This window comes from Sander lucioperca, chromosome 8 (genome assembly GCF_008315115.2).
Source record: "Sander lucioperca isolate FBNREF2018 chromosome 8, SLUC_FBN_1.2, whole genome shotgun sequence".
Classification (NCBI taxonomy): domain Eukaryota; kingdom Metazoa; phylum Chordata; class Actinopteri; order Perciformes; family Percidae; genus Sander; species Sander lucioperca.
Genome location: NC_050180.1, coordinates 39,221,589 through 39,293,677, shown reverse-complemented (window position 1 = coordinate 39,293,677; position 72,089 = coordinate 39,221,589). Strand labels below are relative to the sequence as shown.

Below are 72,089 nucleotides of genomic sequence, written 5' to 3'. Positions count from 1 at the left end.
TATGGTGTTTTTTGAAAATTAAACCATGTAAACCTATTCTGGTACAACCTTAAAATACAATTATGAACCTGAAAATGAGCATAATATGGCTGCTTTAAAACAGCAGTGTCTCATTTAAGAAACAGTGTTACAGTTACTCTAAATAATATACAGAACACAATTTCAAAGGTTGTCATTGGAAATACTTTTACAACTACATTTATTCTCTTCCAAATAGTCCGTATGTAAGTATGCAGATTCTTTTAATGAAAAGGTGTAGTGCTTTGAACAGCTAAAACTAAATTCTATTCACTCCAATTGTTTTAATTTGGAGCCCAAAATCTCTCATAACTTGAGTAAAAAAAAATGTATTTTGTATTTTTGATCATTACAGTGTAACTGATGTATCCACTGATAGTTTCTATCTCACACCAGTGCTGTCTTAAAGCTATAGTGCGTAGTTTCTGTCGCCCCCATGAGGAATTCTAAGTAATGACAATAAAACTGCCGGCGCGTCCACATGATACAAGCCTTCCGTGATCGCGCACCACCCCCACCCCTCCTCCACGCAGTTGCTAGTAGCCAAGGAGGACATGGAGGATTAAAAAAACATGATGAACTCTTCAGAAGATGTAATTATCTTCACTCGAGCTTCTGCGCAGGAAAGTCGCCGGACGACACAATCTTCTGAACATAGCCATACTGAGAAATACAGAGAGAGTTGTGTGGAGCTGATAGTCTTAATTAGCTTTCTAGCAACTCATTTGGCAATGGCTTGAATGTAACGGACATTTATTAATATGAACAAGTTACGCAATGAGCTTTAAATATTTCTCATAATTACAGCCACATGTCCCATACGCCTGATGCTTCCTGTCATAATGAGAGATGTCCCTCCTCCCGGAGTGATCATAGCTGAGTAATACTAAAAAAAAAGTTACAACAAAAGCATTTGCTCAGTGTGAATGAGTATTTTTGGAGGAAGAGGTATATACTGTACATGCATAGTTTATGTCATTAGAGTGAACTTCAAAGTCATTATATAAAAAAAAGTGTAACTGAGAGCTTTGTGTGTAGTTTTCTGGGAACCAGACGTGCTGTGTGTTCCGAATGGTTTCCGCCACGCAGCCTCTGACTGAGCTGAGGTCTGAGGAAAATGTCAAAACTGATGAAGACTGCAGAACGGGAGCGAGTGTGTGTATCTGCATGTGTGTGAATGCTTGCATGTCTGCTGTATGTGTGTTTATTACCCGTTTCCAGAATAACAAAGGGATGGGTTGATGCCAGTGCAGCGTGTAATCAGAGCCAGACTCTACAATCCATCAGCGCTGGGGTCAATCAGACAATGACTGACATCGGTAGATGGAGACTTTCTGCTGATTCTACCGCAGCAGAGACCCGGTCATTAGTCAGCCTGACAGCCCACATTTATTCTCTGCAACATGAAAAATAATGACTGTCTCTTTGGGTATGAACCACTCTCTCTCTCCCCCCCTCCATCTCCCACTGTCCTCCCCCCAACAGCCCACCAAAGAAACTAGAAGTCACGCAGACAAACTCAATTTGGATGACAGTTTTTTCCTTGTTTTCCCTGCAGTGTAATTCTTCTGGACTGAACCATTCCTTATAGTAAGATGCCTCTGGATTTGGTCATCTTATTCTTTCATTCTACTTTACTCTCTCTGCAGTCATGCAGAGGAAATCAGTTTCAATTCATCTGTTTCACTTGTTTTAGGCATGTTTCTCTGGTTTAATTTAGGAATTCTATCAATGCAAAGACACTACAATTATTTTATTCTATTATAAAAACTCTACAAGACACTTACACACAGAACACACACACACACACACACACACACACACACACACACACACACACACAAATGAACTTGCTGGTTAGTTCAAAACATGAGGGATGAGTGTTGCCTTTCCTAAAAACACAAGAGCCCAACTGTAAGGACTGTGTGTGTGTGTGTGTGTGTGTGTGTGTGTGTGTGTGTGTGTGTGTGTGTGTGTGTGTGTGTGTGTGTGTGTGTGTGTGTGTGTTCTCAGCAGCCACTAAAAACAGCCGCAACATTATAACACCTAATTTACTCTCATTTAAAGGCAGGAAGGAGTGAAGGAGAGGTCAATGGTATTTGCCTAGAGTGAAACAGGAAGCTGCTTTAGATGAACACATCTGAGTAAATTACACATGCGCAGCAAAAACTGGCTCCAATATTATGAGGCATTTTATATCTTTGACATTGGATGTTTTAATCCAGAGCAGTTTGCAGGGAGGTAACAGGCAGAAGCTGTGATGGTGATGGTTATGAGACAGGCTTCCTGCTCCATTTTCCCACAGCAATCACAGAAGTTTCATCTGGTTTATTAACCACAATGCCAACACCCACATCCACAGCCCAGAGAGCTGAAAGGGTATCCCCTTTTTGAGTGGAGAAAAAAGGCTTCATGTCATGATTTTCTAATACTTCACTGGGAGTCAAACCCCAAACCTCCCAGTATCAGAGGGGACAGTAACCAGTAAGATGTCAGTTATTACCATATAACAGTTATTACTCACTCAAGCAGCTCACATCATGTGGGCTTCATGCTTCCATATGCTTCTGTAAAATATGTGTATATGATTTTGTGTAGAGACGACCACCAGAAGGGATTTTTTTGGGTGGTGTATGATCAGGATTTAAAGGATGAGGATTATATGATTTTGGAGCAAAAGCCCGGCGAAGCACCTCTACAATGTTGGGCAATGATGACTATTTTGAAATAAAATGGACTAAACGATTGAGACATGTCAATTGACATCATGGAGGTAATGGAAGAAATGAGAGTTTAAGACACAAGTAGATGGATGCACGTGTACATGTATGTATGTATGTATATCCAACAGTCTGTATGTCTGTATGTGTGCAAAGGTATGCATGTAATAAGCATATAATTATTTCTGTTTCAATGTGAAAAGCTAATTGGGATTCTCTGTATTAAAACACACACTCTTATTTTATCATTATTTGTTATAGCTGTTTTCTATGTAAGTTTACAAATTGCACTGTTACACCCACAATTGTTAACATATGATGAATTTAAGCGAATGCAACTAGCAATTCTGTAATTCATGTTGTAAACTGATACTAAAAAAATAAAGAGGATCTCAAGAAAGCTAAATTTAAATGCATCCAAGAAGCATTCAAGATGGATTGTTGGATTGTTTTTTTCGATTGGTGTTAAGCCAAGTTGACCTGTTGAGACACTGGAAGGCTTTTAATGTGAAACATCTGTGCAGGAAGTGTGCGTTTCATTGCCGCTGTCTTAACACTGGACATAAAAACTGCAAAGTAGAATGGACTGCCATTAACTAGTGAGGGAGAACAGTATTTCTGTCAAAAACAGATGATGAATTATTGCTGTGGAAAAGGAACAAAATGGAGGAAGTAAATTAAAAGCAAATTGAAACAGGAGCAGATAGAAAACAGGGAGACACCAAACAACCTGTCTCCAATATCATGCGGTTTCAAATAAAGATTCTCCCTGCAGTTAAGGTAAATAAATGATCATTTACAGTCATTTTAGAATAAGCCACATTTTATTATAAAACTTTCAGAAACATTTCCCATGTATGCTGCCTTGTGTGTTTTTTGTGTGTGATTTTTTCCCCTGTATGGTTGGTGGGTAGCTTCAGTAAACCATTTTCCATTTAACCCAAAACCTCAGCCATGTATACTCTTTTCCCATGTGTGTGTGTGCATATGTGAGGAAGAGACATGCACAGTGATAGCACATAGGCTATGTAAGTGTGTGTTTTAATGCATGTGTATGGGTCTGCTCACATGTGTAATAGATGTGTAATATCTGCTCCAAGGCCTCATCACTGCTGTCAGCACGTCAGATCTTCAGCGTGTGTGACGGAGGATTGTTTTACTGAAGTCATGCAGCTGGAACCGCCCGCCGTCTCCCCACCAGAACCTGCCGCTCATTTTCATTTTCATTTCAGCCGAACCACCCTCGCATTCACTGTTGAAAACTGAGAAACTGCAGATAGACTACAGTTACACCAACTGTTTATCTGTGAGCGTGTTTGTGAATGAGAGGGAGAACATGTCTGAATGTCTTCTGGAGTCTGTTTGTGTGCATATGAGTGTGAATGTATGTAAGTATCTGACTATCCCGGGGGTGCTGTTGGATTCCTGTGGGACAGGAGGAGATTTGGGGAAAACCTAGTCTATATCATTGACGTTCCACTTCCGGGATTGCTCTGTTGCCGCCGGAAAATCCGCCGGATTTCACTTTCCTTTGTGTTGGCATTTTAAACTCCAGTCAATTCATGAGGACTATGGTTAACTGCTCCTCAGATCTCTGCAGGGTAAATCCAGACAGCTAGCTAGACTATCTGTCCAATCTGAGTTTTCTGTTGCACGACTAAAACAACTTTTAAACGTGCACATGTTCCACCAAAACAAGTTCCTTCTGAGCCTATTTTGCAGCGGCACAGTGGCTTTTCAGTGGTGCTTAGCACCGCCCAAGATAATTGTGATTGGTTTAAAGAAATGCCAATAAACCAGAGCATGTTTTCCTCCCATTCCTGAATGCTGTGTGGACTAGCCAGACTCTCCTCCAGCGTGCTTTGGAGGAGGGTCTGGCAAAGCGAGACTAGGGAAAACCAGACCTGCAGATACAAGAATGTTTTTTTTATGCCACGATGCATATGAAACATTACATCACGTTAAAGGGCCACTCCATACATTTTACATGTTAAAGTCAGTTTACTCATAAAGAGAAGTATACATAGCCTGTGAAAACAGTAAATGTGTCTTTCAACAGTAGTTGTGTGTGTCCACACTATATGTGTGCCTGTGCCTGTGTCTGTGTCTTGATGTGTGCGTGTGCTCCCCAGCTGCAGCCCAGGCCGAGAGGATTTCGCCCAGATGGATTTTGGGTTAAGTTCTGCTGCAGAACCAAACACACTAACAAGCATGACGAGCTACAGTCAGGATCAGGTTCACCGAGCAGCCACGCACAGGAGAAGGCAGAGCAGGGCGACTCCTGTTTACACACTGCAAACAACATGGAGGCCTGTAACGGTACGTGCAATGCGTTGGTTTTGCAGTAATTACAAACACCTCAACCTCAAAACTCTATCTTACAATTTTTGCTCTGTTTATTCTGACCTGTTTATTCTTCATGCAGATGTTAACCCTGATTCACTATGTGCGAATGAATTTGATCAAGTTTGTAAAGGAAGGAAGGAAGGAAGGATATTCAATACACTGAAATAGTTGTCTTATGCATCTACTTAAGAAGTGCGGAGATGTGTACAAAGAGTGTGGCTCAAAAGGGCCAACAAGCTATCAAAGATGTAAAATTAAGAAGTTATTTTTGAGTCCAACAGTGTGGCATTTCCCACTGTGGTTCCATCTGGAAACAACATCCGAAGACACAAAAAGAGTAATGCTTCGCTGCCATGAAAGGAGACAGAAGTGCTTCAAGCAGAAATGTGTATGAGCAGATACATGATTAAGAAGAGATGGTGTGACATAAAGATGTTCCTCCTCTGTAAAATTATAGATCATAAACTGGGAACTTCCTCTCATTTGTGTCCCTCTTCTCCCTCAAGCTTCATTCCCACTACAGACCTTCGTGCCGAACTCCGACTTGGTGACGCACACTTTTTGATTTTCCGTGAAGAATTGTTGTATGGCAACTATTTTAGGATGTAGCCAAAAACCAATCATTAAATGACAAATGTCTGCAGAGTGAGAATAACTGCGTATATAACGACGCACAGAACAACACTTCAACACAATTTTGCATAAAGTACATTTTCATCAAGAACTGAGCAGAGCTTTTCTGTTCAGTTCTTCTTAGTTACTATTAACTTACAGCTGTTCTCATTCTTTATCATCTCGGGGGCCAAATTAGAAGCTCCTCCACTCAGACAAAGACAGTCAGAGCAAAAACAGAAACTCCAACATCACATATAATTAGTGGCGGAACTACAGCACACACAATGGACAACTCTGGGTCTGTCAACACCTGCTTTTTGGGTTGATGTTGATTGTCTCTTTCCTCTTATGGTCACTTTTAACTTGTCATTTTCATTTTTTCTCCACCTCTTAATTGCAAAATTATCTTTCCTACTTTGCCATGAAAAATAATACATTTGCCAAGTATTTGCTTCCATTTTATTTAATATTTCAATTTAGTCATTTTACTCTTATTTTTATTTTAGTGTTTATTGACAGCATATTACATTATTTTCTAAATGGCTGCATATTTGTTATCAAATTTGTGACAAATCATTCTTAAGCTAAATGAAAAAAACATTTTTTTTTCAATAAAATGTCCAATTTAATTGACATAAAACAATCTTTTTAAATTAGTTACGATATTACATTTACAATATAATTATTATATAACTGTTTTATTAATATATGTTTTATGTATATATATATATATATATATATATATATATATAAAATAATATGCTGATATATAATGTAATATATTAACACAATATAGTTTTAAATTCAGGGGTAAACTTAAAATGTGATTGATAACACTATTGTTTTACAGAATCAGTCATGGCAACTGTAAATTTAAAAGGTTTATGAATATTTGTAAAACTATGTACATATAATATAATAAGAAGGTGCTGTAGGCGGGTGGTCGATCCCTTATATCTGTCCAACCTTCTAAAACGCTTGTCGCACCTAATCCCACATCCTCAAAATTACAGCGCTTCTTCTAATGAGTTTCTCTGCAGCCTGTCTCAAGCCTCTACATTCCTCTGCTGGGTTTATTCAGCTGCCTTCACTGGCCTCAGCAACAAGGGATTCGCACCCGCAACCGTCCGGGGGCAGACTGACAAGCCTCTGCTTACTGTCCGAACTCAGCGGCCTTTAACCCACCCACATTAATTATAATTACATTTCCAGCTTCCTCCTCTGCTTCTTCTTCTTCAGCTTACATATGTTCAAAACAGTTCACTGTCACTTCATATATTTGTCTGAATCATGCACCAATCTGTCATTAAACAGGATGATTTATCCTTTTCAGGGAGCTATGGGATGAATAATGTGCAGATACTGCTCATTGTTTTGTTTTAATTGAGTTTTTTGGAAGGGGGACGGTGGGCAGCCACTTCTCGGCAATGTTTTATTAGTTTATATCGCCCCAAAGACAGGAACGTGTGGAGTGAGAGAAATATGGCAGCACAGGTCAAGCCAGGAATCGAACACACGCAGTCACAGAGTATATTTTTCCAGGCTGGAGCCGGGGTATAGCGACACTTGTGCGGTCAATTTTTGGACTAACTGGAGACCGGGGAGTTCAACACTGGCTCATCAGTGTGTTCTTTGTCAAAGGTTGCACAATTCCAGCTGAAAGGTTTCAGCTCAGTGTTACAGTCCAGTGCAGGACATTTGGTCCTGCACTGGACTGTAAATTTGTACATCTGAAAACTGCCAGCACATAGCAACACAGTGAGACTGTTCTGAGCCTACAGGAGCTGTACTGTATGTATATTTGCATGAGGAAGACAAATTATCCTTAAGTTTCACTCTATTTCCTTTTTAGAGATTTCCATATCAACTTATGCTGATTATGCTCGTGTCCCACTATTGGCTTTTATTAAGTACTGAAGGTTGTCTAGTCATTGCCTCGTGATACATACATCTCTACAACAGTTTATGTTGTTTACACTTCATTAAATCAAGTTACTTCCCTTATCCCCTGCACATATCCATTATTGCATTGCCGATTTTAGACCCTTTTTAGGAGGGCTCAAGCCTGTCGGTTAGTGACAGAGGAGAAACAATTACAGGTTCAATGGGCTAGAAACTGGTTTAATATCCTGTGTCGCTGTGGCCAATGCAATCCACCTGTAACCCAGTCAAGGAAAGGGTTAACAGAAACGTAGTGTTGGCCAATCGGAGGTGGTTGTGCCAGACTCCCGCCTTTCTGTCAGAGGGAGAGCAGGTGTGCGGTTGTGAAGTTTAATGTTTGTAGTCCCCAGAGAAGAAGAAGTTGGTAATTTCATGGCGCAGATTAGAACCCAAATTGAAACGTAAGCAACTAAAATTGATGAATGTTAGAACATTGTCTGAAATTGGTATTATTGTTAGCTGACGTAGTTTTTCAGTAGCTAGCTCAGAGATTATCAGATAACGAAATTACTGATTTAGCCATGGGGGTGTTTTGCATGCACTATATGCGTGTCAAATTTGCATTGGGGGCTGAGCCCCCCTAAAGGTCTGATCCTACAATCGCCCCTGCATTATTGTAAGTCTTTTACCACTAAATATTTTATTTCACATTTTCATTTCATTATTTATGTTGTTAAAACTGCAAAAGTTGATGTTTTCACCACTTGGAAGCAGACGAAACAAGCTTTACACACATCTTTTAAGTTGATATGGTAAACTTGTAAGCAAACAGTTGACTATTTACACATCCAGCAAACACGGGGAAACATTAGTATTTATTTGGAGTCATGTTTCTGACCACCTGGCAAATGTAAGCCCAGTATTTGCTCTCTTTTAGCTGTGTATCTGCCCCTCACTAACTCCTGAGGGGAATATCTGGCTCTTCATCTGTTAAATGCTCCACTATGTTCACCATCTAGCTGCTATATGTTTCTCTGCTGTTTTGCTGCTTAGCAGGTAGCATACAGTGAGTTTTTAGAGTGAAAACAGCTGTGACTGAAAACTGAGTGGTGAGATTGAACCAAAACAATTAAGTTGCAGGCCAGAAAATTAAAACAATGAGCTGAAAGATGCTATAAATGTCTAAGAGCTGAGGGGAACTGCACAGTCACATTCTTTTAATATGCACATAGTCATGTAATATATTATTAATATTAAAATATTGATACAGTAATAGCAGTTATAATTAATATAATAAAGTGAAACCTATAAATTAGCCAGTTATCTTGAGAAAGCCTGGGAGAAGAGGAAAAAAGCTCTTTATCGAGATGATCTGCAGATGAGGATTTGTTTGTATATGGTGTGTGTGTGTGTGTGTGTGTGTGTGTGTGTGTGTGTGTGTGTGTGTGTGTGTGTGTGTGTGTGTGTGTGTGTGTGTGTGTGTGTGTGTGTGTGTGTGTGTGTGTGTGTGTGTGTGTGTGTATATATATATGTGTGTATGTATATACATGAATGAGAATGAGAGTGATTTGTATATGTGACCGGAAGACGTTTGCTAAATAAGTTTGTAGTGTCTTATAATCCCATGTGGGATGGGCCAAATGTTTGGCATGACACAGAAATAAAATGTAACTATCTAACTAACTAACTAACTAACTATAAGTGAATGTTGTTAGTTGATGATGATTTTTTTTTGTATGTTTGTTTCGCAAACTCTGTTACAATTGACATCTTCAGGGGACTTGTAAGGTGTTTTCCTCAAGAACTGCAGGTGAAAATTTGCATTATAGACTTCTGGCTCATTTACAGTTTTTCTGTTGATTAATGGGCATCATCTCTGACAAATAAATTAAATTATAATCATAATTACATGGGCTACGATATTTTTAAGAGCAGCAGTCTAAAAAAAATCCTTATTCAGGAATTTTAATGCCCCAAATTGGTATGAATTCCACAGGATTGTACATATCCTCTGATAAGAAACATTTTAGATTTTTAAAGATTTTTTTAAAATAAACAAACTTGTGGAGTACTGCTACAAAAAATGGCAATTGGCACCAAAGTTCAAAAGCACTGGGATCTTGGCCTTCGTAAACCAGTATCAGTCAAATCCTGTTTCTCACACACACACACACACACACACACACACACACACACACACACACAGCAACAAACTCAGAAAACACAGACTTTCTGAAGAACTATCAGATCTTACCATCCTCCGACCTCTGTTTTTTTTTTCCTGCTCTCCTCCATCATGTCAGAAAACAACACCAGCCTCCTCCGTCTCCCTTGCCGATAGAAGTGGAAAGACGCATGAGGCAAAGCCTGAAGGGTTTGACTCCCAGCCAGGAAGAAGAAGAAAAAGAAGAAGACAGTGAGAGTTGGCAGAAGATTACTACCTACCAGTTCAGATGGAAGGGGAAAATACGACAGCTTTGAAAAATTCTCATGAGGCCGAACAACCTTCATGCTGTTTTTAAGGTTTCAGAGATGCTGCATTGCGTCCAGACTCTACAACTGACTGACCTTTGATAAACAAGCAAGAGATACTTCTGGCAGCTGAAATCCTCACAGGAATCCCCTCCCTGCTAACAGCAATGAAAACTTATCTGTCCGTCGTATGTCCTTTGACCTCTTGCTTTCAATGTGATATCCTTCTGTCCCTGCAGCATGTGTCAGCAGTATGTCCCTGATCTCTTCAAACACTGTTACTGTGATTAAAAAGGTTAAAGCTTTAGTGCGTAACTTTTTGATATTATTGATCGTCCGTTACATTCAAGCCATTGCCAAATGAGTTGCTACAAAGCTAATTAAGACTATCCGCTCCACACAACTCTCTCTGTATTTCTCAGTATGGCTGTGTTCAGAAGATTGTTGTTGTCATTACTTAGAATTCCTCATGGGGGAAACTACGCACTTTAGCTTTAACAGGCAGGCAAAGTGGATGTTAACCCACAAACACCAACTGGTGTACAGCCAGCAGATTTGTTTCTCATGTGGAGGTCTCCGCCTGCTGGAGAGATTTTGCAGCGTACATCCTCATCCACCCGTCTGCTCATCTCTGAGCAGAAAAGACAAGGAGAAACAATTAAGGGCCATGAACGAAGCTAACTATCCGTAACCGCACTGAGAGCAGAGGGGTAATGAGTCCCAAGGATCGTACCGCAGTTCACGGGTGAACGAAGGGGAGCGAGCTACGCTAATGGAAACGATGCGCCGCTGATCAGTGCGTAATGCACGCCCAGCTTGGGGATTGAATATCATAAGGAAACCCATAAGGGGGAGGTGGGAGACTGGAGGTTTATCTCCTTGAGAAGGTGCATTGGAGTGACACCACATCTGTGCATCAGTAGCGTACTGTTCCACGAAGGAGAGCCATCTTCTTTGGATTCTGCGCTAATCAAGGCCCGGGTAAGAAAGAACAGAAAAGATTCGGGTCATTGAACCAACGATTGAACAACCGAGCAGCGTTGCCTTGGGAACCCGAACACAGCCGATGTAAATAATGTGATCTATTGGTGCCATCTGGAAAAGATTGAGCTGAAGGGTGCCTCATTCTTTGCCTCTTCTCTTTGCTGTATGTGAGGGGATCCATTACCGTGTTTATTTGTGCAGCTAAGCCTTGGTCGGCGAATAGGATTATATAGTGGGGGACTTAGAGTAGATCCTACACAAACAGTGCTATTAAAGCTGCATTTCTGATATATCCTGAACAATAATGGATTTACAAGGCAGGAGTTTTTCCTCTCTCCTTCTCACAACCTCTTCATTTTCCAGAAATTGAAACCAGACCCACAGAGAGGAGCGCAGCTCTTCTGCTATGTGTGCAGTGAGAGAGAGAAAAAGCAGGCCAGATCAGTATTTATCATAGCTTTAAAACACTTAGACTCTGGACTGAGAGAGGAAGAGGGAGAATCCACACTTTTCACTGTTTGATAGCTCTTAAACATCCTACAGGATGCTGAGGGAAATGGACTGAGAAAACAGATAATTATGTGTTTTTCGAATTGTCAACAAATCCCGTGTTAGTCCGTCTCTCATAACTTTCCAACTTCCCAATCCTGTCTGGGGCTCTCAGCCCAAAGCCCACTAAACCTGGTCACAAACATTTAGTTTCACGTTCAGTAATTTCATGAGTGTTGTTTTTAACAAATGCCACTTAAACTCAATGTCCCTAGTTTGATTCCAGTTTGGGACCTTTGTCCAATGCATTAACCTGTTGGTGGCCACAGGGCAGCTCACTAAAGATATTTTGCAGAAAGGGCCAGACACCAATCAGTACTCCCTTAATACAATACTACCTAGTGCCTAGCTACCTAGTTTTGTGGTAATTTGATCAGCTACGAGCCTCTGTCTCTACTCTCTCTCTCCTCCGCTGACTGACCACAACGACAAAATGCTTCATTCTTTTGGCTCACCGCTGTTTCTCTTATGCTAGCTGTTGGATTGTCAGCTATTTTTAAGGCATCTCTCTCTTTGACATCTTTAAACAAATGTTTGCGATGGAAATTAAGATGACATTTTCTTAGCACTTAGTAGGCTATTACTTTGTATACGTAAATATATATTCAAAATGTCACCAAACCATATATTTGGTGATTTATAGGACCTTCATCTGAAACATGCACTTCTTCTGCAAGGAACGTTCGGCCTGGAAAATGTTTGCATGTTTCAGTGGAGTAGACCTGTAACACACTGCCATCCATTACCTCCCTATTGTTGGATACTAATTTAAAAAATAAAAGAGCAAAGAAGAAAATCATTAGTTTTTCACAATTTGATCACCTGATTTTAATTTCGGTTTAGCTTTTGTTTCAAAAGCATTGTTTTCATTTAGAGTAAATAGAAATTGGATTATGTTGAAAAAATTATTGGATTAAGAAGAGAAGGCCAAAATAAATTTCCATTTGGCCAAGAAAGAGAATGTTACTTAATCTGTCTTGATTGTACATGATTACTTTTTTAATTATTATTTTTTTTAGCTTTTCTTATCATTTTATTCTCTCCTTTTTTCGCATCTTGCTTCCATTTTGTTTGTCCTAACCAGCATGTCTATCGTCAACATGACACCGCTGTGACACAAACAGTGATATCTGAATAAAAATAAAAAATAAAATCAAAGGCAGTTACTGTAATCAGCTCCCCATTTAACAACAAATGAAACACCATCAGTTAGAAAACCGACCTCAAAAAGAGTCTCAACAAGTTGTCTTGGCTAAAACAGCCGAAAGTATAATGTAACTCGATGGCTTGTGTTGATTTTTGATTAAAACTGCAGACCTCAAAGCCGTCATCCAGATGTGTGTGTCAACACCAGGAAGGACCGGTCATCAAGAAATGGAGTAGAGAGAGGTGACCTGTCAGCATCTCACACACACACACACACACACACACACACACACACACACACACACACAAGACATGAGATAAGAGATAAGAGAGAAATACAGCATTGTGTGAAGTTCCTGTCGATGTGAAGAAAGCAAGACAGAGAAAGAAGGAAACTGACTGTTGACAGAGAAAGAAAATGTTCACATTACAATGAGGGAAAGTGTAACATTGTTGAAAACTATAACACAACTGTGGTTTTATCCACCTGATGAAAACTTTTCCACTCTAGAAATTAGAGATGGCCCGATACCATTTTTTGCTTCCCAATACCGATTCTGATACCTGAAGTTGCGTATCAGCCGATACCGAGTACCGATCTGATACCAGTGTGTCATATATTTTATTATGTTTTAACAACTGTATACTACTATCCCTGTATGGATGTGATATTATTTCTATCTTTGTTGTCAGTCTGGCTCAGGTTAAACTCTTTGTGAAACATGAATGCCCCAGAACTTTCTTTTATTATGCAGTTTGACAGTCCGTTATAACGGAAAAATAACATAAATAAACTACTTAATGTAGATTTTCTTTAGGGCTTTATTATGTGGTATCGGATCGGTGTATTAACTCCAGTACTTCCCGATACCGATGCCAGCGTTTTAGGCAGTATTGGAGCCGATACTGCGGTATTGGAACATCTCTACTAGAAATGTATTTATTTATTTGACATTTATTTATTGAAGAGGAATAACCCCTTGAGATGAACCATCTCGTTTTCGAGGGGGTCCTCGAGTCCAGATACAGAAATTAACATTGACCTTACAGCGGCAGTCAAACAGAAGAAAAAAAAAAAAAAAAAAAAAAACACAACTATGATTTCCGGTTTATTTGAAATACATTAAATCCAACTGCTGAGCAACTTGCACAAGCTGAAACTGTTTTTGCATGGTTTTAATATGTAGTCAGATATCGACAGACATACAGTATCTGATATATATTATGGCCAAGCATTAGTCGTAATTTAATATTGTGACTGCGTGATGATGCTCATGGAATTGAACGGTTACAAACCTTAGGTTTGCAGCACTCTATTTAGGTGTACCTTATCCAGATGGTAAAACTAGTTATAAAGGATGTACATTACACAACTAACATTGACCAAAATCTGACAACAAAACCAGTAGTTTGGTTTAGTAACAGTAATAATGCAATGAGAGGTGAGTTGGCTGTGAAGAAGTAACAATAAGCAGAGGAAAAACCTTTATGGAACTTCTTTGGGAACTTTGAGGAGACTCTCTGAAATCTAGATACATTGGCTGGGCTGATATTATCATCTGACTTTGATTTATCACAGATATATTGGTATCAATACAAAAGGCAAAATATGCTTGAGATACTTTAGAAAGAGTGTACTTGTGTTATGGTTATGTAAAAAAAAAGAAAAGAAAAAGTACCCAATATATCATTATCTGATATTGATTTTAGTATCAGTGTCCAACATCTAGTGTGAGTAGTAATGTAGTATTAAAGACATTTAATACTACAAATATTTCTAGACAAACATTACTACACTACAAATTTAGAAACAAATATAGTTTACTAAAGGGATGCAAACTTGATAAAGGAAACAATGTACGACAAGGAGAAAAGAAATGCAACTGAGCTGAATCAGTAGAAATGGTCCAAGAGAGCCGGGAGACGAGATGGAGAAATAATTTTAAGAGAGTGTGATTAGGATTACACCAAAAGAGGAAAATAAGCAACTAAAGGAAACACAAATAGAGAAAGTGAGGGAGAAAACAAAATCCTCACTCCACAAGTCAGTGCAGAGGTTCAAGCTGTCAGCAGCACCATCAGCCCTCCAACCGAAGTGAGCTGCTCTATGAACATCCACCCAAACGTAATCAACACACACACACACACACACACACACACACACACACACACACACACACACACACACACACACACACACACACACACACACACACACACAATTAGGCCTGGTGAGTTGCTCCCTCTGCTCTCCAGTGATCTGTGGTTAGCCATCATCTGGATGATATTTCTGTACTGGAAACCAGTAGGAGGAGAGCTGGAGGAAGGAGGTTGACTGTGGCTGATGCGGTGGGGGGGGGTTCGAAGAGATAGAGAGAAGGAGACAAAAAGAGTGAGATGAGTATGACAGATGAGGCAAAGACTGATTTTTCTCTCTAATTGGGCTTCCACGTCGAGCCAAGAGGAAGTGGGGCTGCCATGTCTCCTTTTCCCAACAATCCCTCACCTCGGCTGGCAGCGGAGCGCCCGGGGCTGGGCCTCCTCCCCCCCTGGAGCTCCCTCTGGGAGTGAGATGCCAGTTTCAATCTCAACCATTTCTCCTCACATCACTGGGGATTCTCACAGTGGTTATCCTTGCTTAGCAGTGTAAATGAGTTAGGAGTGACCTCCCTCCTGGTCTGCATTATACGCCAACTTGTTAATTTGACTCTTTTGTGCTGACAGAGAGAGAGAGATGATGCTAAGACACTGTTTCTTACCAGTACGTGCAGAGAGACCAGTGGAGACCACAGCTTTTCTAATGGTATACACAAACGTCACATGATGTTTTGACCCAATTATTTCCTGACTGTATGATTTATGGCTGTATTTACTCTCGTCATAATTAAAAATTGAGCCTATAGAATCATAAAACTGGGTTGGACACAGACACACACAAAACACACAGTCGGTACATATAGAGTAAATCATGTAATGCACAAGACATCAAATGTACAAGAATTTGCAAAGCAGAAAAATAAATGAATATTACAGTAACAACATGTTTGAGTGGAAAGGGGTGTGGGCCTGCATGATGAAAATGATTTTCAGTCAAACTGACTCGGATTGGAGATCTGAGGTTTTTGGGGGTTTTTTTTGAGGCCATGTATAAAAAATGTTCATCACTCAAGAGGGGGGTTTGGACCTCTTTCTCGTCCCTCGGTTGTGCTAGTTATAAAAAAATATATAATTTTCTGATTCTGACAATCTGTTGGCCAGCAAAGAAGGCCTTTCTGGCCATGACGGCCCACCTCTGTTATAGAGTGTGGTCTAGACCTACTCTATCTGTAAAGTGTCCTGAGATAATGTCTGTTATGAATTGACACTAAATACAATTGAATTGAATTAACATTATTCACACGCACACATAAACCCATACACATACAGTAACACCACCCAATACATCCACGACACATGTGGGGCAGACTTCTAAGGCAGATTGATGTTGCACATGGAGCACCCTGATACTCAACCTGCTGTACAGATGTATGGATGCTGGTGTCTCTGCGCAGCTGAAATACTGGATAAGTGTGAAAAAGCGTGAGTGTTTCAGAAAAACAGTACCGAAAGTCAAAATGTAATATTTTTTTGGCTGTGCTGCAGCGTGTGACACTTCTGTGAACTTCACTATAAAGCCTCGAACTGAGATACAAAAAAACGGATGAAGAGAAGATGTGAAAAGATCTGGGATAACATCAGATGGCTTGCTCATAAACTCAGCTATAAGCTTGTAAAGCAGCAATATCCCATACAAACTGCAGTCATTCATGCAACTATTTAGCATTGTTTTGTAGCCCATAGTACAGCACCACCTGGTTTTCTTTTGTTTTTAGTCAACATATCAGGCAGAACATTCTGTATTCATGCAGGATTAAAAACAGGGAAAATATCTAGCCTGGCTCTGTCCAAAAGTAAAAAAGTATGCATACATCTCTAACGTTAACATGTTTATCCTATTATTTAAATCTGTACACAAACAGAAACATGAAAATCATAATTAGTGGTTTCATGGGGAAGTTACGTGCACCATTTCTTGACAAACAACAGCCGGCTTCTCAAAGTCTTGTTGCGACAGTGAGGTTGCCAAGTTTGGTACAATGGTGCTTACAGCAACCTAAACCAAATCCGCGCTCACCAACTGTATCTGGCAACCCACACTTTAGCCAGAGATGCTGCACAGAAGTGATGGGGACCAAGAGAAATATGTTTGTCAAGAAATAATGACACACAACTCTATCTTTAACCTTAATCTACCTGTTAAATAAGTCAAATTTCAAGTTTTTAGCTTCTTTACGTTTGACAGAGCCAGGCTAGCTGTTTTTTCCCCCGTCTTTAAAACCAAGATATGTTAACCTAACCACATCCTGAGTCATTAAACTGAAATCATGTCACTCTTAGACAGAACAAGCTAATACATTTAATCCCAAAATAAACTGGTGTGCAAATGACAGTGATTATAAGATAATTAAATGCCATTTAGTTAGCACGCTGACTTCTTTTCAAAATGAAATCCATTATAGTTTGATAAAATAATCTTAACTCAAGGCCCACTTACTTACTTACTAGTTTTTTCCAAGCTTTCAAATCGGAAGGTCGGTGGTTCGATCCCTGGCCCTGCAGTCCCATGTCGGAGTGTCCTTGGGCAATACACTGAACCCTGAATTGCTCCCAATGCTGCACAGTGTAACTGTGTGTGAATGTGTATCTGATGAGCAGGTGGCACTTTGTATGGCAGCCTCGGCCACAGTGTGTGAGTGGTGAATAGTTTCTGTACTGTAAAAGTGCTTTGATTAGCCGTTAAGTCTAGAAAAGCCTAATCCATTTACATTTACAAATGGATCTCATGTCAATGGATGTAGTTTACTGAAACACAGAACCCACGTGTATAGAACTCTTTCACAGCGGACATTTTGGCATGCCATAGCAGGAAAAGCACAGGTGTAATTAATAAAATCAATGAGTGCAGCATTTAGTTGATTTCCACAGCCCTGGTATTTTCTCATGCTGGCTCAGTTGCATAGCTTACTGGAGCACTGGAACTGAGCAATCATAAACGGAATTTGTTTCACCTGTGCTTTTCCGTGAAAAAGGTCTATTGAGTTCTGATGTTGGCTGCCACTGATTGTATCACAATGAGTCATCTGTTGCCCATATTAGTTCATGTAATGACAGAGTTTCAAAACATTTCCACTTGGGGGCAGTACCACAGTTTGATGGTAGTGGTTTTCTTGCTCTATTCTGCTGGAGCAGTAAAATGTGGAACTTGTATGATGGCTACATCTGTAGTTAAAACAGCATAAAAGCCTCAGTACCCCCCCTCCCCCTTCCCCCCCAAGCCGCCAAGGCTGGACAGACTCCCAGCGAGGAGGAACCCCGTAGAGTCAGCTCTGCAGCTCAGACAACAACTGGCACACAGGCAGCGCTCGGCCCTTTGTCTGGTTTTCTATGTGGCATACATATGTGAGATGGATTTCAGCGCTTACAACAATAACAACCTCACATGGTTGAATCCCTTTCAAAGCTTTGACTCCACTAAAACCCTGTCCAACAGAACGTGACCATAATGAGAAATACATATGATAGAAAATTAAGATCAAACTTAAAGGACATGAGGGTGGTGTGTGCTTTCTGCACTCTTATTTGATCAGAGATTCCCTATGTAAACATCCACTTTACACCTCTTGGATGTCTAATAATCCTGACTTTCCAATGATATTTTTTACAAGAAAGTTCAAAGGGATTTTTAGCCTTTTGACATTTTAATAGAGCAAAGCTTCTTAGATCCTTCTCTCTCTTCTTACACACACATATGGGCATACATGGAGTTTTAGAGGTTTCCCATATTGTTTGATGGGAAACAAAGATAGAGATGAAGAGGGGAAGAGTCAAGAGGTCGAGGACATGAGTACATCTCATGTTGGAGAAAGCTCAAGAGACGCTCTATCAAAGCCGCTTTCCTTCCGCTCATAAATACCAGCTCAATGAATAATATTCCCCTTGCCCCTCACACCACGGGCATCAAGTCAAAATCACAGATCTGCTCAACATATGAGAGGCAAGATCATCACTTCAAGGAAAACTCAATGGCCCATACAAAATGTATCATACAACTGTAATTACATAGCGTAGTGTTTTAATGTAACAAGGTGGCCTAATGGTTAAGATACGTCTCTAAATGTCCATCATAACCTGCCGCTTGAGTCTGAAAGTTAAAAACCCTGAGAAAGTTTCTTTCAGAGATTAGTTTACAGGATAAATCATGCACTGACATTCAAGTATTTCAACTTAAACCTGCAATCACTGTTTTTTTTACTACTGTTATTGGAATACTGATATAATATTCCCCTTATAAAGTTATTATTCGTCAAAGATCCAGCAGACGCAGGACAACATTAACACTTATTTTGAGTCATGTTTCTATATAATACTCTTCCATCTCATTTTAGCTTGTTTTGATGTCAACCAACTCCTGTAGGAAATATCTGGCTCTTCACCTGCTAGCTAGTTGTTGACCGTGTCTGATGTTTAGTGCTGCGCAGAAAAACAGCTGAAAACAGATGGCTGCTGCAGCTAAAGTCAAGGTGGATGGGGCTGAACCAAAACAATGACGTTGTGGGCTGTAAAACCAAAAAAATGATCTGAAAGATATTAAAACCGTTCCATTGAGAAGAATTGCAGAGTTGATAACAGTTCTTTGGGTTCATCACTAAGAGCGAACCCTTCCACATTATACAGCTATTTTAGAAATATTGATTAATGCAGCTTTAAGGCTTTCTGATCACAAAAATACTATAGGCATAAATAATTATGATTTAGTTACTGTTATGTTATCGATGTTTTCTTATTTCATGTATGTTATCTGAAGGGGATCACTTCGTAAGCCATAACGACTTCAGTGATAATATGTGGCCAAACCCATCCCACCACCTGTTTTATGTGAAATTAAAAAAACTAGTACAGTGCCTGTTGAAAATGTGCCTGTTTGGAATGGGCCAATTGCTTGGCCTGTGGTATTGCTGCTTGTAGAATTCATCAAAACCAAATTGTACCCCAAAATTACTTACAAAAGGACCCCAAACCACTTCATAGGCAACTCCCCTGTATAACCTACTACTAACTTACTGATTTACCTGACAGAGAACGTTGCAGATTCAGAATGTAATCACAAAATATTACATACAATATTGAAAATGTGGAGTAATGTGGCTGGGTTGGTTCAGTGGGTAGAGCAGGTGCACATATAATGAAAGGTTTATGACGCAGTGGTCTAGGGTTCGAATCCGACCTGTGATGATTTCCTGCATGTGGCTCTGCCCTTTCTCACCTAGCTGTCCTGTCGAATAAAGGTGGAGAAGCCCAAAAAATAATCTTTAAAAAAAGAAAATGTGGAGTAATCAGACATTAGCTTCATGGACTCATGGCAGTGCACTACCCACCTGGCCCGTTATGAAAGCTGTGTGTGTGAGAGAGAGAGAGAGAGAGAGAGAGAGAGAGACGGTGCTGCCTCGTATCGTGTGATCGTTAACAAATTTAACATTTCAGCAGAGGTGTTAATTTCCATACAGGTTTAGTGGCTTGACAGTTAACGGTGAAGTAGGGGATTTGATTAACGGGGGTATTTTGGCGACGGTAATGTTATTAGTTAGCAGTAGACTTAATTAACCCGGGTTTGGTCTGATGAAAGTGCTGTGTCTGCCTGGTTCAGCTCTGAAATTTTCTCACATTGCCCAGCGCTGTGAAGGAATAATCTGAAGCACCTTTTTTTCGCCAACCTTATTCCACACAACAGTCGCGATGAGGTGTATTTCACATTTTAGCTGCCAAAGCTCCGCTGCTTTCTTCGACCCTCTCTGTGTCTGGTCCTGCGCTCTGCTCAGTGAGGCTATGTTTAGACGGAAACGATCTGAAGAGAAAACGCAAGAGTGGCGTTGCGTTCTCACTTTTAATTCTGTGTTTAGACGAGAGTTTTGTGGGGGAAATATGCGTGCATATGGTGACGCAAAAGTCTGTGAAATTCGATGTAGTATGCACGCCAGGCAGCTAGGTGGCACTGCCACACAACACCACCAAGGCTGCGCGCCTACGTAGAACCTTCCTTCTACTTCTCTTCTTAGTAGCGCGAAACCAAAACATGTCGAAGAGAACAACAAAAGCTTGTCTGGAAAGACGAGGAGGTGGAGTTGCATGTTTGTCTGATGATGACCGGCACAGTCGACCGTGATAAGCCACAGCACAGCACCCACGGGAGCACTACCAATATCCTGAGCCTCGCAGCCCTTCAGTGGCAGCGACCAGCGGGCAGAGGAGGCTGCAGACCCTCCTCTGCCCGCTGGCACTTGCTTTCTCTCTTTCTCTTCATCCGCAACGTTGTAGCCTACTCTGGCTCAAATGAATAGCCTACATAAGGTCATTGAACTATAACAACCTTATCCACATTGTCGAAATCATTTAAATATTGAGCCATTACATTGAAAATCTTTTAGATAACAGGAGCCTATAATTTCTGTAGCCTACTCCGTAACAACAGATTACCTGGACGCTTTTTTCTCATCTCTGTCCACACCGCTGTCTTCAGACTTTTGCGTTTTTACCCTTTAGACGGTAACGCGACGGTGGAGCGTTTTTAAGATTTCCACTCTGGAGGGTGGTTTCACTTTTTTGCGTTTTTAAGCCCCAAAAACGCTGTATAAACAAAAGGCACATCCGATAAAATATTTTTTTGGTTTCACCCGCGAGCGTCAGTAAACAGGGCCTCAGTGTGCAGTGCGAGAGGGGGAGTGGCCAGCGGTTAGGGCAAAAGCCAATGTGTGCTTCTTTTACCGATATATATTTAACGATATCGTTTGCTTTTCTAATCCAAACAACGTCAAACTTGGCACTGCACTTACTCGTGCCCGTAGCAAGACACCTGTCAAGTTTGAAATCCATCGGACTAACAGTTCGAGAGATATGTGCCTAACACACACACAGACAGACATACAGACAAACAGACAGACAGACAGACAGACAGACGTTCCTGCAATTTATAGATGGATGTTAAAGCTATAGCACGTAGTTTCTGTCTCCCCCATGAGGAATTTTAAGTAATGACAGCAAAACTTTTGGCGCGTCCACATGATACAAGCCTTCCGTGATCGAGCACCACTCCAACCCCACCTCCACGCAGTTGCTAGTAGCCAAGGAGGACACGGAGGATTAAAAAAAACATGATGGACTCTTCAAAAGAGGTAATTATCTTCACCCGATTTTCTACGCACGAAAGTTGCCGGACGACACCAGTTTCTGAACATAGCCATACTGAGAAATACAGAGAAAGTTTTGTGGAGCTGATAGTCTTAATTAGCTTTGTATCAACTCATTTGGCAATGGCTTGAATGTAACGGGCGTTCATTAATAAAAAAAGTTACGCACTTAAAGCTTTAAACCAATGATTTAACTGTGATTTTGAAATAAATGTGTCACACTGTGGCAACATGAACAGTCATTCTCACACTCTCAGTGGCTGTTGCCGTGTTGCTGTCAGGCCAGGGCTGCTGGAACAGGTTAGGGGTTAAGTACTGCGCTCAGAGGCACATTGGAGCCGTATTACTGCAGGACTTTCTGCTTTGATTTCTGTTTGTGGCGAAATAAAAGGCTTAACGAAAAGTATGGGTCAAGTTAGGATGATTGGCTTGTTGACAAGTGCATTGATTAGACCTTTTACAGTGGTAAAATAGTGATGATTTGTGATTTTTTTTTTTTTTTGAACAGCAGTTTGTGGGTAAGGAGTGTTGACTGTTCAATTTCCAGAAAAATGTTGACTTGGGGGAAAAAAATGTCAGAATTACAAAATCCCGCATTTAAAGATGGACTGTGTAGTGTGGGATAAAGAATGCAAAGTGCCCAAACCGTTCTTCTCCATGATTATAGGCCATAACGTTTAGACTGGAGATAAGTCTATATCCACGACGTTCCACTTCCAGGATTAGTCCGGTGCTGCCGGAAATTCTGCCGGATCACGTTCTTTTCGCTGAGATCTGTATATCAATCTGAATTTTCTGTTGCATGACTAAAAGAACCTTTAAACGTACACGTTCCAACAAAACAAGTTCCTTCCTGAGGTTATTTTGCAGCGGCACCATGGTTCTGTCGGGCGCTTAATGCTGCCTATGACGATTGTGATTGGTTTGAAGAAATGCCAATAAACCATCCCAGAAAGCTGTGTGGACTAGCCAGACCCTCCTCCGCAGCGCTGTGGAGGAAAGTCTGGCAATGCGAGACTAGACTGGAGATAATCTACTATCTTTCACTGTCATACCTTTATCCTTTTTATTTTGAATTCTTTTGAAACCTTGATTCAACAGGATGGTCTCTTGAGAGTAAAATTTCAGGTGAGTCCTGGACAAAATTTAGCTGAGCATGTGGTATGTTTTGTTACCTCAATACCTTTCACATTCATATATTCATTTTAACAGTGCAGTCTTCACCCTCAGCAGCTCCACTACATCCACCTTGCTCCTGCGCATCTCTGGTAATTGCTGGCTGGGCATGGAGGATGAGGAATTCTGCAATTTTCCCCAATGTGGGCAGGGAGAAAGGGATTCCTAAAGAGATGTTTACCAGGAAGCCACAGGGCTTAAACAGCCTGTTGGAGGATTACTGCAGGATCTCCTTAGAGCGGGGCTGACAGAGAAATATGGCTTCCAACACATCCATGCTTCTTTTATCAGCCATGGCAAGTAAGACGGGCATGTGGGGCTTTTTTTTCTCATGTCTTTCTTTCTCTCTTTTTTATGGAAGAAGGGGAAGGAAAGGAGGTGAGGAGAGGCGGAGGGCAGCGTTCCTTCTTTCCATCAGAGATGCGGAGCTGAGGACTTCTGCCAGCGAGCAGAGCTTTGAAAGTGAAACGTAAGAATGGCAGATCAGAGAGGCCAAAGAAAAATGATATTCTCCTCGTTACAACTCCCCCGGCCAGGGCCTTTGTTGTGGGTGCTTCTGCTTTTAACTGGAAACAGGTCCAGGCGCCTCCTGTGTTTCTGCAGTGTCCCACACTCACACACACACACACACACACACACACACACGTGTGCTTCGGTGTACAGTACGTTCGGGCACATTAAAACTCTCCATCATTTCTCCATCCCCTAAAGCCTGGTGACAGCTTGTTAAACCTGATGCCATGTGCAGAGCCTCGCTCTCTGCAGGATCTTTGTCCTCACCTGTCAGTGAAGACACCGGGTGGCCAGGTGGGGGCGTCCCACCGTAGATGGCAGGTGGAAACCAAAGGCCACGTTGCAGGTATGATAGCAGAATTCAGTGCAGAAGGAGAGGAGCCTATAACATCCCTCATGTATAAATAAATCTGTCAACACCATCCTGTTCTCGCTTTCTATCTCCTCCTACATAATATTTCACAACCTGAGATCTGAGTCCATGTGAACTGGTCACTGAAATGTTTCTTTTTGAGATTTGTTGCCAGATATTGTGAAGAGAAGTGTGATGGGAATTGCAAAAGTGGGAATGAAAAAATAAAAACCCACCAGTATATATCTATTTTGCCCTTTATCTGGAATGATAATAAAGACTTGAGCAAACTAACATACTGTACATGTGTCCCGTGTCCCACTGGAAATAAAGTCTTCTGGGGACGACGGGATACAGCGGCGCCTTCATTCTCTCTGCTTTATTTACACACTTGGAGCTGCTGGTTCCCACAGAGTCAAAGCGATTGGCACTGGAGCAGACTTTGTAGTAGAGTCTGAGCCGGTAGTCCTGGTTTGGATGTTTTCCTCACTCTGCAAAAGACACAAACCATATGAACAAAACATTTAGTCTCATGGTAAAACTTAAAATTGTATTTTATCTCATTATGCCAAGAGGCAAGACAATTCCACTTTATTTCAGCACAGTTTTACCTGTTATATCAGATCAGATCACTTCACAAAATAAGACTTATAAAAAGCTGTTCTGCATCAGAAATAGATTTTCTTTTTCTTCAACAAAGTGAGATTGCAGGTCTCTGTAATGGATTAAATGACTTCTTAAAATGGATACTTCATGGGTTTTTTTTTGCAGTGCTTAAATGAAACACCCCAGAGCCAAGTACAGCACATCTCACTTCATCCTACGAGGGGTACGCCCCCCCCCCGCCCACACACACACACACACACAAACACACACACACACACGCACATACACACACGCACGTACGCACACAATAACATTTATGCTTTCCATTTGCTATCTGATATGGCAGATTTTTGTGGATTTAATGCTTTGTTGAATCGAACAGAAAAAGTGTAAAACTAATGTGGCGCCACTTTTCATTTGGTAAATATGCTTTGTGTGCCCGGCGCCCTGGTTCCATATTTTGGGGCGGGCGGCAGACCAACGCGCTTCAGAGGCAGTGCCAAAGCCTGTGGCGAGGTGGGCGTTGCTTTAGCATGTGAGCACTCATCTTTTTGGAATTAAAAGAGAAGGTGATTGACAACGTTAAGTGATGGCCGGAGGGGAGATTCAGAGACTTTATTTTGATTCATTCATTGCATGCTTACACACAGAAACAAACACGTGCACATGCATACCGTTCCCGAGCCAACTGGTCCTGAGAAAAGCTCACAATTTGTCTAGATTTTATCAGAGTAGAAAATGAAAGCTTAGCATATTGTCTGTAATGCATAACAAATCCTTAGCCCCCTCTGCCAAACCATACAATCAAGGCCCGGATTTGACCAAAACAACTTGTCTTTTTGATGTTAAACCCAGTTATTTGCCCCAGTAAAACACATTTAACCTTTTACCTCTTTAATGGTAACTTAAACGTCTGCTATTGCCTCTCACTGGTTTCATATTGGCAGTCACAGAGTCGGTCAGTAAAGTGATTCCCATGCCTCTCGCCTCCATCTAGTTCCACATCTGCTGCATATCATTAAATGGAAAAATCCAGTAAAAAAAATATATTTACTTCTCGCTCGGCTCTTTGAGCTAAATATACTTTTCCAGTTGTGTTCGGATTGATTAGGCTCTGAGAAATGGTGATGGTTTTTCTTGTGCAGCTGTCACAAATCAGGTGTCTGATTTTCATCAGTTGAGTCCATCCTGTGATAGATTAGTGGTGCACAGCAGAAAGCTTGGACCAATGTAGAGACTGAGACCTTCTGCCGTTTACTTCCAGAGACACAAACAGACTTTTTTTTTTTCTTAACTATTTTTACTCATTTTAACATATTACATGCTATCCTCAACCCATCTATCCTGTTCTTCTTGACATGCTGTCCATATTACAATCTCGCTTTCTGCAGAGAAAATGTCACTTTCACTAATTTTCACTCATTCCTCCAAAGTCCCAAATGAGTCTTCTAAATGAGGCATGTTACTCCTCCATCATTTTGGTAATACAGAGGATACGGTTTCTTTTTTTCCCCCTGAATTAACTTGGCATAACACATTTCCAAAGTAGCCTAACGTTGTGTGCGATTCCAAGGAACAAATTATGCTAAGTGTATTCACAGCTGCAATATTTATTTGGTTTCTGCTGTTACATCAAAAGATAATTTGTTACAGCATTAAGGTTTATAATAGATGTGCATAGCATTCTGCTGGAACTAATACTCCCAAAAGCAAGGGTAGTTAGGAAGGAAAGTGTATTACAAATAATATAAACACAATTCAAATTTTAATACAAACAATCTGCAACTGATACCACATACTTCGGTTGAAACAATATCTCAACTTCTCAAAGATTCAGCTAATATTTAAATAACAAAAGTACCATATTTTGGTAAGTGTCTTCACTGGCTGCCCATTTGTTTTGATATGTTTCAGTGTTTCAAAGACTTTAAGTCATGTGCAAGAGCGTAGGTATTATTTGCATGTGTATGCATGTTGCCATGGGTGTATGCATGTATGTGTCCACCCACAAATGAGAGTACCTGGCTGTCTCTATTCAACACCATCCAGTTTTCAGCCGAGAGAAAACGTGAAGATCAGACCCTCCGCTCAACTAGCAGATGTAGACAAGAACAACCAATTTGAATATTGGCAATGCAGCGTCTTGCTATATCCCACAGTCATGTACAATATGTAGCGGTTGTGGCCCCTTTCTCCCCTCAAGAGGGAAACAAAAAAGCACTAGGAACGAGCAAGGTTTTGACTTTGGTTTGATTCTAATTGGTCAGGTTATTACTTTGTGATTTGCATAATTTTTACGAAGGGAAAGGCAGAGAGCTGATTAGAGAAAATGTCACAGTGGATTCACATTTCAGCAGCAACTGATTAGATATGAAGCTTTCCAAATGAGCCTCGAGGACATAGGAAAAGTCTTCAGATGATGAGAAAAAAAAGAAAAGAAAAGACTTGGAAGAAAGAAAAGAAAGCGGGCGAAGAGGGCAAGCTGGAGAGTGTTGTTATCCCATTCTTATTTCATGGAGGCATTCAATCAAGGCTTGCTGGATGTTCAATGTTCAGAAAGAATCATTTCAAAGTATTTATTACATATCATGACGAAGAAGCGCTGCACTCCATGAGTTTTATGTGTCTTTTTATTTTCATACAAGTCTTTGTGTTCCAAAGTCAGGTTCAAGTATTCACCCCAGTAAAAGGGTTCACACAGCCAGGCATGAGGACACAAAGTTTCAAGCGGGTTATTAGACAAGTCGAGCTTTTGCTCCCCCCCAAACTTCAAAGGGTTTCTTTTTTAATATGGAACATTATTTCCTCGAGGAGAAAATAAGTGATTGTTCTGCAGTGTTTTGCTGAAAGACAGAGAGAAGCAGAATGACAAGAGCAGACACACTAACAGTCTCTGAAGCTGCTGGCAGGCACTTTCCTCATCTGTGCCCACACTGCAAACACCAAGTTATCAGTCACGTTACTTTCAACAGTGATTTAATGTGTAATCTGTCACTCCACACTGCTAAAAGAAAGTAGGAAATCGTCTGATTTGCCCCGAATAGGCAAGAAAGTTGCAATATTAAAAGCATGGTTGTTGCTGCATCTCAGATACCTAAATCTATGCTCACATGAAATCCATAATTTTACTGGCTGTTCTGATTCATTTAATTATAAACATTTATGCCAGCCTTAATTGTTAGGTTTACCATTCTCTGAAGAACAAATTACAGTAGATTAAACTCAGCTACATCCCAGCTTACAACTATTAATCAATATTTTATTTTTATTTGTTTATATATTGTTCTTGTTTTATCCCCTAACATAAAATGCAAACTCCTGCAGGTAGGACCAGTACCAGTACAATATACATAATAGTATATATATACAAGAGATCCTTGCTGTTGCATTTTGCATGTTGATTATATGTGTATATATATATATATGCCATATATATGACGCTAAAAGTCTCTTTTCATATCTAAACGCGCTTTATCTAAACGCGCTTGGTCGGGACTATTGGCGTCACTTTTGACGCAGTTAGGTTAAGGAAAAGGTCGTGGGTGGGCTTACGTTTCCATGACACGCAGGAAGAACGGACGGTTGGGTTTAGGAAAAAAGCGGCGGTTGGGTTTAGGAAACGTGACACACACGATCCCCGGTCTCCTGGGTGAAAGTCCTGTGTTGTCTGACCCATCGCCCACCCCAACCAACCTCCCTATGCGGATTTTCGGCCTTTCATACTACTCAGTACCGTAGTCGCTCTTAGTGCTACGTCATCTTCAAACCCCGTGTAGCTGCTGCACTCCCTGGTGTGTTCAACAAACACACCGAAGGACGCTTTTCTCGTTGCTTCAGACGCTGACAGCCACTGTCCAAACGTCCGTATTTTACGAGTTCGGAGTGAGAACAGGTTGGCTTAAACAGAGCATTTCAGAAAAAAAAATTGTTTTTTTTACTTTAAAGCATGTAAACATGTATAAACCCAAATGTTCTAGTATAAACCCAAAATACAAGCAAGAACCTGAAAATGAGCATAATATGGGACCTTAAAAATGTGACTAACATGTCTCAACCAGATCTGGTCCTCGTCAGGACTTTCAGTACTTTCAAATCAGATGTCTAGCAGATCCACATTTACATTTTTGGATGCTGATATTCTACTACTTACAAATATCAATGTGTGTGCTGGATTTGTTCCCTTAAATGACCTAAAGTTGCATTTTTTTACAAAACAGACTGGCGGAGATACTTGATTGGAGAAGTGTTTGAAGCAGAGGTGAAGAAGTAGTGTTTCTCTTCTTCGTCCTTAGTTGCTGTCAGTCAAACAAGACACTGAAGAAGTAGAGCTGCTCAACGCAGCCAGCTGTGGTGGACAGCTACAGTATGAAGTATCACACACACACTTTCCTTCAGGCCATTTCTGCATGTTCTAATGCAGCATTCAGATTAGTAATAAATGACAAACTAGATATCATTGAGTGTTAATAAGAGATGACAGTAAATTATAACAACACAAAGACCTGCCAACTGTCTTGAGTTTCAGCCTCCTGTCGCCACAGATTTACAAACTAGATGACAAAACTCTGCTCCTCTTAAGACTAAAACTACAGAACTAAACCCCTGATGACATGCAAGGTATTGGAAAAGTCCCAGTATTGCATTCTGGGATTTTCCTATAAAAACATTTGGTTGATAATTGGTCTGATGCTGCACTTTATGCGTTGATGGTTAAACCACCTTTAAAGTGGATTCACCCTTTATCCATCACAATGGATAAAACAAACAATGCATACTGAGCTACCACAAAGTGTGATTCCACATACGTACACACGCAATTCTGTGTGCACCAACATGTGTAAACAATAATGATAATAATAATAATAATAATAATAATAATAATAATAATAATAATAATAATAATACTTTTATTTATATAGCACTTTTCAAGCATTAAGCACAAAGTGATTTCCAGATAAAAAAAAATGTACAAGATATGAATTAGGATTCAGAAACCCACTTCATTAAAGAGTGAAAGTGCATGAAAAATGAATGGGAGTGCATCTAAATGATAATACAAATCAAGCATAATTTAAATACGTAATGACATTGAAATTCAAATAAAGCATAAAAGTCAAACAGTACACAGAAAGGTCATTTAGCCAAGCTTTAGGTGTCTTAACTTTAAAATACATTATTAAAAATGCTTACCGACTGTGCATCCAAATTCAAAGTCAAATTCAGGATATGTCTGATCAGATCAGTCTGTATTATAAGCAACTAAAATAACTTAAGTCAGGCTTTACTTCCGCTAATGGTTAAAGAGGAACAACTTAGAAAACCTGTTGTCAATAGATGGAAATGTAATAAAAGTAGATTTAAATAAGTTAAATGTCTCCTCTAGTCACAAACGACTCCCTCACTCATACTTTTCAATGAGCCGTTTTACTTCCTGTCATGTCAAACTAACCCCTTCCTGGAAAACATTGACTTGTACTCTGACTACTCAGTTCCCTTTTACATAACTTCACAGGAAAGGGCTCCAAACAATCTCTGGGCACATGAATAAAGAGAACACTTCCCAAAGAAGCAAAACTTAGACAGTCTACCAAAAGGAGCAGTGAGGAGGAGGAAATGGCGTTTATGTGCAACATGGAGACCAAAGTGAAAGTTAATGTCTTAATGCACTCGCAGAAGAGTTCACAGTCATCCCAGTAGCTTCAAGCACCTCAGGGAGGAATATACGTTCACACGAATAATACTTTCACACAAGACCACCACCCCTTTGTTAGATGTGAGCAAATCATCCGCTGCTGTATGGATTGAATCATAAGAGTCTGAAATGGCGTGACTGCAGACTGAGTTACACCTCCCAGACATCAAATACTCTGGACATCCATCACTCAGCCGCTACATGACATTTATAGCCACTGATGTGTTTGCTCCTTTGCCTTTGCTTTGGCAATCTGGACAATGCTGCAGCTACTTACTTCCAGATATAAAAAGAAAGCTTTCTACGTCAGCATCTCCATAAAAAAAGAAAACTCAAAATTCTGTTAACTTATAATTCTAGCTTTTAGCCATTAAAAAAAGGAGCTTAAACTTCTTACTCATACTTTAAAAAAATATACTATATACAATACTGTTAATATTTTAGGTACATATTGTTTCAGTATAATGATCCCATATACATCAAGAAAGTCTAATATCCATCCATCTTGTAATAATAATACTGTGCAATTCCACTACTGTGCAATATCTGTATATTGTGCAATATCAATGCTCTCATTGTCCAATATCTATTACTCATTGAATATGATCACCACTATTGGGCAATATTCAAATAATGTGCAATAACCCTCACTGCATATCACACTGCATATAAAACCATACTTATTTTTTCATATGTATATAGTGTCTCTACTGTGCACCTTACTCCCCTCCCCCCCCCCCTTTTAATCTCATTGTACATGTGTATAGTGACAATAAAATGCATTCAATTCTATTCTATCCTATCTTGTGTTCAGGTGAAACGATTGCTCTGTCTATAAGAGAAGCAGTTCATTTCCCACAACTATAAATGAAGAGACATTTTAACAAAAATACAATTACAAGATGTATTCTGATTTTAGGCTAGAGAAGAAGAAATAAGAAAAAAAATCAGCCAAAGGTATGATGATATTTCACATTGATTCCAACACAAATTTGTGTTTTAAGAATGTTTTACAAGCAATCTATTTTTTTTTTTTTTCATCAAGGTGTTGACAATAATTTCCAGAAAATTCACAAAATAAGAAAAACTTAACTTAAAAGTTTCTTGATTAGGTTTGAAATTTCAGGTCTTTTAAAGTTATACTTTTCAAGCAACAATACCACACAGACATAAGTAAGCCCAAATAAATGTGACTAACTCAGTTATATTAAAATGTCAGCCTCGCCAACTCATGTAACTCCAACACATGAAAATAAGTCAGAATACATTGCAGTCCCACACACACCAACAATTTATTTTGACAATCATTTTCAAAGACAAAAAAGACAATGACACCATCTGTTCCAATGACCTGAGACCCTGAATTTAGAAAGGTCTAAGGGTCTAAGGTCTTTCAACCTGTTACTTTTGTTGTTTGCTGTTGGTCTTGTCTATCTCTCTATTGCTCCTTTGTCCTAAATTGTGTGGGAAAGCAGGAAACATGCAGATAAAGCGCTTTTATTGAGTCAGGCCCACCGCACATAATGTCTTTAGCATTACTTTGCTCCTTTTCCCGCTAAAAAAAAATTAAATACATGAATCAAATTTCCCCTTATCTTGCCTGCATTTAAAATGTTAAAACCATGATGGGCAGCCATCGGGTTTAGGCCTTCCTGCAGGAGAAATTTGCTGCATGAATTTGCGACCCATGTCCGCGGACTCTGCTGTATTTAGTCTGATAATAAACCTGGGAGAGACAGAGGTGGAGGAGCCGAGAGCCTCGCCAGGGCATGATAACACCTTGACAATTCAACACACATGTGCCGCGGCGTGCTGGGCCGCAGCCTGGGGGCAGAGCCTCAACCAGCATGTGGAAGAGGTTTTCCACTCAGCTGAACGTCCATTACCTCCAGTACGGCGGCCCCGGAGCCAGATCTCACTCTACAGTATTAGGCATCGAGGCCAGCTGTGGATTAACACAATTTGCACCTTTTCTCGGTGCAGGTAACACCCGCACATCCCCATGGAGGTCCAAGTCGTCCGATTTGGCCTTTGGCTCCACCTTCACAGCCTTTTGTGTTAAAGCCAAAATAAAAAACACAAATTCAGATAAACACAGAAAGACGGACGTCTCTCAAAGAGCCAGGTTTTGTAAACCGAAGATATTATATTTACAAAGAGTGAATTCAATTCAAAAGCTGTAATGAAATAATGCGAGAGAATCTAATTTAACATCACTGCACCCCACTGCTGTTTTAAAATGCTTGAACAACTTCTCGGGGCGTTTTGTTTCGTCCGCGGTGAACTGAGACACTGTGGCATTCATACCATTTTCTCTCACATCCTGCCATCGATCCATCACTTACGGGTGGGGACCCTAACATAACAAGCTCATGATATCAAAGGTTGGGACATCTGTGTTTTATATGTAAAGACCCTCAAAACACCTGTCAAAGTCCACACTCCACTTGACAAGTTTGACATCTCCAGAAAGACCCCTGGTACCTCACAGAAGATGTTTGTTTTTTAACCGTTGTCTCTTACAGTATGTTTGATCAAAGTTGGATTAAGTCTTTTAGGCTACTCCCAGACTCCTTAATCTATCTGTGAGGGACATAGGCTAACTAAAACGTAAATTTTACTCATTCACACTTGACGAGCTCTAAGGAAACAGATCTAATGACTTATCAAAATAAAAACTGCTGTTTATTTAGCTGTTTTTGTTTGCTTGTGCAATGAAGATAACTGTAACTAGGAAGAGTTCAGTTAACTTTGGTACAATCATTTCTCAAAGACACACTAGGGATGGTAATAAATAACTGTTTAACCGTTATCTGACATTAAAAATTGCTATCAGTTTAACATTTCTAACATTAAACAGTTAAAAACAGGGGGGTGAAACCCAAATTTGAGTTTCTCTGCCAAATAACGTTAGGCTAACTGACTTTTTAGCTAGCTAGCAAACAATGTAATGTTTTGTTTTGTTTAGGTATAGCTGCAGGATAACTACAGACACTGACCGTTAGCTAGCAAGCAAACAATGAAAGGTTTTGCTACAGGCTAACTAACTGTTTTTTTTAGCAAGCTAGCAAACAATGAAATACAGTATTTTGTTAAGGGGGTTAAATATTTTGTTAATTTTGTTAAGGACTCTTATATCAAAAAAAGACATTTAGTAATTTTAAAAAACACAAGGAGGACGAGTAGTTTGCAGGAAGAGAAGGAGAAAAGAAAGGGGGAAAGGGAGGGAGGGAGGGAGGGAGAGAAAAGAAGAGTGACGGAAAGGGAGGAAAGAATTTAAAGAGGAAAAAGAAAAGGAAGAAAATCAAAGGAAGGGATTGGAGGAAAGGAAAGAAGGAAGGAATGATGGATGAGCAGACCAAGTGAGGGAGAAAAGAAAAAAAGAGGAAAGATGACGCAAGGGAGGGAATGAAGGAGGATGAAAAAATGAGTGAACGAAGGAAAGATGATGGAAGGGAGAAGAGATAACGGAAAGTGTTTGTTGTGGAGCTTTTGGTGTTTTTCGGCACACAGAGAGGCCGGGGCTCAGAGTGCTGACGAGAGGCTTAGCCAGGGTTGAGCCACCGTGGGCGGAGCATCACACTGTGAGAGGGGAGATGGGTGGGATGGTCGGATGGGAGAGGGGGGGGGAGGGGGCTGGACTGCCCTCTGACACGACCCTGTCATATGAGAGGGGAACCAACACGTAGGCCTGCCAAAAAGCTCAGGTGAAGGTAAGACACTTATTTTATCCACTTCAGTAACTATTTATTCACACTGTGTGCACTTGGGATTCTACTTTTTTCAATTGTTTATCTTAATGTTGACACCAAGTCTGTTTCCACCAGATAAATTAATAATACGTCCTGAAGCAACAAAGCATCAGGACATGTTTATCTGCTGGTGATGAGCAGCACACCTTACCAGTGTGACAAAAACAAAATAATCTCTAACAGAAGCTGGTTCAATCTTCAGCTTGTTTAGCATTGCACACTAAATATGATACACTAGGTATTCTAGAAATTCATCTGGACAATGTGCTCTCAGCAACCATTCAGTCGGTCTGAATGACCCGACACCTCTCACAGCCTACACAGGACAGAGGCTCACATTCATCACACACAGCCACACTGAAAACCTACAGTCAATAATAAAAAAAAATGATATTCCGCTGAGAAAAATAATAAATCATAGCAGTACTACCTAAATATCATAAACATGTAGTGCATTTTATATTTCATGAGTTTAAAGTGAGAGATAAAAGATAGTGTTTCCAACAAAATGTTTTAGTAAAAATATTATTTAACATAACTTTTTTATCATTATAACTATTTTCAAAGACTCACAAAGGCCTTATTTTAAAGGATTGTTCTTTTAAAAATCTAAGCTCAGTAAAACGAAGGTTTTAAATCTATCTCAAACACATTCTAGTTTAACCTTAAAAAGCCCACACAAATCAGAAAGCAGGTATGTATGTACAGTATAGTGTTGTACAGTGTGTACGTAGTGTAACATTGTTTACTACTGTAAAAGGTGTGACATCAGAGGTCATAGTTTTTCTTTAGAGACACTGAGCATGTATTGTGCAGTACTAACATTAAATGAAAGTCTGTTTGTGTTAACCTGCTTTACAAATGTTGAATGGAGCTTTAAGAATGAACTTTCATTCAGTATTGCACTGCCCTCAAGTGTTCACAGTTGAAAGCTTATACAGTGTTCTTAACTAGAAAAATATTACAGTATAAAGGTATCTGTATGTACTGTAGTACTACGTCTAATAAAGGGATGTTTTGTTTAGTATAAAAAGAAACAAACACAAATGTCCAGGTATAAATACATGAATGAAGTACACACTATGACTATGTCTGTCTCCACTGTTTTACTCCTAGTAGCGGTAGTTGTGACTGTAAAACTACAAATAGTTTCACTAAAAGTCATAGTTAACATAATAAATATAAATGATAAAGTGTATTTATAGAGCACTTGTCATAATCAGCAATTACAAAGTGATTTAGAAAGGTAAGGCAATAAAATAAAAACTGAAAAAAGTTGATTAAATAGTGAGAACAAAAGACAAAATCAAATACAAAATACACATATCATCACTGTCAGGCAGAAAACCTTGTATTTTCATATTTTATTATCTTAACATCTTTTCATAAATCCATGCTATTGGTCACCCTTTGTGTCGGTCTGTGGGTTTTACAAATATTTAAACAGTGACGAGGCAATTTCATCTGACTTCGTCTGAGAAAATTACCCCAATACAATTTTTTTAAATTAGCCTTTTCTTCATTTCCTGAAAAGCAACAGTTTTGGACATACAAGGTTTTCGCCCGACAGCTGTGGTATATATGTACACATCCACTCTGCCATATACTGCATAACATATGCACAGAGACATCAGGCACACAAACAACTTCACACACATGCCAGATGTTTTCTTATCATTATTATTCTTCTGTTTGTATAAAATCTAAATATTAAAAATATATTCCAACACATCTTCTGCACTGTGGTACACTTTATAGTAGTACTAATAATAGTAGTAGAAATGATAACAGCAGGTTTGGTGGTTTGAATATTAATAAACTGAAGGTAGTATTGACAATGGTTCTTGTTGCAGTAGGCACAGTAATAACAGTAGTTTCTAGCAATACCTAAAGGTACGCCCAAGGGTGACCATTTTGTATTTGCCCTGATGTATGATGGGATAGGCTGCTCTGCCTAAAGATTAGGTTTAAAAAAAAATGGTATACATGTTTCTGCTTGCTGATTGCTATTTTGTCCTTATATTGTGTTTGACTTTTGATGTGAGATTTCCTCTGCTTACAATGGTCTGTCATGTGACTTTACCTGTTTGCACTAATCATGTGACTTCTTACCTATGCTTATTGACCATCTTATCACTTGCCAAAAGTTATAAAAGACAGCCCAAAGGCGACCAGTTTGTACTTGCCCTGATGAAGGCCTTAATGGCTGAAATGCGTAGGCATGTTTAAATGACTTAGCCAAGAAGACATTAAAGCCTTTTTAAACTTTACCCTCTCGAGTGCCTCAGTTTCCTTCAACCCTTTTAATATTTAAGGTTGTTGTATCATCAGTTTGTACAGCAGCAGTGTTGTAGTCGTAGTTGTATTGGTATCATCATTTGTGACATAGGATTTGTGGTAGTAGTAGTAGTAGTAGTAGTAGTAACAGTGCTTTCTGTTTTGGTTGTGGACTGTTCACAGGTTATGAGTATGTCAGGAGAGAAGTTCTGCTGAGAAAGAATGAACATTTGTAATCGGTGAGTAAACTTTATGGAGGTTAACAATCTTGATTCCCTGTTTACACATTGCACTGTCCATATATGCTCAAACAGAAAAAAATGAAAAACGGCTGAAAACTATTGACACAACAGGATGTTTTTTTTCTCTCACTTATCTAGAAAAAACAACTTTTTCATTCTTCAATTTTTTATTTTATGTACCTTGTTACTACAAATTATACAGATTTGTACTGACTTAACTATGTAGTTTAGGATGTAGTTTTAGATCAATCAATTTATTCTATTCTATTCTATTAACTCATGTGTTTATTATTAATTATTTATCACTCAGTTGATTGTTGAGTGGTAAAATATTTTAAACCCTGACATTGAAATATAACACTTAAAAGGTGATAGATATCTTAGTAAACACTAGGTTCATAGCAAAATATGTCTACTAACTATATTACTATATTATTCCCTTTAAGACCACCTAAATTCATGAAACACAGTTAGCACACTACACATGTGGACTGTCACTGGAAGAGGTTTGCACCTGTACTGTCTCTTAATTTAATAATGTTTGTTGTTTTTCAAGTCACTCATGCATTCAACTGGAAGGTGCTTCCTCAGGAAATCCTCTGTACAGTTTACACACAAACCCTCCATCTGTTTATATTTTTTAGGGTAGATAGATAGATAGAGCTATACTTTCTATTCTAAAGGCGTCATGCCTGAGCCCAACACCCTGCATAGGTGCTTCTTCAGTTTACTTAAGACGAGGACATGTGCAGCTAATTTTAATTCTAAAATCAGTTTTTCATTACATGAAAATGTCCATTAAAAGCATAAGGTGACATACTTAAATAACCTGTTTAGTCCAAAACCACCCAACTATTCAAATTACAATGATGATATCAAGCAGAAGAAAATAAGTAATTTATCTTACTGCTAAATTACTTAAATGAAGTTGACTAATCAACTAATCATGCCAGCACTACCTTGGCAATCCAACATTGCACTGACATCCTGTTTGACCTGCTAAGAGAATATGTTAATCAATTTGTGTGTGTTAAGAACAATCAAACTTAGAATTACTCAAAACTCAATTTATAGGACGCACACATCATGGTTGGGGTGGAAAAGAATGAACAAAAGGAGTAAGGCTGTACATACAGCCTCTAATGAGTATGAGGGTGATTGAGTAAACCTGAAGGGAAGGGGGCGTTTGATAGTACCTTTCCTGACTCAGGAGTGGTCATGTGGCCTCTTCTTAGGGTCTTTTAACAACTCCAAACATGTACTTGACAGATAGTTAATACTTAATAATATGCATATAGACCTGAGTCCTTCTTCCAAGTCTAGGTAGTCTTGACTAAATGTTCTCCAGCTGTTGTGTGTGAGCACATCTGCATAAGACAAAGTGTGGTTGTTGTTGATGATGGTTATCTTTTTATTTATTGCTCAATGAGGATATTAATCAGATTGAACTCATTGTTTTATAACAGCATTCTATAAAAGTGATTATTTTTAATAGTTACCAATGTGAAGATTACTAAAAGAGAGTTTTCCTATGAGTATCCCATGTATAGTATGCATGTGTTAGCATGTAGGCCTGCGTACACAGCATGTAAATGTGTATGCCCGTATGTACTACTGTGTGTACCATCTGGACAACAGAGCACTGTGTTAGAGACTCCTCTTGTCCTCACTATAGTTGGAGTCACCATCAGCACATTTCCAGCTTGTGTAAACACAATAAGAGCAAGGGTCACTCTCTGGTCACATACACTGTCAGTGGCTTTCACAGTGGCTCTATGGAAGTTTGAGTCTGTCTGACACAAAAGCAACACTGTGGACACAAGGATTCATCTCTGTTTTAAACCATAAAGAAAAACTAAAAAGTAAAAGAGTTGTTTTACTTGCTCAGATGTCAAAGTGTGGAAGCTTGACTGGTGAGTTGTTGACGACGTGATTGCGCTATATTTGCTGATACAAGGGCAGATTCAGTTTGCGGGGGTGATGTTGCAACTTCAGTGCTTCATGGAGGCACTGTCATGTGAGGGCGGGGGATTTTGTTTATGAAAGATCCATTTTTGTGGTAAGTCTTGAAGCTGAAAGTTCTTGCATTTAGAGAAGTTTTTTTTTTTTTTTCATTTTGAAGTTGAAGTGTCTATTTGCTTGTTGGAGCCTGCAGCTATTTGTCTCAACTGCAAGGAGCAAATCGAGTTTCCAGATGACACATGGTTTAAAATATGAGAATGATGTGACTGTACATGAATTATGCTTAACAAAACCAGCAGTGCAACATTGAGTAAATATATATTTTGAATGCTGAAGTTTGTAAGCATATGGTGAAATGACTTATCTTGACATGTGTTTTATGATTATTCAATAGGAAGTAATAATTTATATTGATCGTGGATTATCTCCTTCCTTTCCTGCATGTTTTATTGTGTGTTTTATTCTGCATGCCGATATCACTAAGCATCATATTGAACGCAGATTGTCTCTGTTTGCACATAGAGAGGGAGGCCGCTGTGCAGAGATGGCTATGGTATGCCTGACGGACTTTGAGGAGTATGCTAAGGAGCATCTCTCAAAGGCCACCTGGGATTATTATGCAGCTGGAGCAGACGAATGCTGCACCAGGGACGACAATCTACTGGCTTACAAAAGGTGCAGTGGGAAAAATAAAGTTTACCCAGATGTTCAAGCTCACCACAGATACACTAAAGACCTTTTTCACGGCAGACATTTGACATGTCATTGTAGGAAAAGCACAGGTGTATTCAAAACCATTAATGATGGCTGCATTCCACTTAGGAGAGGCCCTGGTATTGTGCATGATGACTCACTGAAATAGCTTACTGGGACACTTGATGGAATTGAGCTGTGAGTGCTTTTCCTACTATGACAAGTCAAAATGTCTGCTGTGAAAAAGGTCCATTTAACTCAAATCACATTAATGTGTATTTATGTGCTGAATAACATAAAGATTCATCATTGGGGTTGAGATAATTTATTTTAAGATAGTTTTGATACTAAAACTGAAGATCATAAGGACACAGCCTGTACCTTCCATGGACTTTAGACTGCTGTTAATGATTTCTGTATATAGGCTACATTATGTGAATGGGATGCCTTATAATCATTAACAGGCAGTTAAACTTTACTGAGTACCATTGTGTAGTTAATAAGGAACTGTTTTGAAAGTTGCATTAACCAATGGTCATGACTTTTTTTTTTATCTTGTCAGAACTCTTCCTTCGTGCATTCCTCTCAGCCTGTTTTTGCTACAACAATCCTGTTGCTAAGGATTTGTTTGCTGGTGCATTTGGGGTCAGGTTAGACATCCCCCCCCCCCCCCCTGCAGGAATAAAGGCTGGGTTGTGTCTTGTAAAGATGATCTCAAGTAGCTTTGGGAAAAATAGAATCCCAGGAAAGAAATATGACTAGTCCAGTGAAAAAACAGCATGTTGTCATTCCCTGAATTTCTTTATTTGACAATAGTGGTTATAAACATTTTGCAACAGGTTGGTTTGGTTCCATGAAAAGATGTTCCTTTTTAACAGTTTTCTAACAATACAATGTCAAATAAAGCTCCCAATAGGGTGGGGTAATATGACCATACATACTGTGAAACAATACACATTGGTCCACCATCACAGATTTTGTCATACTTTTCCCATCGTTGCAGCTATCACTTTAATATCTGTATTATATGGTGTATCAGGTCAATATGGGCAATGTTTTAAATTAATCTTTTCTTTTGGATCAATGTGAGAAAGTATCTTTCTTTGTCAGTTATTTGATTAGGCAAAAACAGACATCCCTATCTGTTTATGTGATACCAAAAAACATCTTCTTAGTTGATTATATAAATTATATATAATTGTGATATTATGATATTGTGATATAAAATTACATATATCATAATAGAGGGTCTTATGCATATCGCCCATTCTTTGCTCATTTTTTAGGGATTTACATTTGGTGTTATTGTTACATGTTCATCTGTACTTCACACTCAGGATCCGTCTCAGGCCTCGTATCCTGCGGGATGTGTCGGTTAGTGACACGCGGACCACAGTGCAAGGGACAGAAATCAGCTTTCCAGTTGGTATCGCACCTACTGCCTTTCACTGCCTGGCCTGGCACGAAGGAGAGGTGGCCACCGCTCGGGGTGAGGACTGTGTCACAAAGTCTCATAAACCCTTTAAAACCCTTTCTCAAATGGGGCGACTCAGAAGAGATCATGTTGTTTTTTTTTTTAAAGTTCCTGAAAAGTTTGTATTTTTAAAGGGGAACTATGCAGTTTTTTTAGCTTAATTTACCTTAACTGAACAGCTTCGGAGTCATTGGAATGGTTATATGACTTTTTTCTGGTTGAATGGTGGTCGTCTCGCTCCCCCCTAGCGCCTGTGAACGGAAAAAAGACCCTTGCATTTTTAGGCCAGCGAGCCGCCGGCCTCAGCGTCAGGAAGTATCGTGTGATATCAGGTCTCGCGATGTAACGAATTGCTTCACGGCACTGCACTCATACGCCCATTCAGGAACCGGCTAACAAGGTAGCAATGGAGTTTTTCACACTATCGTCATGGCTGAGCCTGCAAAAAAGAAGCAGAAAGCTAGGAAAGCATTGTCGGAGGAACAGAGAAAGAGGAAACGGCAGACTGACCGAGCGAGGAGTCAGACACAAGTAAACATAGGAGCTGCCAAATATCTATTCTGAAGCTGTAGGGGGAGCTCTATAGAGAAACCTGCAAGCAAAAAGTGAGAAAACAGCGAAGAAATGGCCAAAACTGCATAGCGCCCCTTTAAGACACACGTTTTTATCCAGTAACATTGTTAGTATACATTTCCAACACTAGATGGGAGCATAAGATTGTGATAATCTTGTGTTGTCAGGAATATACTGTAGGCTAGTGTATTATTATTTTTTCTCTTTGGTCTGTACAAACAATAATGCAGCCAATAACACTTTTCTTTCATTTCTGAGAGTCTGAGGTGCATGAGTATATAAAAAAGGTCATAGCTTACTGTGACACTGAACTCCTTAAATCTAAATGTAAATTCCATCTTCAATGACTACAGTAATAACTTCTCAACTTCTGTCTCACAGCCACTGAGGCTCTCAACACTTGCTACATCACCAGCACTTACTCCACCTGCTCAGTGGAGGAGATTGTGGCAGCAGCACCAAATGGTTACCGCTGGTTCCAGCTGTACGTGTACCGAGACCGGAAGCTGTCTGAACAGATTGTGCACCGCGTAGAGGCACTGGGCTACAAGGCCCTGGTCCTCACGGTCGACGTCCCCTACACCGGGAAGCGCCGCAACGACATCCGCAACCAGTTCAAGCTGCCGCCACACCTTAAGGTCAAGAATTTTGATGGAGTGTTCCAGGTAACTGTTTTTTTGTGTGTGTGTGTGTGTGTGTGTGTGTGTGTGTGTGTGTGTGTGTTTTCAACATATTCAAGATACCTTTAAAAAATGTAAAAACATAGCAGAAAAAGACATTTAAGAGACAAAACCAAGATAAGACAACAGACAACAAGGTCCAACTTAACAAGAGCTGCTTGATTCACTATTTAACTGATGTAATATTGCATTCTTATTTTACTTATGTTTGTACTGTTACATCAGATTTAAAATTCTAGATGTCTTGTTCATAATCATCAGTGGTGGAATGTAACTAAGTACATCTACTCAAGTACTGTAATTAAGTACAAATTTGAGTTACCTGTACTTTACTTGAGTCTTTTCTTTTCATGCTTCTTTCTACTTCTACTCCGCTACATTTCAGAGAGAACTATTGTACTTTTTACTCCACTACATTAATCTGACAGCTTTAGTTACTAGTTACTTTACACATTAAGATTTTTGCACACAAAACACATGTAGTTTATACATCTGAAATGATTGGACCATTAAACACTTAGTTGATTGACAGAACTGTTTGGATCGTTTCCAGTTTCTAAAATGTGAGGATTTTTCTGCATTGAGTACTTTTACTTTTAATACTTTCAGTACATTTTCCTGAGGATGCTTACATACTTTTACTTAAGTACCATTTTCAATGCAGGACTTTTATGAGTATTTTTACAGTGTGGTATTAGTACTTTTACTTAAGTAAATGATCTAAATACTTCTTCCATCAATTAATTTTTACACATTTCCCGCCATATAATTACATTTCTAGATTGTCAACTTCAGATACAATTATTGCTCATCTAAGTACTTTGTCACTAATATAACTGCTGATTGCACACGACTACTACGTGTCTTGAGAAAGGTCCTTGTGACCGAAACGTTGACCGACCAAATAAATCAATGCAGCGGTGACAAGTGCTTGCAGGATTTTGTTTTTGCTTTTTTCTTTGGAAATAAAAGTCATATATACCAAACATCCAACCTCCATGTACCAGCAGGGTCATAGTTGCCCCGTAACAATAATTTAGGCATTATCAGTTAAAAATACAAGCAGTAGTAGTCTAGAGTACATTTGCATATGAAGTTATGCTTTTTACCGCATGCACTATAAGCAGGAGACGGCAGCCCCAGAGGAGTATGGGATCCCAGCCAACACTTTGGACCCCTCCATCAGCTGGAAGGATGTGTACTGGCTGCAGTCCATCACCCGTCTGCCTATTATCATCAAGGGAATCCTGACCAAGGAGGACGCCGAGCTGGCTGTGGAGCATGGCGTCCAGGGCATCATTGTGTCAAACCACGGGGGGAGACAGCTGGACGGAGGCCCAGCTTCGGTACTTACAGTATTGACCATGTTACTTCTTAAGTTAGATAAAGATTAAAAAAAAAGAAAAAAAGAAAATGTAATGTCATGTTTATAAAGGGGATGCAAATATAATGTTAGTAGTTGTAGTAGTAGAATAAGAGGTAGTAGTAGTAATAAATACAGAAGTGAGCAGCCAAAGCAGTAGTAGCAGTAGTGGTGTGGCTAGTAGCAGAAAAATAACAAGTTGTGGTTTTATGTTTTTCCGGAAGCAATTATCTCCAGGGAGTCACTGTACTGAGTGAAATAGAGAGGCAAAGTCCCTCCCTTTCCTGTGGACCTCATGGGACCTTATTTCAGGTGAAAAATATGTATGGTAGTGAATGGGGATAGACTAATTCTTTTTCGATCCCGTTTGAATTGAGCCATGAATTATACATACGATGTTCGTCAGTTTAAAAGATAATTTTGCTACTGCAAAAAGTCTTCAGTTTGTTGTAGAATTGCTGTAGTACCACTTAGTTTTGTGTAAAACCGCTCAGTGAACTAGCTAAATATCTCATCTCCCACAATTTACATCACCTTGCTTGATGCTCGGCTTGCCCACTAGCTAGCTAGCTTAGCTATGTTCCACAACACATGTAAAGTTATCTTACCTGATGTGTTTAATCCAGCGAAGTTTTATTAGTTTAGATGTGAAATCCAGAGCAAGATAAGTTGCTTGTGTGAGTAATGCCCCTGACACCGACTTGAGCGTGTAATACGTCTCCATAACAGCAGGCGGTGCTAATCTGTATTGTTGCCCAAAAAATGAAAACCGGCAGCTGATTGGATGAACACGTCACGTGGGTCTGGCTGCTCCCGGATTTTTCAACCGGGCATAATGACGGCTCATTCAGAATACAAGCTCATATTTTACGAAGATAGTTCACCGAAACATGTTTCTGAAAACATTTTAAGCAAGAAATAGGCCATGCAGTCTTCATTTCTGATCGACAAAGGTCAGTTTAAAAGATTTTCGTCAGATTTTGAGAGGCTTAGTCACGCTCATCCCACTCCTCATTTCCAGGTTAGCACTCCACCAATCAGATTGGTCATGGAGTCCCACTGCCCGCCCTCCGACGCAACAAGTCAGGTCAGCCAAAATGAAGGCCGACAGCTCCTCGGACGGACGACGGCACGGAACACACCGAACAGACTCGAGTCACTGACCTCGCCAGACTGTCCGACGGCCGATTATCGGGTTGGTGTGTCACTGCCTTAACGTTACACACAGACATCGAAGCTTCAGAGAGACATCATCCATGCAACTTTGAAGTCTTTCTAATTACGTATTTTCATAGTCTTATACAGTACTTCAACAGTTTTATGACAAACGGAGACTTTCTTGACTTGCAAAATTATCTTTCAAATTGACGAACATCATATGTGTAATCCATGGCTCAATTCTAACGGAATCAAAAAAAGAACTTGCCTTTCTCCATTCACCAGAGATTTGTCCGAATTACAATAACATCCCATGGTAGTCCACCGGCAGGGGAGGGACTTCTATATATTGCCTCTCTATATTCCGCCCCATAACCCCTTTTTAAAAGAGTAGTTTTATTTTTATTTTTTACAGATAATACAAGCAAGATAGAAAGTGTTAATTTCTGAGTTTTGGGGGGTGCTGTGCTGGTAGGCAAATTTTCCTACTTTTGGCGGCAGTAATCAGTGTGGATGCTCAAATCTTTGTCGTTATAGTTATCATTTTTGGTGTGGACGGCCGTAACATTAGGCCCATATGGTCAGCCTATGGAGAGGGTGTCTCTATGAATTTAAGTAGGCCTACCTGTGTCTATGGCTAAATAGCAAATATACAAAGTACATATCAAAACACTAAACTAAATGCAAAAAAGTCATGAATCTATTACAAACTGTGGCAGGTGCAACAGGGGCAAACAAACACACATTATTGATACTTAAAGGTCAACTTGTATAACATATGCAGCAGCAGCATCACTGCAAAAAGTGATATATATATATATATATATATATATATATATATATATATATATATATATATATATATATATATATATACATTTGATGTATAGGAGCTATTAAGTCAACCCCCATTAATGCAGTTGGCTTATAGATGCAGGAGAGACACAGCTGGAGTTAAGAAGAGAGAAACCAGCACTTGAATGCTGTAATTTCACTTTGATCGTTTCTGTATTTGCAATGTTTTTCTCTTGGGTGGTTTCATCTAACTCTTGTCAAGAAAGCAAATAAGGGTATTTACCAAAATATCAAACTATTTACTGTCACCATTAGTTACAGTAGTGCTAGTTGTTATACTATATTTGACAGTGAGTTGTAGATAGTATGAGTGTGTTCTGGTTTTGAGGTAGCCACAGTTAAGTAAAAGAAGTAAAACTTTTAAAATAAAACAGCACGTTGTGTGTTAACATTAGTGCTCACGTAATCCTCTTTCAAAATAAAAAATAAAAATGAAATATAGCCTGTGTTACGTAACATACAGGGTCCAACCTACAGTGTGAAGTGTAGTACGAAAAGCCAGTCAGAAACACATCTACACTTACCAGCCTGTGCACTGGATCTTTAAAGTAAGCTGGCCTTGTTACATCTTTCACCTCTGCTGCTAACAGATTGACGCACTGTCGGAGATCGTGGACACAGTTCAGGGCAGGATCGAGATCTATGTGGACGGAGGCATCAGGACAGGAAGTGATGTATTGAAAGCGCTAGCCTTGGGAGCCAAGTGTGTTTTCATTGGCCGTCCAGCAGTGTGGGGCCTTGCATACAAGGTACAAACAGCAGCACTGTGTGTGTGTGTGTGTGTGTGTGTGTGTGTGTGTGTGTGTGTGTGTTGTGTGTGTTCTTGGTGTTTCTTTTCATTGAAATATTATTACTGGCAACTATCTGGCTCTCTCCACTTATTTTCTCAACAGTTAAAGTTTATCGTTGAAAGTCATTGACGTTATTGGAGCTATAGGGCCTTGGTTTAAGGTTTACAGATAAATCTATTCTTATTTTGAACTGTTAAGTTACTGTTTGCAACTTGGGAGCTGCTATGCTGTCTGAACTCAATAAAATTCTTAACAGAAACTAACATTTTGATGCACTGTAACTTTTGCTAACAGGCCTACTGTGTGGGATGTGATGCCAAGTCTTTGGCTGTAAAAAAAAAAAAAAAAAAAAGAAAGAAACAAATGACCAGTGAAATGAAAGTTTCTCTGTAAAGAACAATCACATCTTTAAAACGAAAGATGACATGCACTGATGTTGATTTTGATTATAGGATCACAGATGATATTGTGTCTTTTATAGTAATTATGGGTCCTGTGTGATCTTTCAGGGTGAGGAAGGATTGAGGGAAGTGCTGCAAATCTTAAATGATGAGTTCCGTCTGTCCATGGCTTTATCAGGTGAGAGACGTGAGGTCAAGTCACTAAAACTGAGAAGTGCTGTTATATGTTGTGCCAAAATGAGCAATAAGCAATATCCTGTCTGAACTAAAACAACAGGGTTTTTTTATGTATCCGATCCAGGTTGCAGGAACGTGGCAGAAATCAACCGGAACCTCATTCAGTGCTCTAAACTCTAACAGACCAACAGAGGGCAGCACTGACCATAACGCCACCCACTGGACAGGATTCTGCAGGACTGAACCAAACCAACAGTGATGAACAAGAGCCTGAGACACAAAGAAACTGAAATATGTTCACCTCAGAACTCATGACTTTATCATTTTAGAAAAACCGTTTCATGCAAGAGTGGACGAGTGAGAAAGTTGAGGGTCGGTGGCATATTTAGCAAGTGAATAATGAAAGTGTTTTCTTCTTTTTTTGGCTTTTGGATTGAAAGGGGTGGAGGCACTTTGCATGAAAACAACAAACTTCTTTTGGTTTTATTGTAATAAATGTAACTCTTAATGACACACACTACGGTTTGAGATGCTGACGGTGAATAAACGTCTGCTGAGGTGATGAAGATCTGTTGGCTTTTTTTTGGATCTATTATACATGTAAGCATGCGATAACAGACGTATAGTCGTGTAGCAGAAATCTGACTTTTCTTTTTGTTTCCCAACTTTATACTTTACATGGACATTCTGTTCTTAATACAGGGGAGATACAGGTGCAGTGTTTAAAAACAAAACAACAAAAAACACCCCATTCTGTGTTTTTAAGGGACAGTTCTATGGCGTTATATATGTGTCACATTCCTGAGCGAGTAATTGTATGTTTTGAGCACAGAGAGCTATATTTTGCAAGCGCATTACATTGCATTTTGAACAGAAATTAACACTCGCAAAAAATAATTCAGTTTGAGTAAACAAAATCCTATTTCGTGCACAATAAATGTATTTGCATGTCTTTCTCTGCTCGCAGGTAGACGCTGCTGCGCTCCGGTCATGTCTCCCTCGCTCTCAACCTCTTCTCTCTACACGCTCAACTCTAGACACGCTCGCTCAGATTTTCACAGCGTTACAAGTGTGCCACAAAACCAACCAATCGCAGAATCAAAAGGTCAATTCTGATTGGCTGTTCGTCTCCAATTAGTCTCCAATTAACGCTGTGAAAATCTGAGCGAGCGTGTCTAGAGTTGAGCGCGTAGAGAGAAGAGGTTGAGAGCGAGGGAGACATGACCGGAGCACAGCAGCGTCTACCTGTGAGCAGAGAAAGACATGCAAATACATTTATTGTGCACGAAATAGGTTTTTGTTTACTCAAACTGAATTATTTTTTGCGAGTGTACATTTCTGTCCAAAATGCAATGTAATGCGCTTGCAAAATATAGTTCTCTGTGCTCAAAACATACAATTACTCGCTCAGGAATGTGACACATATATAACGCCATACAGTTCACCCTAAAATCCAAAATATACATTTTTCATCTTACCTGTAGTGCTATTTATCAATCTAGATTTTGTTGTTGTGAGTTGCCCAGTGTTGGAGATGTCTGGCACGCAGAACAGGAAGCATACTCATGCTCGACACAGAGCAAGATGTAAACAGGAGATTAGTTTATAGCTAACCGATACGTCTAGCTCCCCTGAGCTGAGCTGTCACAAACACAAGCCTCTCATCCGTGATTTCTAGAAAGAGACATTTTCAGTTCAGTTCAGTTTTTCAAATGTATTTCTTGGCGCTTTGAGCACCACAAGCCGAGTGCCATCTAGTTCCATTATATTGGAAGGATGGCAGACATCTCTATGGCGATATCTCCAACACTGGACAACTCACAACAAAGCAATCTAGATTGAAAAATAAAACTAGTACGAGGAAAAAATATGTATTTTTGATTTTGGGGTGATCTGTCCCTTTAAATCTCTAGTGAAACTAACTGGTCAGTGTATCATTTCAGCTACAGGTTAGATTTATTTAGCTTCTAGAAAAAAAAAAACATTAACTGGTACTTTAAAAGGTCAAAGGACCTTTTTTGTATACTGTCTTTGCATTGGATTGTGATGTTTTCAACTTTCATCCAGCAAAATACATCAAAATACCAAGAAATATGAGAATGACAATTTCAGACGATTCATTCCTCCATTTGGGTTATCATGCTTATCTACGTAGGCAATCGAAGGCCTGCTAGTGTGCCTATATGTTCAACGCAAAACTTTAAAAAACAGCTTGTGAAACCTTTTGCTGATTATTTCACTAACAGTATCACAAGTGTGTCACAGTGGGGTTGGGAGATGCAAGAAGGCGCAGATAGCGAGAAAGAGAAGTAGCACAGGAAGTGACTGAGGTCTCGGTTTAAGGCAAAGAAACGTTGATGCTCACCCAGACGCTTCAATTCTCCAAACCAGCTGGCGCAGTGCAGTAGGCACTTTCCTCTGTGTTCCTCTCGGAGATCTGGTTGGTTAAACGAACAGGCTGGAGGGAGGCCTAGGGTCCAGTCTGCTGAGGAGAATTTCTTCCAGGTAGGTCACCCACAGGTGTTTGTACATGTTTCAGATCCAGCTCCATGCGAGGCCCAGAGAGAACAATAAAGTCCCACAAATTCATATGTGTGCATACACTTGGCTCAGCTGTACAGGAAGGTGCATTTAGAGTGCAGTGATGCATTTTGTTTCACTCATTTTAAATCTGTTTTGAAAGTATTTGTGACACTTAGCTACTTTGTCTTTTTGTTATCACACTTGTCAGTTGAGAAAGAGCTCGAGTGTGGTCACTGTGTGTCACTTTGTTTAATGGAAGAGGTGATCTAAAGTTGGTAAAAGCCAAATTCGGAAAGCCCTACCTAAATGCCTTTATATCTTTTTTTTGTATTTGTTTTTTTATCCAATGCTTAGGTTATGACGCAATGCAAAGATGCAACATTAAGTGGTTTTACAGTAAATTCTATTTCATGAAAGTCCTTGCACCAATACGGTGGGAGGGTGGGAGGTGAAGATGATGGAGGAAGTCAGAGTTCAGTTAGTTACACTAAAAAACAGTAAAACATCAATAACGAGCATTTTCTTTATCTGAAATCCCCCTTTCTTTACATGTGTATTATCAAAAACAATCACACAGTCATTTACACATTTGTCAATGTGTGTAATGTGTGGGAGGCAGTAACTGTCACCTTTTTTATTGTGTGCAAACAACTGTTCAAACAAATAAGAGCATGACAAATATGATCACCGAAATGTAAAGATATACATCAATGTTATGGTAACTGTAACAGTCTTTATGTAAAGCGTCCTTGGGTCCACTGAATGGTGCTATAAAAATCTAAGATATTATATATCTAAGATATATTAAAGATAATTATGGAGCGTGAAGAAGATGACTATTTGTTACCCTGTTTTTATCTGTGTTTTTAAAAGGAGCCATGCTCGTTATTTCGTTCGTACTTTACATTTCTGTGTTTTGCTGAATGACGATAAAAGGAATCTTGAATCTTGAATGATGAGGATGTAATGCCATACAAGTACATACTGGTATACCACCGGATAGTACAGGTGTTTGCTGTACATTACAAGTTACACCAAACATCGCTGCAGCTGATTTAAAAGAACAACCACAAAGTCTCTGACATGGCTGATTTTGTCTAATGATAAGCACTCAAGATGATGTAAAGTATTGCTTTCCTGTCCAGTAAACAGTAAATAAAACCTCCTCGAACTGTTATTGCCCACAGAATTTGGCATATTAAGACATTAATGCTGTTTGGCAGGGAAAGACAAATAGCTGAAAAGATTTGGAAAAGGTCTGAGGTCAATTTCAAACACATGTAATTAATCAGCTGTGAAAAAGAGAACATCACAACAGGATGAATAACTCCATACAGAGGAAACTTTATGACAAATCTGACTAAACTGTTGAGAGAGACACAACGAATATTGTCAAAGATGAGTCGTCTTACAGAAGAAGTAAAAACATTTAGCATGGATGAACATTTTCTTCTGGGGTCAAAACAGCCCACTCGACACACTCTACTACCAAACAATCCTGAGTAGATTAAAAAGTAATGTTGTGTCCACTGAAGCTTTTATTTTGTCTCCATGTAGGAAGTCTCACCAGCGCAACAACCAGCGTCCTGAACCACAGGAGGCCAATGAAATGGGGTAAGGTGTTTTTCGATTTTGCACAGGTTTTGCGATAATTCAACATGCTTGTATAATATACAACAGTGTTAATAGTTAAGGGTGTTGTTGGATTCACCACTTACTGGAGTACTGAGCTTTGAAACAACATCACAGAATATTAAAGTGTTGGATTTCCCTTTTTTTCTTCTTAAGTTTCTGCCTACATCCATTTTGCAGCATCCATTTGGAACCATACTACTGTATGTTTAATGCTCAGAGTGACAGGAACACATACGGTGTTTATTAAAGATGATATTTTTTAAGCATTTAAAAGTAGGTTTACATAAATATTTAAGCCTTTGGATTCCTGCACACTTATAATTCTCGACTGAACAATGAATAAAGCTATTAATAACTGCCTAGAATTTAAATTGTGTAGAAACACACTTAAAAAGCATTAAAAAAAAACATCAAAAATTCTGATAATTTTAGTTGATTTCCAGTGGGGTTCTGTGTATTACGAGACCTGTCAATCAATTTAAGAATGACAGCAGGTTCCAATCCTATGTTTTCAATATTTTGGTGGTGGACTAGGCTTCATATAATGCTTTTCATGTATATTTCAATTCAAAAAGTTAATAGAAAAGGAGAAAATGCTTTACCTTCTTTCTCTGAATTAAAAAAATGAAACATTTAAACACATTCTTGCCTCTGTTTTACATAACGTATTTACATACATATTTGTTATCTTTCTCTGAGTATTTTCTTTATTTGCCCTGGACTTCGCTTGTCAGGAAACAATTTCAAGAGAACAAGTGGTTCACTTGAACATGATTCACTGGTTCCTCCTTTTTAGATCACAGGACACGCAGTACAAAACAGATACAGTAAGGCACTTTTGTAAGCTGCAGGGTTTCTTCCAGGAAATTTCATTAATCAAATAATTCAGATTAGAGATGGTTGGAGTTATAGGCTTTGGGCCATGTTTGTAGTTAGGGTCTGCCAAGTCAACTGAAGGAAGTGGTATTTTATATAGGCCTTGGTGGTCCCCTAATACTGTATCTGAAGTCTCTTTTATATAGACCTTAGTGGTCCCCTAATACTGTATCTGAAGTCTCTTTATATAGACCTTAGTGGTCCCCTAATACTGTATCTGAAGTCTCTTTTATATAGACCTTAGTGGTCCCCTAATACTGTATCTGAAGTCTCTTTTATATAGGCCTTAGTGGTCCCCTAATACTGTATCTGAAGTCTCTTTTATATAGACCTTAGTGGTCCCCTAATACTGTATCTGAAGTCTCTTTCCCGAAATTCAGCCTTGATGCAGAATTACAGCCACTAGAGCCAGTCCCACAATGAGCTTTCCTTAGGATGTGCCATTTCTGTGTCTGTAGCTTTAAATGCTATTGAGGAGGAGAGAGGGGGGGCAAGGTGGAGGGTGGGGGTGTGGCCTTGACCAATTGCCACTTTGCTTGTTTGCAAGCCATGATGTCTCTCTCTTTCTCATGGGCCGGCCAAATTCTCTGGGCGGGCAAAGCAGAGAAAGGGGAGGTAGATTCCAGATCGGCCCATCTGAGCTTTCATTTTCTCAAAGGCAGAGCAGGATACCCAGGGCTCAGTTTACACCTATCACCATTTCTAGCCACTGGTGGACCATAGGCAGGCTAGGGGAACTCATATTAATATTAAAAAATATCATAAAGTGACATTTTCATGTCATGGGACCTTTAAATGTATTGTACATAATGGGTTTACAATATAAAGACCATGAAGCTTGTCATAGAATTTCTCCTTCTTGTTCTCTTAAAAAGTGCAGAGTCGCTCAGTGTGATGAATCAAAACCTTTATTACGTTTGCACGGGAGAAGACACCAGTGTTCTTTCCCGTCCCTTCAGAAGATCTGTCCTTATAAACAATCTATAAGGCACCAAAAGGACAATAGCTCCTCTCCTCAGACAGGAGACGTTTGAGCCAGGCATATTACAAACATACTTATTTCTTACTTATACTTATTTCATTACATATTTCCTTCTTCCTTTTAGTTTCAATTTCAGTTCTTCCTAAAATTCACAAGTCATGTTAATGTACCTCACACATCCCTTTGTTGTGTAGAAGAACTGCCCCCCTGGTGTCATATCCTAACCATTTGTCAGGAAAACATGTTCCTTTAAGACTTTTGTCTCTCAGTTGACTTTTAATACATATCTGACAAACCTTACACTTCATCAAACTCAAAATATGAAATAATCTTAAATCTAAAATATTTATTTCTCACAAACTGTTATGGATGCAGGCTCAACATCATAATTCTTGAAAGCCTGATGCCTCTGAAAGAAATCAGATTGCACTGCAAGGAGTGTGTTGAGGATGTAAAATGATGTGAATAAAGTACAAGCTGGTCTTGAAAGTGTCCTCCTCCTCCTTCTCCTCTTCCCCCTCTTCAGGGGAAGTGGAGATGACAGCGGGCCAGGGAGGCTGAGCCGCAGATTGTCTCGCCTGGGCAGCAGGCATCAGTCCAGGGATCCTCCGAGACCCCCCGCTCAGCCGGAGAGACTTCCTGCTCCACCTGACGGACCTGTTCAACAAGGTGTGTGTGTTCTCACTGGCTCTCTGTAGCTTCGATTTCTATTACAAATTATTGATCCCATCTGATACGAGGAAGAGAAGAAATTTACACGAGGTTTGTGTCCAAAGTGTTCAATGCAAACGGACCAAATATAGGAACAGTGGTGGAAAGTTTACTTTTGATACTTTAAGTACATTTTGTTACTAATATGTTTACTAGTAACAATAAGTTTTAGTAGTTTAGCAGTGCCATGCACCTGCAGCAACAACAGCATCATGACTTTCCTCATCTTTCAATATCTGTTCTCTATTTGGGTTTGATAGATGACAGGCCTTCTCCACCAGCCCCTGCTCCAACTCCACCACCAGCTCCGGCTCCTGCTCCAGCTCCGCTGCCCTCACCCGTGGAAATGCCACCTAAACGCCCAGACAAATCCACAAAGCCCAAACTTCCCCCTCGGCCGCTGTCCAAGGTGTTCAGCAGCACTGACCATGGAGCAGCTGTTTTGCAGGTATTGTTTCTTATTAACAACAACTTATTTGGGGGCACAAATATGGAAGAAAGCAACAAGTTCTCTACAGTAATTAAATCCCTGGAATTGGTGTGAGGTTTTCACTGGTGCCTATAACACAGTAAAGGTACTTTATGTAGCTTTTAATCTCAATTTATCATTTTAATCATCAATTCATTTGACTATAGTCTATTTTTCTTCTAAATAAGAACTACAGTACATTAGATTAAAACATAATACCTTCAGTTATGAAGTGGATTTTATTTTATTTAAATAATTTGTCTTACACTAAACTGAAGGTAAAAGCAGTGCTTAATTTGTAAAGTGGGAGGTCCTGGAGCGCAAAGGGTGGGTGGATCCGGCGACTCAAAACGGGGGTTGGAGGTAACGGAACAAAAACAAATGACACTGCCTACGTAGCTTCTCTGACTAAAAAAACCTCAACAATGCTGTGTGTACATCAGGGCAATGTTTATTTTTATTTCAGAACGTGCACTGCATCGGTGCAAAATGTAAAAAAAAAAAAAAAATACACTGCAACAATCGTTTTCACAAGCAGCAATTATCCATCGGACTATTAAATTAACCAAAAAAAAACACCGTGGTCTCCACATTCTTGATCGGCAGAAACGGTTTTTGCTTGTTTGGGATCCGACTGGCAAGCGTATTTGAAAAAGTTAAGCAAACTTTGTTGTCTTTTTGACATTTTTCCCCTGAGTGAAATGAGGCTATAACAGCAACCTCAACCAGCACAAGCGCTTGTGTCACTTGAAGTGCAGCGTCGCGCTGTTGAAGTGCCTCCCCTCCCTCCGTCCCTCTCGCCCCTCTGTCTTACCCTGAAATTTCACCTCAAAACGCATCGAAAATGCAAACACAAGATTTTTGTGGAACTTCAATGGGGAATAAAGACTAACAAAACAGATAACAACACTGAACACTATACAAACAGTAATTTATTTTTTTCATTTAGGCGATTAATTTTTCATAGTGACACAAGATCCAATAAAAAAGGTTCTGGATCCAACGTCGGAGGTGCCGGAACATGTTCCGGCTCAAATTAAGCCCTGGGTAAAAGCATCTTTAAAATAATCTGGTCCTCCTACTGTTGCGTACTGTGTGTGATATTACCCACCAAAGCCAACACCATTAAAGAGACAAAGAAGAATCTAGTAGGGGCATCAATCCCCTCAGCAGTTTCCTAACATTATCATGATAGTGATTACTGATGTAAAAATGCAACATGTCAAGCCCATTCATGAGAAGTATTGTTTTTCCTCCAGGGCTTTGATGCTTTTCGAGCAGATGACACTCTCTGTGATGTCGTCTTGGTTCCCGGGGACAGCACAGACACTTTCCCAGTCCACAGAGTCATTATGGCTTCATGCAGTGACTATTTCAAGGCAATGTTCACAGGTGAGATGTCCTGGTTTTATTGTGTTGAAAGCGGAAGACACTTTGGCTTTTGAGTTCAAGACATGGTGAAATACACACAGTGTCAAGTGCATTAGTATGTGACAAAAACATTACATTTGGATGGACAGAACATTAGAAACACATTTCAGGAATACACCACAGACCACAGTATCAACAAGATTCTACAGCCATGCTAGCTGCTCTGAGAGGCTGTTCTTCTATTAAAGTGCCCATATTATGAAAAAAACACTTTTTCTGGGATTTGGGGTGTTCTGTTGTGTCTCTGGTGCTTCCACACACATACAAACTTTGAAAAAAATCCATCCATGCTGTTTAGAGTGAGATACGGTTTCTGAATGTGTCCTGCCTTCAGTCTCTGGGTGAGCTGTTCAAAATCGGCACGGCTTGTGACCTAACCGCAACCATTAGCTCGTAGTTAGCGTTAGTAGTTGCTAACGCTAATGCTACCTCGTTCTCAATAGCAAAGCACTGCTACAACACACACAAGTTCACCATAATCTACAAAAGAACTACTTACATGTGCGCCCTCATTTAGAAGTCTCCCAGCTAATCCTGCCTTGTAACTGACCGAAGTTGTAGAAACAGCCTTTCTTTTACTGTCTATGGAGCATAGACTGTATGTCTATGCTATGGAGCTAGCTAGCTGACATGATCTACATCTGAGCTACTGCGCATGTGCAAATGCAATCAAAGATAGTACAGAAGAAGAAGAAGAAAAGAGGTCTCACTCTGTAGCTAAAACAGAGACCAGCTGAAAAGAGGATCTGCAGTAGTGAGAGTGAGCACTGCAGTACCACAAAAATATGGTGTTTTTTGAAAATTAAACCATGTAAACCTATTCTGGTACAACCTTAAAATACAATTATGAACCTGAAAATAAGCATAATATGGAGCTAAATGCAAACATGCTCCCGCTAAAATGCTGTTGATGTTTAGCAGGTATAATGTTAACCATTTTACCATCTTGTTTAGTAGGATAGCATGCTAACATTTGCTAATTATCACCACACATAAAGGCCATGTTCTTACATACAGTTAAGGTTAAAAACATCTAAGACTTAGCTTGTCGGGCTATTATTAGCATGCTCACATGCTAACTTTAGCATGTGCTATCCCTACAGCCACTACTAGTTTTGCTAAAATATGCTACTACTACTACTACTACTACTACTACTACTACTACTACTACTCTACCCTGTGACTCATTTGTAATTTGATATTTTCAATGAAGGTAAATAGCCTATAAAATACCAACTTATTTATTGTTTTCAGAGCGCCACTCATACTTTCATTTTTAGCATTCACAAATAGTAAAGTAAAGACACTTTGTATTTCATTTCCTTTCAGTTTGACCTTCACAGAAGGAATCTGCATTTGACAACATAATTAACTACAGTGCTTTAATTATCCTCACCCATATACTGTGTGAGCAGCCAGGCTTTACAGTGTCAGAGATGTCTTTGTGTCTTGCTGAATGTGCACTTTGGCATCCACCCTGCACAAGACAGATCTTCTGAAACGATGGATTCACCTTGTCTTTCTCTCTTTGTTTTGTCCTTGTTCAGGAGGCATGAGAGAGAAGGAGATGAAAGAGATCAAGCTGCATGGGGTTACTAAGTCGGGTTTAAAGAACATTATAGACTTCATTTACACATCCAAAGTCAGCCTCGACATGGGTAATCTCCAGGACACGCTGGAGGCCGCAAACTTCTTGCAGATCATGCCTGTCCTGAGCTTCTGTAATCAGCTTCTGAGCAGTGAGGTGAGGGAATTTATTATAATTAAATTCAGCTTCATCTACATTAGAGGTCGAGCTCATTAAGCTGCCAGATCCCCAGGGGTGCTTCACTGCCCTCTCTCTCTCTCTCAGTGTGTCAATTATACAGTGCAAAATAAAAGACATTTATGAGTGACCTTTGTGATTGTTAATAGTTGCAGCTGCAAAATAGGGAAATTCAATGTAGTGCCAATAATTATTTTTTTACTCACATGAATTTAATGTATTCCCTTTAAATGATGTTCTTCAATGCAGATCACTATTGATAATTGTGTGGAGGTGGAGCACATCGCCACAGAGCTGCTTCTGGAGGACGTTCAGCTGAATATAGGTGAGCGTTCATGAAACTTATCTAAGAGCACAGCAATGAAAGTGCAATCTTTCTTAAATCTGTATTAATATGTAGATAAGTTGGAAGATGTGATTGGAGCTTCTGTATTGGAGTTTTTCAACATTTCAGATTCAGCAATCAATAAAATTGTCCATTATTTATACCCACTTTTCATACATACAGTAAGAAAACTAAAGATCAGATATTGTTTCGGTTAAAAAAATAAAATAAACTGGAGGATCATTATTATCAATGTTGATTCTCTTTGTTGTATCAAACCTAGGTGAGTTTGTGAGCCAGAACCTCTCAGCGTTGGTGGAGTGTAGCCGCTACCTCCAGCTCTCTGAAACCAGCATGGCCAACGCTCTGTCCAACAACTCCCTGAAGGGTTTTTCTGAGATGGAGCTCTACCACATCGCCAAAGGATGGCTTGAACACAACTCCCCCAGTCGCCGCTCCTCTGTCTATGCCTTGATGCGCCATATTCGCTTCCCACTGATGAGCCCTAGCGAGCTGATTCAGATCTCCCAGGAAGAAGAAGAGGGAGGAGACTCCATGATGCGCTCTGAGACGGCCTCTGTGAACCTCCTGCTGGAGGCCAGCAACTACCAGATGATGCCTTTCATGCAGCCAGCTCTGCAGACTGAACGCACACAAATACGCTCAAACGACACCCACATCCTGGCTCTGGGCGGTGTGATGCGACAGCAGCTGGTGGTGAGCCGGGAGCTGAGGCTGTATGATGAAAAGACGGGCTATTGGAGGGCCCTGAAGCCCATGGAGGTGCCGCGTTACCAGCATGGAGTGGCTCTTCTAGGCGGCTTCCTCTTTATTGTTGGAGGTCAGAACACCTACAGTTCACACCACACACTCTCAAAAATACACCAAATAGAGGAAGCAAATGTCAATCATGGTCCATTCAAATAATAGATAGTAAATAATAGTTCTCCATGCTTGAAAATCCTAGCGTACAGAAACATACTGTGACCAAGCCCTTGCTGGCGAATAGGAACTGTGGACCAAGACTTTTAATTTTTTTTATTTAGGGACCGTTCGGTATTTATGGAATGGACCACCGGAGGAAAATAGGGGAGGGTCATGTCTTTTTATTTTTTGCTGAGGGGAGGGTCATCCAACATTTTTTAGTCTGGGCGGGGGGGTCACCCAACTTTTTTATTCATGAAAAGAGCAAAATCTTGCCGTGCCAACCTTGCAGTAAAGGTTTCCTAAATGCCATGTATATACATGTGATGTAAGCTTACTAATTGATTGCGGGTTTTGTGTAGATTTGGACTTTTATACGTTTATTCCACTTTGTTTAAACGGCGAAGTGGAGAGGCCTCGTATGTGACGCTCGTATCGGCCTTGCTGGATACACCGTGCATTTACCTTTTTGTGGATCTACTGATCTCTGTGGATTACTTTTTTTCGTGTCATTGGATTACGGCAAAATGTGGATCTTTTTTCTCAACGTGTCTTAACGTTTTATGGTGTGACTGCGCTTGGTTTCTGCGTTTGGAGAGGCATCTCAACAGACTGTAGGTCCAACACTGATTGTTCACTGTTAGGTTACATTTTAGTTGAATTTAAGCGTCTGTCTATTGAGTTCGAAAACAGCCGTGCCACGATTGGATTTCATAAGGGTGAATTGTTAAATTGTTACAATGTAACTTAAAAACTTTAAAAATAAACATATGTGTTTTGGAATATAATGTTCAGCTTCGGCAGCTTTACCTATGTACTAAAATATACAATGACGATAGTGACAAGTCCATAGCAACCAGTGTTGAATTGGTTATATCCCAGCGTCCTTTGCTGAATGGTCTCAATGTTTTATTGTTTTATTTCATATGAATACTAGTTTACTAAAGGAGTAACTTAGTATTTGAAGTAATGCAGGAAGTGTGCATTTAGTTTCCATGCTTATTGTGTTTCCACAACAATATTAGTGAGTAAATCTACTGAAATGGCCACCTCACCATAACAGAGGAGTGGGATGTGTAAGATGAGAATGCAGAGGTTAACTCATGTACGTCATGGCTGTAAAAATCAAATGGAGTGTCATGCCTCTTTTTTTTAAATTGTTTTGGAGGGTCATAGGAAAATTATTACAGACGAGGGGAGTGTCACGTCTTTTTAGGTTAGAGGCCACAAAATTCCTTCGGTGGCCCCTTAATTAAATAACAAACAGTCCCTTATAAGTTAAAGCCTTTTAAAGTCGTCATGATTCAAAGTATGACCAAATTACATTAAGAATTATAAATGAATGCTTTTATAAAAATGTATCCCCCATCCACTCTGATTAACTCAAATTCTTGTTGACTTCACAGGCCAGAGCACTTATGACACCAAGGGTAAGACGGCCATTGACAGCGCCTACCGCTACGACCCGCGCTTCGACAAGTGGCTGCAGATTGCTTCACTCAACGAGAAGAGGACTTTCTTCCACCTGAGCGCTCTGAAGGGGAAACTGTTTGCAGTCGGAGGAAGGAATGCCTCAGGAGAGATTGGTAATTATTGTTCTACTGCAGTCAGTACTGGTTTCAGTACTGACATTTATTTGAAGTTGTGTTTCTGGCCATGAATGTGAATGATGAATGTACAGTGTTCACTCTTTTTTAGCTCTGTTTTTGGTCTCCACAAACTCCTGAGGAAAATACCTGACCTTTAAGCTGCTAAACTATGTTCACTAGCTAGTCTCTAACTCTAAGTCTGCCTGCTGTTTGGGGCGTAGCAGGTAGTGTACAGTGGGTTTTTAAAGCTTTTTGGCTGAAAACAGCAGACTGCTGCAGTTGAAAATTACACTATGAGAGCGGTAAGAGTGAAACAAAACAGTACAGTTGTTGGCCCCGACAGCTAAACAATGAAATGAAACTTAATGTAAAGCTCCGTAAAGCTGAGGGGAGCTGCAGATTCAAGTGATTCAGAAGGCTGATCACTACGAGCGACCCCTCTCACATTGTTTAGTTGTATAAAAACATAGATTATAGCCCTTTAAAACTAGCATATCAACAACATGTTTTAAGAAAAGTAATAAAACCAAAACGTATACTTATGATGGTGCTGCTATGACTGCACTCATTACTACTAGAGCTTTTTATACTGGACAAACATCTCTCTGTCACTTTGATCAGACACGGTGGAGTGCTACAACCTGAAGAAAAATGAGTGGACATTTGTGAACAATATGGTGGAGCCTCACTATGGACACGCTGGCACAGTTCATGGGGACCTCATGTACATCTCAGGTAAGTTAACACTGTTCAACACACACGCAGGGTTTATCTTAAAGCTATAGTGCGTAGTTTCTGTCGCCCCCATGAGGAATTCTAAGTAACGACAACAACACTGCCGGTGCATCCACATGATACAAACCTTCCGTGATCGGGCACCCTCCCCCCACCCCTCCTCCACGCAGTTGCTAGTAGCCAAGGAGGACATAGAGGATTAAAAAAACATGATGTACTCTTCAGGAGAGGTAATTATATTTACTTGAGACACTAGTTTCTGAACATAGTCATACTGAGAAATACAGAGAGAGTTGTGTGGAGCTGATAGTCTTAATTAGCTTTTTAGCAACTCATTTGGCAATGGCTTGAATGTAACGGATGTTCATTAATATCAAAAAGTTACGCACTAAAGCTTTAATGTCATAAAGTGTTTTATTTATGAAGTAGATTTATAAATCCCTGGTAGTGCAATAAGAGCAAATGTTTTGGATGCACCTTTGCATCAGTTTGCATCACTTGCGTTTTTCCATTGACTATGTATATAATAGTCAATTATGAAATATAACAATTTGTTTCATGTTGTCTGAAAACACTTTTGTTGAGCTAACTTCTGTTTTCATAGCACAGTGATAAGTAAAGTACCAAGGAGCTAAAAGAGCAAATCAAATTCACAATTTCTAAAATAAACTAAAGTTTCAGTGGTTCAAAGTAAACATAATGTTTTCAAACAGCACACGAGCACAGAGCAAATCTTGCTTATTTAATAAGACAGACCCAAAACTACTTTGGAATGTGTTAAAAGGCACAATGGATGATGAACAATTGTGTGAAGTCCTCATACCTAAATAAGAAGTCAGTGTCTCCCTAACCTACCCCTACGACTGTTTCAGAAATGACTCTCATGACCATTTTCTGTTCTGCTATCTCTAAGGTTAAGGTCTGGTTTTAGTTTAGCAAGAACTACGTGGTTAGGAAAACATCACGGCCATGGTTGGAGTTATAGAAAGGTTGCCTTTGTGGTAAAAAGAAACCAACATTGACTATTCATAGGAGGTCGCAACTTTGACATCCAGGCATGACACGACATGCTTAGCACACCCGCATACAGCTAAACTTACTTCCTCAATACGGTTTCTCATAGCTGCATGCAACTTGACAGTCATCTTTGGATAACACCTAAAAAAAGTGTTTCAACAAATTACCTGGTGAGGACATCAATCAGGTCCTTCAAGGTAGCCTACCAATAAACATTCACATATCATCCAGTGTCAGGTGTACAAAGGAACTCCTCAGGTAGAATACAGTTTGATGTACAATATTTTTGCAGCGAGCTTTATGCTACGTTTACACGTGGTCGGCTATAATCATAAACGGACATTTCAACCTCTACGTTTTCAAAAATAACATTGTGCACAGCTGTCAGTTTTCAGAATCAGAATCAGAAATACTTTAATAATCCCAAAAGGAAATTATTTTTGTTACCACTCCAGGTATACAAACAACATATACAAACAACATATATTATCCAGACTTTTAACATATATAATAAAAACAAATATACAGTAATAATAAATAAAATATGAAATGTACAGTGTTAATGTTAATGTGCAAATAGTGCAATAAAAAGAGAAAATTATTGTCTATGTTGAGATGATTATAGTGCAATAAAAAAGAGAAGTGAATTGTTTATGTTTGAGATGAGATGATTACAGAGAGGGGGTGTGTGACTCTCTGAGGGAGGTGTTGTAGAGTTTAATGACCACAGGCAGGAACGACTTCCTGTGGTGCTCTGTGGTGCATCTGGGTGAGAGGAGTCTTCTGCTGAAGGTGCTCCTCTGCTGGGCCAGTGTGTCGTAGAGAGGGTGTGAGACATTATCCAAGATGGACTGAAGCCTGGACAGCATCCTCCTCTCAGCCACGGTCGTCAGTGTGTCCAACTCCTCCCCCACGACATCACCAGCCCTCCTGATCGGTTTGTTCAGTCTGTTGGTGTCAGCGACCTTCATCACACTGAGAGGGAAGAGTGAGGGAGGAGCCACGTTACGTTACACACTTTCACTGGCAATCACATCATAGCTACGCCCTAAAACACCCCCTGCTTTATCGCCGATTTTAAAATCAACGACACCATAACTTAAAAAATTAACATCATTCTGTGTTGCAGAAGACTTAAAACTAGCGATTGAGACCATAAACTCATTATGAAAATGTTTACTGAGGTAATAAATCAAGTGAGAAGTGGGTCACTTTCTCATAGACTTCTACAGAAACTGACCTCCTTTTACAACCGCCCTCTGCTGGAATTAAGATAGAATGCAGGTTTAAGGCACTTCCACATTTGCAGCACTTCGCCGAACCGGATGCATTGTCCTTTAATATTTACAGTCAATGCTCTGGCCGGAGGTTTTAGAAAGACTCGTTTTCAGAGGCGAATTCTCCGTTTGTGTGTAAACGAAGGGCACAAACTAAGGGAAATGTCTCAGTTTTTCTAAATAACCATGTACGTGTAAACAGGGCCTTAGTGCTGCCTGTGCATTTGGGTGGATACCTGTCACAGTCTGTCCCTCTGTCCCTCCCCTCCAGCCACATTTCCTGTATTCCGCAGGCCCCTTCATTGTTGCCATTTCCTATTCATCCACCAGATGCCCACGCAGTTTCCCTTCTTTTCCCATCACCTGCCCCACTCATCTACAAACCTGTTCCCACTTTGGTCATCAGCCCTGCAGATATTTGATATTTTTTACTCACTCAAGGCCAGATTGTTGAGGTTGCAACATTGCTTTCTTGCCTCATGCTTTTGTTTTTTGCTTTTGAGCTTCTGTTGCCTGTATCTGTCTGTCTGTAAGCCTAAATATACAGTATATATACCTTCACTTTGGCATTAAATCACTTTACTGATCCTGTCTGTCTGCTTTTCTGCATTTGGGTCCTGCATTTCCTGAGTCGTGACAGATACCTTCTCTGTAAAAAAAAAAAGTCTTTACACTCCCCAAAAGTGTTTAAAATTGTTGATTAAAAACTGAATTAAATTTCACACAAACAGAAGAGGACCTGATGTGAACACTTAAAAGCTTTAAAAAAGAGCTCTAACCCTGCAGGCCAAATGAGAATTGAAACAAAACTATAAACCATATCTCTGGACTTACTTACCTTACTAATATATTAGTAATCAGGCACAGTGTGTGTGCACCGGACAAACACTATCAAACTGTTCAATGGCACTACTAGAGGTAAAAAAAAAAAACTCCACAGCATACCTTTCAAATGAATGATGATGCTTCTTCCTGATGGGAGTGCTATAAAATATCACAAACCCTCTGGAATGAATACTGGACCTTTACACAGGACAGAACGAAGATTTAGGTCCTTGACAGTGGAATCACCCAAAACCATCCTGCAGGGGAACTCACTCAGCCCTGACATCAGTTTGGGAGTCTAACAGTCCAGCAGCTCGTAGGACTACATTTGGAGCTCTGACTGGATCCTTCAGTACAGAATGTTTTATTTCACATCTAAAACTGTCAACAGTCTATGAAATTGTCTATGAGACAAAAAGCGTCCATTTTGACGAGATGAAGTTTGGGTGACAGGTCAATTTAAAACCACTTCCTGTTTAGCAGCAGACTCTCACGAGCTGCTCTCTTTTCTGTTTCTTAGCAACCTTGGACAGGAAACCAGCTTCTCGGGTTGAGAGCTGAAACATAAGTTTCACACGTAGGACTGAGAAGCAGGAAACGCAACAAGACCTGTGGTTGTAGTGGGTTTACAAATGTAAAACCCACGGCTCTCATAAGTTATAATGTGTTGGTGATATTTACCAGAATACACAACTTGCTGTATTTACGTCACAGATTAATTTCATTCCACCAGTTTTTGAGTTTAAACTCAGGGGGTCTCAGTATTAAGTTAAAAAAAAAGATACAAAGTAAAAGGTTTAAAGTTGAAAGACAATTGATTTGAAAGTACATTTTGCCACATCTATACAAAGGTATACACGTAATGTGCTGTGCGACTGTGGACCACTACCAGAGAGAAAGATTCACAATACAAACCAGTGAACATTTAGCTTATCAAAGTGTTCTGTCTATCAGCTCAACATGAGCATTCCTATGAAAGAATAACAGAAATCTTATCTCTTATCTGTTTTATGTTTTTCACTAAAAACAAGAAGCGGTCACCACTTCTTTTATATTTTTTCTGTTTTTTCATTTTTAAAGGGTAACTCGTTTTTTTTCAACCTGGACCCTATTTTCCTATGTTTTTGTGTCTGAGTGACTGATGGGAACAACAATCTTTGACATTGGTCCGGTATTAAGCAAGATCTCTGCAGTCGGCAGCGGCAAAACAAGCTACAATGTATGTTAATAGGGCAATTGTGCAGCTTGTATTTTCCTTCACAAAAGTGCTCGTTTTGCCACTGACAGGCTCAGATTAATATTCTAAGTGTCTGTAATGTGTATTCTAACAACAGAGTAAACACATTGTAATTTCCCATGCGGGATTAATAAAGTATAAATTAATATTTTAATTATTGTTAAAGTTACAATCTCAAAGATCCTCGTTCTGTGCTCTTTGGCGGCACCTATGGCAGTAAGCGGTAGTTGCAGGTGTGTTTTTGGAGTTTTATCCAAGTTTCATCATCCGTAGTCATCGCTCTTTCCTTTGCTCATTCAGCCATAGTAACCGTTTACTCGCAACGCCAGAAGAGACCAGAAAAAAACATTACGCTGCTTTACACATGCAGGTGAGTTAACAAGCAAGTCTGTTGCGTCTGCCTACCCTCACTGGCAAACAAACCACTGCTGGTTGATGGAAAACGCGTCACTAGCTGTGCATCCCTTGTGATTTTTCCAGGAATGTTGCCACAGACACCCAGGTCCTAATACTGCAAATTCAAGAGTTTGAAAATTGATAATTAGCTGCAGCTCTAAAATCAACCACATTTTCCCCCTAGGAAATTGTTATGCTCACTGCCACATAGGCTACTGATAAGTGTAAAAGTCTGTCATATATCGACCATTTTGTTAACATACTGTAACATTTGTTGGATTCTCTTTTGTCACACAGGGGGCATCACCCGTGACACGTTCCAGAAAGAGCTTTGGTGTTACGATCCCGTCGCCGACACGTGGAGTCGTCGAGCCGACATGATGGAGCTCCGCGGCCTGCATTGCATGTGCACCGTAGGAGACAGACTCTACGTCATGGGCGGGAATCACTTCCGAGGCAGCAGCGACTATGACGACGTCCTGGGCTGCGAATGCTACAGCCCGGAGACAGACCAGTGGACGGTGGTGGCGCCGATGTCACGAGGCCAGAGCGATGTCGGCGTGACGGTGTTCAACGGGCAGATCTACGTGGTGGGAGGGTATTCCTGGAACAGCAGATGCATGGTTGACATTGTGCAGCGCTACGATCCAGAGCAGGATGTGTGGGACCGGGTGTTCAATGTGCTGGAGCCTCTGGGGGGGATTCGTGCCTGTACAATGACAGTTCATCTGCCAGAGGGGTCAGTGGATGAAGCTCAGATACAGGATTGCCCGCTGCCAACAGCGAAGAGCTGATCGTGCACCACAGACGTGGGGGGTTTCCAACTCTGTCAGACCAGAATTGGCTAGAAGAGAATTACCTGCATGCTGTGACCAAAAGAAGGCAAAACAGGAAATAGCGTGGGTTGCAAACACGAGCAGGCGTGGCTAGCTACCTAACATTAGCATTCAACAGATAGAAAATGATACACTTCTCTACTTTACTCTTTATCTTGTGCCATTTGCTGTCCTTGCATTTAGTGTCAGCCATGTAGCATCCATCCTGCTTCGTCTGCTTGTGTTCCTTTACTCTGCAGTTTCAGTATGTTAACCCTTTGAGGTCTAAGGGCATTTTAAATATATTCTTATATTCTCCATTTAAGGGCATTTGCATGTAACGTGATCCCATGTGTTTCATGTCAAAATGTTCAGAACAAACTCAGCATTCTGTATATAGTGACGTCCAAAATTGTTCCAGAGCAATGTATAAATAGATAATTTGGCCCTAAAGCAGAAATATTTCTCAAATCTCTTGTGAAAAACATACATACACTCAATTGTTTTGGGTTCACAAAAGTAGTGTAATATCTGAATAAAATAGTAAATAAATGTCTAAAATTAAATTTTGTAATATCACTTTTTGGGTAGGAGTTGTTTCAAACATTACTTGGACTCGCAGGTGCGTCTTTTGTCCTCAGAGGGTTAAAGGAAACTATACATTGTTAATGAAAGGTCAAACCCACCCTCCCTCTCAAAATGTCTGGAAATTGATTCATTGGACATTGAGATTCGCTGTTTCACCTGTCAAAGTGATTAAAAGTGATCAGATTGACCTCTGAAAGAAATTAAATAACCAGAGTTATATATGGTGTAAGCCTCCGACTTAAAGCATAAAGATGGCATTATTTTATCTTTTCATCACTCTCTTATAATCTCATATATAGACCAAAAACAACCCTGACTCAATCCTGCTAACAAGCGCTGTCTGTGTAACTGATGACACAAGCTGAGAGGAATCAGCTGATCTGTCTGTATCATAATAAAGTATGAAGGAATGTGTCAAAAGCCACAATGTGGCTTATCGTTTTTTCAGGATAATGAAGGTCTATGCAGGGTGTGAACTACGGGGGAGCTAGGGGGAGCTCGGCTCCCCTTAATAAGCATGGGCTCCCCTGAAAACGTGAGTTGTGAAAAAAAAATTGGGGGGGGGCCCTAAAAATATGAGCAGTGTGTCATTTTGACCTGCAATTTCAGTTTTGTGTAATGTGATCATCGTGGATTATTATGTGTAAAATTGAAAAAAGTATTCATTCTTGCATGACGGCGATTTAAACCTAATTCACTTCAATAAAGATATCTATACATGCTATTCTTGTCATGAGCATCAAGGAGTGGCGGCGCTGCGGTGCAAATTCAACTCATGTTTAGTACATGTTAACTCAAAGATTCGTAGAAAAAATATAAACGTTGGAGGCCATTAATCGACACGCAAAGTCCTTGAAATCCATTCTGCAGTTAGCATCATATAGCCATGGCAAAAAGAAAACAAGGCAGTTTAATTCATTTTGGTTTTAAATTTAAAAAGAAAAATTGTGTAGCGATGACGTAAATAGCACGACCGATTCACCTGCTGCAAGCCCTGTTAGCACACCTCCCGCCGGGGTGACGGGAGCTGAAGAAATAATGTCCTCTTTAGCTGAAGATGGTGGTGGTAACAGCTCGTCAGAGGCCGCTCACGATCCTAACCCCTCTTGCTCCTCTCTACTGTTAAATTGGAACAGCCAGCAGTGGAGAGATTGGAAGAGACAATATACATGGCTGTTTGTTAACCCTTGTGTCATCTTTAACCCTTGAGAGAGATTATCTATTGATTGATGGAATAGCTGACAGTATAACGCCTTTGCATCTTGAGAAAAGTCACACTTGGCCATTGGCCACATCCTTTGGTTTTATTCAGAATAGATGCAAGTAACAGCTACACGTTTTTCACTTCACCTTTTCACATTTTAATAGCAAAGTTCTTGTTTATTTTCAGGCTGGAGGCAATTCTAGGGGCAACTCCCAATACAATTTTGTTTGCAGAGTAAAGTCAAAGCTCAAACGGAACATGTTAAAGGCTGTTTCCCCTGCAGGGACGTCACGTACTAAAACCTAAGTGTTGCTCCTCCAAAAGGCCTCAGGCAATACTGTAACCACAGTCCGCACACACTGTGGATAAACAGCACTTTGTTCAAATGCTAACACGCTGCTGGCAAAACGGTTAAAGATGGAAGCTTGGGGTGTGTGTGTCCCCCCCCCCCCCCGGTGAAAAACAAAAAAGTGGCCCAAAGGCCACAGTAGAGTTCGAACACTGGGTCTATGACACCGAGTTATATGATGCTAGACAACAAAGACAACTTGTTTTTATTATGACGGAATTGGAAATTCGTTCTGTGAATTACGCTTGTAGCCTAACTAACACAGAAAGCCACATATTTCAAAATAAAACTGAGCTAAATAGAGCACAGATCCAGCAGAAATATACAAAAATTGATGGATAAATGTTTAATTTGTTATGTTTTGTATATTTATATTGATATGCAGTGTTTTTAAGTGAAAATAAAATGTTTGATTATGATCATCATGTCACACTAAGAATCACATTCACTGTCAGCGAAGACCTATTAGCCATTAAGACAACAAGAAAAGCTGTTATTTAGTTCTGCAACAGCTGCAGTTACACAAGCATACGACACACACAGACTCTTTGGCGCATCTGATGCAAGTGAATGACGATGAAACTACCCTTGAGTCTTTATCCTTCACCTTCCAGATAAGACAACAGACAGCTGCGGTATCAACTTCTACACCAAGGACTACAAATACTAAAAAGCAGACAGCTTCTATACATAGAAAAGATGCCCAAAGCAATCCCTTTTCCTAATTTGATCGTACTCTCTTGCACACTTTATTCAAATAAATCATCATGGAAAATAACTTGGAAAGGAGCCTTTATCTCAACATGAAGGGACTGAATGTTTTAGGCTTCTGCTTAAAAACTGAAGAGTAGAAAATGTTATGATTACGATCACAATAATACTGGCTAGAGAGGAAAAAAAAAAAACCTGCAGCGCTCGGAGTTTCCACCACACAGCTGAACGACCCAGTTTGCCAATTACTGAGCAAACCATGGCCAACCATAATTTATCACAGTGCAAGGGAAAACATACTTGGCCATCTGGCCAACACATGTCACCTTGACATGTTGAATCTTGTTTTATTTGGCTGATCTAGCCTTGTACCGTCCTCAGGAGTGGAAGGTGTTTAATTAATGCACTGGAGTACATATCTGATCTACTCGTCTTACCTTTTAAAGGATTCTCGTAAAACTGTTCCTCTGAGATTCTAAACAAAGCAAATGGTCCGTGCTTGTAAAGCGAATGTCTCCCTTTTGACTTCTGCTGATGAGGAGCACTTTGAAGACAAAGGTTTAAAATATAGAAAGGAATCAGCAATGTTACGTAACGCTGAGTTTTGTTCAAACACTCCACAGTGTGTAGGCTTAAACAGTGAAGAGACTCTGCTTCAAATGGAAGAAAAGCGTTAAATACATTAGCAGCCAACTGGAACATAAATGGTCCCAAAAACCTTTTTTTTCTGTACAGTAGCAACATTACAAGCAAACCTGCAAGTGTGTATAAAAATCATCTCAGCATGTCACATGTAAAATCCAACAATGACGCCTTCCCAAGGAGATCAGTTCATCAGCAGTGGTGGAAGAAGTAGCCTACTCAGGTCCTTTACTTAATTCAAGTAGGCTAGTTAAACCCCAGTGTAAAAGAACACAAGTTACAAGTAAAAGTCCAGCATTCAAAATCTCACTTAAAATGTGTTTTTCTTATGTTTATGTCCTCTGATTTCCGCGTAAGGAGGTTGGGGTGCTGGATGTGTCAAACAATCTTTCACCCAGGAGACCGGGGTTCGTGTCCTGTTTGAAAATATAAGTAAATGGTGAGTTTTTGTTTTAACTTTATGGACCAATGGAGCCATGCCACGTTCCGTGCCACATGCTAGTAAAGTAAAGTAACATCTGATTTGAACCCAAACCCCAATCCCAAACATAACCAAGTAGTTTTTGTGCCTAAAATCGCAACCTTTACATTCAAAACAGCAACCAACGTTCTCTGGTTTAGATATTAGGGTTGTATTTCCACCACCACTAGGGGGCGCTAATTTATAAAACGCTCCTGTGGGTCGTATTTGAGGGTAGGAATCATAGACAGTAAACTGAATGGACAAAGCGACGCCGTAGACTTCGACGGAAGAGCAGTGAAGTCTATTATGGCATTTTTCCACTACATGGTACCTGCTCAACTCAGCTCGGCTCGGCTCGGCCGCGGTGCACCGTCCTCCTTTTTCCATTGTAGATTTAGCACCGCCTCATGCGTGAGGTGAGCGTGGCTGGTCATCATAGCGATGCCGCAGGAAACTGCCGCGACCTAATGCGACACACACACACAGAACATTGAATGTGTGTTGTTGTTGCCACAGCCAGAAGACAAATTTAGTTTCAAAAGAAGCTGGATGCAGCAAAAAAAACACCGCTGGCTAAACTATTTAAAAATGGCGGTTTTGTTCAGGACACCCCTGTCTGTCGCTAGCAATGATGACGCAGTGATTAGTGACGATTCTCTCTGAGCAATCAGTAGTCTGCAGTAGTAGGCTGAGGTGATACTAAAAAAAGTACCTGTTGGCAGGTACCAAGGACTTTTTTTCATAATGGAAAAACCAAAAAAGGCGAGTAGAGTCGAGCTGAGTCGAGTAGGTACCATGTAGTGGCAAAACGCCATTAGAAGCACTTTTCCGGTGATGGCTGAGCGTTACTGCGCAGCCTCCAACTGAGCTTGCCGATGTAAATGTGACGTGAGCAACCTGTCTGAAAGTTGTAAGTCTTCTGGTAGCTGTGCCAAGAGAAATCTCAATCATTCTGAATCTTACAGAGACGGAGAGCGTAGGTATATGTAAGGGCCCTGACACACCAACCAGACAGGCCGACCGTCGGCAGAAAAGCCAGTCGGACTGATCAGTCGGGTCCCGAGGTCCAAAAAATGCCTCAGAACACACTGAGGCGACGCCGACTTGAGCGCACGCTCTGCGCGTGCGCGAAACATAATACATCTCCATACCAGCAGACGGCGCTGCTCTGTATTGTTTCCATTAACAGTCTGATTATTTCCCAGAAAATGAGAACCGGCAGCTGATTGGACGAACGCGTCACGTGGTTCTTTTTTCTCCGGAAATTTACAGCCAGACTGTCATGGCGGCTTGTTCAGAATACGATCTCATATTGTACTAAAATAGTTCACCGAAACGTGTTTCTGAAAACATTTTAAGCGAGAAATAGGCCGTGCAGTTGCTGAATCTGTCTTCATTTCAGATTGACAAAGGTCAGATTAAAAGATTTTTGTCAGATTTTGAGCGGCTCATCCACTCCCCATTTCCGGGCGAGTCCCGACTGCCCTGTCCCCGACTGAACATGTCGGGTCGGCCCAAATGAAGGCCGACGGCTCCTCGGACGCCGACGGCACGGGACTCACAGAACAGACTCGAGTCACGGACCTCGCCAGACGGCCCGATGCCCGATTATCGGGCTGGTGTGTCTTCTCTCTAAGGAGAGTCTCCAACTGAGAGAGACGACGTAAATGTGACGTGAGCAACCTGTCTGAAAGTTGTAAGTCTTCTGGTAGCTGTGCCAAGAGAAATCTCAATCATTCTGAATATTGCAGAGACGGAGAGCGTAGGTATATGTAAGGAGATAACATAGGCACAGGCTAATTATTGATCACTAAAATGCTAGTTAACATTGGTGATTAAACTTAAACAGCT

General features: G+C 40.0%; 2 protein-coding genes across 5 annotated transcripts; both read left to right on the top strand.

Moving 5' to 3' along the window:
* Nucleotides 1-33,988: 33,988 nt before the first annotated feature.
* hao2 (hydroxyacid oxidase 2 (long chain)) lies at nt 33,989-47,317 on the top strand. 4 transcript variants are annotated; one of them, XM_031312074.2, is made up of 9 exons: nt 33,989-34,064; nt 36,564-36,619; nt 39,107-39,259; nt 40,615-40,766; nt 41,706-41,989; nt 43,132-43,350; nt 45,971-46,129; nt 46,681-46,750; nt 46,874-47,317. In XM_031312074.2, exons 2-9 carry the CDS (start codon nt 36,603-36,605, stop codon nt 46,927-46,929), a joined length of 1,110 nt encoding a protein of 369 aa, XP_031167934.1. In that variant the 5' UTR covers nt 33,989-34,064; nt 36,564-36,602; the 3' UTR covers nt 46,930-47,317. The 4 variants fall into 4 exon arrangements, with proteins under 4 accessions (XP_031167934.1, XP_031167898.1, XP_031167992.1 ...); XM_031312038.2 differs by having other exon boundaries at nt 43,129-43,350; XM_031312132.2 differs by lacking the exons at nt 33,989-34,064; nt 36,564-36,619 and adding an exon at nt 38,319-38,535 and having other exon boundaries at nt 43,129-43,350.
* Nucleotides 47,318-48,995: 1,678 nt separating this feature from the next.
* On the top strand, nt 48,996-66,303 carry si:rp71-68n21.9 (kelch-like protein 9). Its single transcript, XM_031312307.2, has 11 exons — nt 48,996-49,254; nt 50,830-50,886; nt 53,292-53,434; nt 53,737-53,924; nt 55,205-55,337; nt 56,924-57,120; nt 57,391-57,466; nt 57,750-58,307; nt 59,797-59,976; nt 60,601-60,714; nt 65,764-66,303. Exons 2-11 carry the CDS (start codon nt 50,882-50,884, stop codon nt 66,258-66,260), a joined length of 2,091 nt encoding a protein of 696 aa, XP_031168167.1. The 5' UTR covers nt 48,996-49,254; nt 50,830-50,881; the 3' UTR covers nt 66,261-66,303.
* The last annotated feature ends 5,786 nt before the right edge of the window (nt 66,304-72,089 follow it).

Coding starts and splice junctions, on each gene's coding strand:
- hao2 (XM_031312038.2), top strand. Junction 41,990..43,128: donor ATTTTGATGGAGTGTTCCAG/GTAACTGTTTTT, acceptor ATGCACTATAAG/CAGGAGACGGCAGCCCCAGA. Junction 46,751..46,873: donor TCTGTCCATGGCTTTATCAG/GTGAGAGACGTG, acceptor TATCCGATCCAG/GTTGCAGGAACGTGGCAGAA.
- si:rp71-68n21.9 (XM_031312307.2), top strand. Junction 53,435..53,736: donor TGACGGACCTGTTCAACAAG/GTGTGTGTGTTC, acceptor TGGGTTTGATAG/ATGACAGGCCTTCTCCACCA. Junction 59,977..60,600: donor GAATGCCTCAGGAGAGATTG/GTAATTATTGTT, acceptor CACTTTGATCAG/ACACGGTGGAGTGCTACAAC.